The following is a 72,089-nucleotide window of genomic DNA, read 5'->3' as shown; positions in this document are numbered from 1 at the left end:
CCAGGTGACTACTTTAGGCCAGGCTGCCAGCTTTTGAAATGGTACACAGCTGAGTTTTATATATGGTGCTTGTGGAGTGAACACAATAAAGTCCTGGCACCAGGGATCACCTTTGCCATTGCTGAAAGCACTTTTGCACAAGAACGGAGGCAAGATGCATACTTCATGAGGTGAGCGGCACAGAATTGAGAAAGAAAAATCACTAGGGCTCACAGAGGATGATGAGAAAATTAAACTCCCCAAAAAATTGGATGCTTTGAGCTGAATTTTCCCCAATTTAGTCATGTATCATACTTCACTGCTGTTGCCTGGCGTGCTGAATATCTCCACTGTTTGCTGCTTTCATTTCAGATTTCCAGCATCTGGAGCATTTGCCTCAGTTACAATGCATCAGAATGTTCCAATAGTTTGGGAAAAAAAAGTGGGAAACCGAAAGGTCATGCGACATTGAGATTCAGCTGTACCAATGTAACTTGTTATGAATGTCAGAAAGGAGAAACCTTAATTTGCTCAATTCTCCCTCGGTGAGATTTGTATTAGTCCATACTCCCCACCCCGTAGCCTTAAACCTGGCTCGATTTTACTGATCTTAATCTTGCCTTAACCAGTCTGGTTAGGTGATACAGCCCAGCAAAATAGGATTTGAAGAAAGAGTCACAGCATGTCAGCCCTAATTGAAAGGCTATTGAAGCTATCCAACCAACTGCAAAACATACAATCATTTGTAACATAATTTTCCTCGTGATTATTTCTCAATTTAATGAAAAACACAATTCTGTTAACTTACCAAGAAAATCTCATTCTTATGATCACCTTTTCTCCATTATTCATGAACACATGCTTGATTCTAATTTCACTACCTGCTGAGAATTGTCTATCTGGGGACTAGATGCTGTCAATGCAAACAATACAGGCAAGTGTCTTAGAATTTATATTTCGCAGTTCAAGATTTTGTTACACAAAGACTGGCCATGCTGTTTGCGGAATAGAGTGATTGGCTTAGGTGAAGAAAGTACTGATAACTGAGATTGTGACAGCCATATGACTTCTTGGAAATTTGAACTACTGAAATAACTCCACAAAGGTCTGTATCCCTTCACCAAGACATCTGGTATTTACCCACAGAAAGTCCTTGACTCCAATTCAGCCTCATCAAGGTCAGGTCTCAGAGTGCTAAAATCTCTGACATTCCTCTTTTCTTCTGTCAGCCAGGGTTCCCTAATTGTGGCTGTTAATCTGGTCCAATCAGGGAACTCATATTCTGTCCAGCTGGCTGACGTTGTTACAATCACTAAAATTGCCAAAAAGGAAATCGAAGTTCGAGTGTGTTCACTCCCAACTATCTGTTTATGTCCTTGGCACTTCATTGGCCTGTTTCGTTAGGTCTTGCCAATACTGGAACGAAAACAAAGTTGTTGGAAAAGCTGTGAAGGTCTGGCAGCATCTGTGGAGGAGAAAACAGAGCTAATGTTTCCTCAGTTCTGAGGAAGGGTCACTGGACCCGAAACGTTAACTCTGTTTTCTCCTCCACAGATGCTGCCAGACCTGCTCAGCTTTTCCAGCAACTTCCGTTTTTGTTCCTGATTTACAGCATCTGCAGTTCTTTTGGTTTTTATTTGCCAATACTGGATTGTTCGCTGGCAACTAAATGTTTCAGTCAGTTTTCAACTGAATTGTGCTCCCATATAAACTGGCGTAGTGTTACCGCGTGGATATTAGTTTGAATCACTTTTCCCAAATCAAGCTGCCATATGGCCTGAGTCCAACACCAAGAGGTTGTCTCCAAATGGTAGGTCATGAAATAATTGATGCTTTCCCATCACCTCCCAAGATCTCACAAGAGATTCCTGCACCCTCAGAAATTAATACGATTATGTGATCTTCCAAATTTGCAAATGACTGTATTGTCATGGTTGATGAGTCATTTTTTAAAAAATTCACTCATGAGTCATGGGCATCACTGCCTGGGCCAACATTTATTGTCCATCCCTAGTTGCCCTTGATAAGGTGGTTGTGGGCTGCCTTCTTGAACCACTGAAGTCCATGTGTTTTGGGTCGACTCACAATGCCTTTATGGAGGGAATTCCGGCATGTTGACCCAGCAACTGTGAAGGAACAGCAATATGTTTCCAAATCAGAATGGTGAGTTGCTTGGAGGAGAGCTTGAAGGTCGTCATGCCCCCTTGGATCTGCTGTCCTCATCCTTCTAGATGGAAGTGGTCTTGGGTTTGGAAGGTGCTGTCCAAAAATCTTTGGCAAATTTCTGCAGTGCTTGTAAATGGTACACACTGCAACTACTTGCGGATGTGGTGCCAATCAAGTGGGCTGTTTTGTCCTTTATCATGTCAAGCTCCTTGCGTGTTGTTGGAGCTGCACTCATCCAGGCAAGTGGGGAGTATTCCATCACACTCCTGACTTACACAGATATGCAACACAGGATGTCTTGCCAGTTTCATTTACATCCTAAGATCAAATGCAGGAAGAGATTTCTGCTAATCTACCTCAGTAATTAACATTAAAAAAAACAATTCTTGAACCGGGAATCAAGGCAGTAGCTGCTGTCCAGTACAAATGCAGCGATTTGTGAGTAACTGTACACTCCATGTCAAATGAACAAACTCTTTTATAGATGTATCTGTTCTCTGCTAGTTATGAAAAGGATGTTTGAAGGTACATTTTGAATGACTGACATTCTATTCCCATCTTCGTCAGAAATTAAATTTTAGGATTTGCAAAATTTCTGGAATATAAGCAGTGTGCAAACTTCAATTAAGTTCAATTTCTATTTCTGATATTCCAGAAAACAAGATTGTTAGCCTTTCAGTGCCTAACTATGATTCATCACAAAAGCTGTTCTTCTGTCAATAATAAATAGTTAATGGGCATTATTCTTTAATGTGAAGTTTATTAATAATATAAATAATGGATTGAATATGTCGATGTTCTTTGATTAAACATAGATTTAGTTTATGATTCTGTGCATACTTTTATTTATTATGGTTATTTTGTTATGGTTGATGGATGTTTCCGCTTCATCATATTTGTAAACAAACTAACATGCCTCTTTTATTAATCGTTCTTCATTTTCCATCAAGCTAACGCACACTGGTTTCTAAAATTTTTCTGCTTTCTTCAAACGGTATATTACGTTTTTCCCCAAAGAGTAGTGCACTTATTTTTGCCATCTGTTCCTTTTGCCATGTACTGTGAATTATATCTTAACTTGAAGAAAAAATGTCTCAGGTGTTTAATACTTGAGAAAATATTTCGCTAGTTCAATCATCCAGAATGTTACTTACGCCAGCCTTTGGCAATGTACAATCCATACACTCAAACTTATTTTTTATATCAGAATTTGTATGGCACACTTCACAATATTAGCTTTTAAAACACTTCGAGACAGTGGCGGTTACAGGTTTAAGAGCCGCTGCTTGATGAAGCAGCCGAGATAAGTTTCTACATCGCACGTCACAATTACCAGAAACAAGTAATGGCTCGAAAAACCCTTTCTTCTAAAGAACTCCTAATTCCGTTGTTATTTCAAGCAGCTGATGGTACAGACAAATGACCCATAACGGGGGCGTGCTTGGAGGTGGTTGTATAATCACCTGACGGACGGTGCACTTGAAAGACAAGAGCAGCAGATGTGTTATGGTGCAGAAAGAACATGTGAGCAAAATCTATTGCATGTGATATTTTGAACTGCGTGCAGTTCAATGTGGACCATTGATCTATCAGAGACTGATCACATACCCCAAAAATCAATCAAGGGAGAGACAAGATTAACATGAGAGTTAGGGAGGAACCGGAGGCTGAAGTGTTAAACAACACAAGTTTTTTTTGTGGAGACGTTCATCCTACAGGCAGCAAGGTAAGAGAGAGTTGTTTGTCTGCCTAAAACAGCTGCTGGCATCATCATTACATCCTGTGATCCGTCTCTTAAAGTGACAGTCCACCATACTTGCCAAATGGATGCTTTGAAGGCAACAGTCCTCATTAGCATCGGGAGTAGGACCATGTCTCAGGAGAGAAGTCCCACTGAAAAAGGAAAGAAATTGGTCGACTAAATCTGTATTTAAATGAAACAAAGAGTTGCTGATGCTGGAGATTTTTAACAAAAACAGAAACCACTCAAGAAATTCAGCAGATTGGCTAAGAGAAAACAAAGTTAACATTTTGAGCCCAGTGAAGAAGAGTCAAGATCTCTGCTGTGAGATTTTCACAATAAAGTACACTTTGTGGGGCAATTTTATCACCAAGTCTCTTTGATTCTCACGAGTAGGCTCTGTGAGCCAAATCAGGGAAGCCTCACAAACAGAATGTGGCACAGTGGCTCAATGGTTAGCATTGCTTCCTCATGGCATTAGGGATTCAGGTTGATTCCATCCTTGGACGATTGTCTGTGTGGAGTTTGCACGTGGAGTTCTCCTCATGTCTGCACGGGTTTTCTTCCACAGTCCAACAATGTGCAGGTTAGATGGATTGGTCATGGTAAACTGCCCATGGTGTCTAGAGACATGCAGGCCAAGGTGGATTAGCCATGGAAAACGCAAGGTACAGGGACTGGGTGGAATGCAGTTTGGAAGGTTGGTGTGAGCTCTTGGACCGAATGTCCTGCTTCTACACTGTAGGGATTCTGCTCTATGATAAAAGCCTAAGTGTGTGTCTTTTGCAAGACAAGAAGCTTCAGCAGAGTCCTTTGTAAGCAGCAGTATTCATCAGTTATAGAGCCCTCCTGTGATAATGTTTGGTCTGTCTGTAGGGACCTTTACCAACTTTTATAGACGCACCATAGAAAGCATTCTATCTGGATGCATCACGGCTTGGTGCAGCAACTGCTCTGCCTACGGCCATAAGGAACTACAGAGAGTTCTGTGCAAATCCCTGACCATCATGGAAGCCAATCTCTCATCGATGGACTGCACTTACACTCCTCATTGCTGCAGAAAGGCTGCCAGTATCATCAAAGACCTTTCTCACAGCAGTAATACTCTCTTCGAACCTTTTCGATCAGGCAGAAGATACAGAAGCTTGAATACACACACTAACAGGTTCAAGAATAGACTTTTCCCTGCTGTTATTAGACTGCTGAATGAACCACTCTAATTTCAATCTATTGTTGACATTGCTTTTGTGTACCTCCTGTACAGTCATATAAACATGTACGCCTCGCTCTGTCTAAGTGTCCTATCTCTGTATGTCGTTGTTTGCTATGATCTGACTGTATAGCTGGCAAACCAAAACTTTTCACTGTACTCAGGTGCATGTGACAACAATAAATTAAATCAAATCAAAAACGGCATATTAGTTATGTTTGCCAGGCCTTACTGCTCGGCTCATACATAGTGTCTCTGCACATCCCACACCTGCCTCTACACAATCCTATCCTGCATGTGCAGTGCCTACAGCCAAGTATTTGATCAAGTGGCTGCTTCTACAGACATGTCCTCCTACCTTTTATTGTCAGGTTTCCTTAGTTAACCAGTCCCTTTTGTATCTGAAAGCATAAGTGGAGAAGGGGTCAGGTAAGATAGTGTTTGGTAAGAAATTCTTTGGTCATACCATCCACACCTTGTGTTTCATATCAGATAGGAGGATGAGTGTGGGGTGGGATTTGAGGTGGTGTAAAAGGCAGAAAAATCTTGAACACTCTCAGTGATACCATTTACAATGGCCACAGTGAGTGCTGGCTCAAGAATTCATAGCACAGTCTCCGTCAATTGGTTGAACAGATGTATACATATTTGTCATCTATTGATTGTCTGTTGCTGCTTTGTTCCAAGCAATCCAAGAATAAGGAAGTTATCAGTGAGTCCGTTAAAAGAATTTGAGGTCTTTATATATCATTGCTGAAAACAAGTGGTCACTGCGAGATGCATGTGGAAGGCTGGCAGTATTGGGAACTGTTAGAACAGTGGACTATTATACAGGATTGCAGATTGTGAATGGGTAAGTGATTGGGTGAGTACAATATTGAGCTGTGTGTGATATTCATAGGGGTTGCCATTGGAGAATGGGTTCCATAACACCATAGGACCAAATGAAAGAGGAGTAGACTGTTTGGCCCCTTGATCCTGCTCTGTCATTCAATAGGATTGTTATCGATCCAACATTCGTCTCATCCACTTTCCTGCTCTTTTCCTGTATCACTTGATTCCCTACTGACCAAGAATCAATCTGTCTCAGCTTTAAATGTACACAAGGATTCATTGACTTTAACCACTTACAGGAGGCCATTGAATTCTTTGCTGGGTTGTAGCCAAGTTCTTGTGGTCAGACTGCTAGAATTGATCATTGTGGCTATCTTTTCCCGTTCCTTATAGTCAGAGGATCTCCTACATTCTTAGAGAAACAAGGCCACACTCTGCCATTCCAACTCTTAGATTGAGGGCTCCAAAAGAACTACAGAGAACCTGTGAAAGGCTTATTGCTGTACAAGTACACATATTCCTTCCCTAAAATAAAAATCGCTTTGTGACACTGCCTCACTAGTTGCTGACCACCTGATGCATCTCCCCTTTTGGAAGGGCATTTTGCCTCTAGGGGTGCAGGCTAACTGGACTTATACTAGCATGAAACTGGTCTCCTGCTAGTGTGCAGTCAGCAATACAGATACATCTGAGATGCACTTGACACACGCTGAGTCACAGCACATTACCCTGACAGGGCATGGGAGGTAAGGTCCCACTGTGATGCTGGACCTGAAGAGTAGTCTTACCAAAACTTTAAGCCCAGTATGTCCAGGTCCCAATCTTTTTTTTGGCCATTATGACATATTCCTAGAAGTTAATGCAAGCTCTTCCTCCTCTCCTTTCAAATTGCTTCGGTAGCCCTTTGCTAACAGTCTTTCTACACAGATAATTTCACATTTCTTTCCTCTAGCAATAATCAATATCCCATTACTGGAGGAAAATAAATTTTAAAACTTGCAAAGAGGACAGTAACCCAATTTGGATTCTGTTGCTGGCCTTGGCTATCTGTCAATTCTCATTTTCCATTAAAAGATGTTAATTTATTCCATGCATATTCACTAGGAATTTCCTCAGGGCATCTGCTGTTTCACAGATATCTGCAAAGTTTTGTCAAATTTCCAGTGGTAGGATAACAGAAGTTCCAAAGAAACAAACCTCAAATGTTTAAAAAAAGGCAAAAGCAACTGATTTATCACGAATTAATTCAAACTTTAAGCTGGAAAATGCCCATTTAGTAAATTTGTACTTTCATCAAAATAATGAAGCATAAATATTTCAGATTTTGCAATCAGTACCAAAGAAAATGTGCCTATTATTGACCTAGAAGAAAGCCTCAGAGATCTAACAATATACTATCATGTGACAGTTTGTATTGGATACTTCCAGTCTGAATCTGTAATGACATCACCAAGTTGTCCAAGGAACCAATCACATGAAAGAATTCTCACCAACAGCCAATCAGGAAAGGAAAATCACTAAAATCAGACCACTGCTTCAATATTTTGCACTGAATGAGAAAAGGATTTGAGCTTATAGGTGTCATTGATTAAGACAGATGCTGAAAGAACAGCTTATTTTCATTTATTTAGAAAACCAGTTTTAAAAATTTGATGAAATGAAATGGGTTTAAAAGCAAACAAAAAATTATTATTGAGGCCAGACCATTTGTTCAGCAATAGTGGTTATTATGATCATTGCCGAAAATTCAATTTCACCTCACAGAACAAGGTTTAAATTTTGAGGTGTTTCTAACACATATGAGAACTGGAGGGAAAATAATCTAGACTTTGCCCCAGCTGAGAATTAGGTGCCATTCCCTCTCAAAGGCAGTCATAGTGCCAGCCAGCAATGTGTTCCTAAACTCTTTGTTCAGGTACTGAGATGGATGTACCTACTTCAAATAGACCGACACCTCATTTATATCTGAATTTTAACCAGCCATGCTTGGGAGACACATTCTGTTGTTCTGGCACTCAGATTGCCAGGTAACCTGATGTCTGGACGCAGTTAGCTTGGAAAGGCTGACAAAATGTCATTAAGAGATTTTGCATTTTAATTAATTCTTCTTTTAACCATTAACTGTGTCCACCTCATTTAATTCAGCAGGTATCTGCTTCTTTGTTGAACCAAGTTTTGTTTTTTTTTTGAACCCAGAACTGGCACCAATGGGAATCCCCTGATTTGACAGATGCCAGGCAGGTAAGGTTGTACTCGGGGTGCCCTGCACCATCAGAGCTCGTCTGAAGAAAACTACCTGACAATGGAGGGTTAGCAAATCTCTCTAAACATTGTGAATGCTGAATTAACTGTAAAGTGAATCTCCAGAAGAATCTCACAGTATGCCATGGTTTCTGCCTGAAATATATATGAAAAGAGGAACTCCTAGAGTACATCAACCTAGATGCCGCTACATATTTTATCCTGCACCAACCATAGTGGATCTCCCTTCTCAAGGTCTGGGTCAGAGTTGAAAGCAACTGGCGACAGAATCCTTGCAGTACAAACACTGCTGCCATGATAGTAACTGGTAGCCATGTATCCTTGTGAAGAAGAAGCAATGCAATTGCTCAGCATGGCACTCAAAGCAGCACTGACTCCACTTAAGTAGTTAAATACAAGGCTGCATGTTGCATCACCCCATCATTTGTCCATAGTTCTATGACCAAACAAGTCCCTCAGCTTTAGCACTGGCTCCTGTTGGGCTGAAAAACTCCCTCTTGTGATGTTCATCCTTAAATTTGACATGCATGGGTTTCCCTTCCCTTCAGTAGCCTTTTGAATGATCAAGTTCACATTGGAAAGACGCTTCAAAATGTAATGCAGTATAGATGGACCTGGATGTTTTTTGTGCATGAGATACAAACAGTTCGCATGTAGGTCCAGCAAAAGTTAAGGAGGCAAATGGAATTCTGGCTAGGGCTTGGAGGTTACCAACAGGGAAGCTTTGTTCCACTTTACAGGGCATTGGTGAGGTCACACTTGGAGTACTATGTACAGATCTGGTCCCCAGATTTAAGAAAGGGATTTATTGGCATTGGGGGTATTGACATTGGTAAAAGACATTCACTAGGCTGATTCCGGGGATGAAAGGTTGACTTATGTAGAATTACTAACCGGGTTAGGTCTGTAATCACTAGAATTAGAAGACTCGGGGTGATCTGAGTGAAGCATACGAGATTCTAAGAAGGCTTGGCAGTATAGCTATTGAGAAAATATTTCCACAAGGAACATAGTTACAGAATAAGAGGATATTCTTTAAAACTGTGAGGGGAAGGAATTTCTTCTCCCAGAGAATTGTGAATGTTCGGGTTTCTCTAACCCAGAGAGTTGTGGAGACTAGATCACTGAAAGCATTCAAAGAAGAGGTAGAGTTTTGAAATATTGGGGAGCTGAGAGCTCTACTGAGCTGGCATGAATGATGAGCAGAGGCCTGGGGCAAATCAGTTATGATCTTACAGAATGGCAGTCATACTTGGGAAGCTGAATGGCCTACTGTTATGTTCTAATGAACTGAATGAATAAAATCAGGTTGATCAAAAAAACGCAACTCATCACTACACTGGAAGTCAGCACTGCAGAAGTTGCTAGTGACAGGCTATGATGTAAACAAATATTGACATATTACAGAGCACATGCAGATCACATACACCCATGTGAATAAACAGGATAAAATAACTCTACAACAGGGCCCTTATATTGGAACAACTTCTTTGAAATGTAGGCCCACTAAGGTCTGTATCTCAAAACAACTCAGCAGGGCCTTACTTCCAATAGGAACCTTTTTTATTGAAAATTTGTTGGGGCACTACAAGCTCCCAAAAACTGGTGACAAATCTTCCTAGTGTTTTACAGTGTTTTAGCTTTTATTAATAGAGGGATCGAGTTCTGGAACCAAGAGGTTATGTTGAAGCTGTACAAAAATCTGGTGCGGCCGCACTTGGAGTATTGTGTACAGTTCTGGTCACCGCATTATAAGAAGGATGTGGAAGCTTTGGAAAGAGTGCAGAGGAGATTTAATAGGATGTCGCCTGGTATGGAGGGAAGGTCTTACGAGGAAAGGCTGAGGGACTTGAGGTGTTTTCGTTAGAAAGAAGAAGGTTGAGGGGTGACTTAATTGAAACATATAAAATAATCAGAGGGATAGATAGGGTGGATAGGGAGAGCCTTTTTCCTAGGATGGTGACGACAAGCATGAGGGGGCATAGCTTTAAATTGAGGGGTGAAAGATATAGGACAGATGTCAGAGGTAGTTTCCTTACTCAGAGAGTAGTAAGGGAATGGAACACTTTGCCTGCAACGGTAGTAGATTTGCCAACTTTAGGTACATTTAAGTTGTCATTGGATAAGCATATGGACGTAGATGGAATAGTGTAGGTTAGATGGGCTTGAGATCGGTATGACAGGTCGGCACAACATCGAGGGCCGAAGGGCCTGTACTGTGCTGTAATGTTCTATGTTCTATGTTCTATGTTCTAGATAACAAGATGTAAAGTTGGATCTTCCTAATTGGTGTTGTCCTTGGGCAATGATATTCCCAAGAAAGTGCTACATAAAGAATTCTACAATAATAAGGGAATCAGAATTGCTTGAATCAGAGGGGTTGGTATTCCAACTCTATTAGACAGTGGATCCTGTGAGATGCTGTCAAAATAGACTTGGCTACTGAAGTTCTAAACACAATGTCTCACAAAGGACTGAAAGGGTTAATATGGAGGAGTGCCCTAAGCATCACCCACCATGATGATGTCATACGCACCTAAGCCGAGTTGGGGGTTGGAGGATGTTGTTGTGGGGGTTAGTGAGAAAATAGTTTAGGATCTCAAAAGTTTTTGTTATAAAGAGAGATTGGACAGACAGAGATAATGGGAACTGCAGATGCTGGAGAATCCAAGATAACAAAGTGTGGAGCTGGATGAACACAGCAGGCCAAGCATCATCTTAGGAGTACAAAAGCTGACATTTCAGGCCTAGACCCGAAATGAAGGGGTGATGAAGGGTCTACGCCTGAAACGTCAGCTTTTGTGCTCCTAAGATGCTGCTTGGCCTGCTGTGTTCATCCAGCTTCACACTTTGTTATCTTGGACAGACAGGGGTACGGTTTCCTTAGAACAGAGGAGATTGAGAGGACATGTTTGATATGTATAAGATTATGAGAAGCGTAGATTAGGTAGACAAGAAGAAGCTTTTCCCCTTGATGGAGGGATCAATGACCAGGGAGCATAGATTTATATTAAGGGGCAGAAGGTTTAGAAGAGGTATGAGGAAGCATTTTTCCCACCAAGTGGTGCTGGGAATTTGGAACTCACTGCCTATAAAAGCTGGTAAAGGCAGAAACCCTCATCACATTTAAAAAGTATTTAGATGTGCATTTGTAAAGCCAAGGCATCCCAGGCTACGGGCCTAGTGCTGGAAAATGGAATTAGAATAATTAGCTCAGAGATAATGGAAACTGCAGGTGCTGGATAGTCCGAGATAACAAAGTGTGGAGCTGGATGAACACAGCAGGCCAAGCAGCATCATAGGAGCACCTAAGATGCTGTTTGGTCTGCTCTGTTCATCCAGCTCCACACTTTGTTTTCTTAGAATAATTAGCTGGTTATTTTTGACTGCCACAGACACTATGGACTGAAGGGCCTTTTTCTGCGCTGTAGATTTCTATGACTCTAAGACTCCATGAGTAAGATTACCATTGAGGTCCTCCTTGTAGACGTACAGGCTATTGTGTAATTGTAACTTGTACTTCGTTGCTAATATAGAATAAACTAAATCTCATTTAAGACAAGAGCCAATTCTCATTAGACTATAAAGTGGTCTTCCTCTACTACACCAGACTAAGCAATCTCTGCCCGAAAGCAATAAAAATAAGTGGTGCCAGCAAATTTACGTCATAGTGAGCAATAGCACAGAAAGCCTCATTCAACATGGTGTTTTGCTGTGATAATTGCCAATATAACATGCATGGTGCCTATTAGTGCCATTGGAAAGTCTGCTGAAAAGAAAACCATGGAAAATGTCAGCTAAGACACTCCCTTACTTTCTGTTTAGGTGCTGTGGTGGCACTGTTATGTAACAAAATAAATTACATTTTCTAATTAGCCCCAACTGTGTTTCTGCTGGAATGAGGTGATTCTGCAAGGTATATGATTAGTCCTCATTTCTATCAATTAAAACCAATAATGTCTCAGTTCACTTTCTTATTTTCTCAGGGAAAGTAACTGTAGGCATTAAGAGAATTTGCTCCAGGTATTGGTTTCTACCCAACTGCTTCATTCCAACCCAATGCTCTTCCTGCAGGCTTCTATTTTCCAACTCCAAATATGAAAATGAGGAGCAAATCAAGAGAGGTATTCAAGGAGAACCTTTGCCTCCAACCAGCGGACATCAGATCAAAGTTTATGAAATTTGCTACCCCAAAGATAAATTGCAATCTGCATAGATAAAGCTAAAGTGATTTTTATTGAATCACCTCATACTGTCAAGCACAGAACATGACTTTACGCAATGGTGTAAATAATGTAAAGTAGGCAAGAAGGAATTGGCGGCCAATTTTAATATCTCTTTTAGACCTTATTGTCGTTGACAGTTTGAGAACTCGCTATTTACCACTTTCTACTGTCAAAGTCAAATCACAAACCATATCCCCTCAGCCCACACTTGAGTTTATCAGAGTATTGCATAACCGATAATCACGGCCAATTCCTTGAGAAACAGGAATTTCATTTTGAAGTACCACTAGTGGGTATTACTTTTTATTCTTGCTAACTATGTTTTCAGTCTCTTTCTGAATCGAAGCTGATTTGCTGAACTTTCTGTTTCAGTCTTGACATAAAATCAATAAATAGCGCTCCTGATCATTTCCATCGCATGTAGCAAATAGAATTGGACCAGCAGTGCTTTCCTATTGCCTTTACTATCCGCTACAGTGCAGAATGAAATGAGCCATTTGAGATTCCAGAATGTAAGAATATTGGTAACAGAATCACATATCTCTGTGCAACAGCAATAAAATGATGCATGAACACGAAAGAGTGTGATCTGAACTTCACTTCCTTTCAATTCAGTTAACAGTCAACGAACATAACCAAATGCAGAAATTAAATGCTCATAGTCATTGAATTCTTGATGTTAATTTTTATTTAAAAACAATTGATCTGAACTGCTATGCTATTGCTGAACTTTAAGCTCCAGTTAGGCTGTAATTATGTCAAATTTAACACACATCAACAGTAAGATTTAATGATCTTGTACTGGCCAAGCAATAAAAGTTAAATTGTACAAGTACCTGTGGTTGTGTGTTTGAATGATCTCTGGTGCTGGATTATGGCTGTAGCCATCTTGGAGACAACAGTTCAAAACCTATTAGAAGTGCTTTTGTGCACATAATATTCCTACTTCTGGGCATGAAAGTTCAAATCCCACCCTGCTCCCAAAGGCGTGTCATAACATACCTAAAAAGTGTGATTAAAATACCTATAAGTAACTGAATTTGAATGGAAGACAATCATAACAGACAAAACTAAAGTAATTTATGATTCTTATTGGAAGTAAAACTTAAGTTCAATCACCAGGAACTGGGGCTCTTGACTGCGGCTGGTATAAACTGCTAACATGCGGCAAGCTGGCTTTGAATTAATGTCTGACCTAAACCCAAATATAAAAGAATAAAGTAGTGAAATGAAACGTGTAAATCAAAGTGGTAGATAAACAGCAGATATTACTGCCAGTTGTTAAAAATGGTCAGAAATCAGATGACATCAGGTTATAGTCCAATAGGTTTATTTGAAAACATAAGCTTTTGGAGCCTCAGTCCTTCTCCAGGTTTTAGTGAGAAAGGTAGTATCAGACCTTCACATCAGAGTTAAAAACACCAGCGACCTAATAGAATTACTAGTATTTTAAAAAGGGGTGGGCTAGTTTTTTAAAAGGGCTTGTATCTCAGTGTAATAGCAGATAAGAGTTTAATGAAGTATTTAAGCAACGATATCACAGATCATGAATATCTTGTAATATTTTAAAAATTCAACGAATAGCAGGATAAAATACTGCATGCGCCTCAAAATATATGTGAACCTCCAAGAGACCTTGATGTAAAGAGGTGCTACATAAATGCAAGTACAGTTGGTGTAATGATCAATAATTTTGGGATACATAATGTTCACTTTGGATAAGGAGGTAATTCCTTGAAATAGAACCTGGGTAAATGTTACAATTTGTGCTTCTAACTCAGCAATTCCATTAACAGTCCTTGCATGAAGTTTGTAAAAATAAGTCCTAAAATCTGTTAGTGATTTTCCAATAAGTCATCCATCTAACCTGCCAGAATAGAATATGCAATATCACGGTGTCTCTCCAGTTTATTTCAACTACAAAGGGGCACAGATTACCACATGTAACTCTAAATAAATAAAACAAAACTCACCAACAATCAAAACACCAATCTAAATGAGAATGAGAACTGTAATATAATTCACAGGTGGGATCCAGTATATTTCTAAGGTTGAAGCAGATGCCTATAAAGGTAGTGAAGTATTGGTGATTGTGTTCCAAACTTCTATAGACTCTTCATTGAATTGAATGATTTATTGTCACTTTCACTTTGAACTGAATAATACAGCAAATTACAGTGAATGTGGTTTACTCTTAACTGCCCTCTTGGTAATTAGGGTTGGGCAATAAATGCTACCTAGGCAGCAATACCCTCATCCCATGAATGAATAAGGATAAAAAATAAAAGCTTCAACTGTTGCCACAATCCGGCACTATTTTGAATGGTTAAGAATTTGAACGAGTCTAGCTTCATTCTGCTATCTCCGTCATGAGTTCTGAAGCCCTGAGCTGACTCACCAACAACACCTGCACCTCCATTCCTCCACCACTGCCTCACCGCCACTAGCGCCAGACCCACTAATGTAGGGATCGCCCCACTCCAGGCGCCATCTCTTCACTGCTGGGCCCAGCTCACTGACGTTGATGCTGGGTCCCATGCTGAAGGCACGCTCACCCTGCACCCAGACATCCCCAGCTCCGCTGCTGCTGGCATCTCACTGATAAACAGGAGTCCCGGCTCTATGTGCACCTCAACAAAGAGCTGCAGGAATCACCTCGTCGATAACTAGGGAGTGCTCGTGCCAGGCCTGCCGCAACCGTAACCAGGAATCGTTGGTTCCTCTGCCACCTCAATGAGGTCAAGAGTGCCTGCTCCGAGCCTACCATGCTGCTGCTGTCTTGCCAATGCTAGGGGCCTACTGCAACAAGGAATCCTCAGCTCTGTTTCCAGGCCAGGCCGTCGCTGTCTTGTCAAGACTCCTGCTCCGTCCACCCTCCGCCGAGATGTCGCCTTGCCAGCACCACCATCTTGAAGAGTCCGCTGCCACCTCCTATTGCTGGGGGGGGGGGGGGGGGCTTTGCCGTGGCCGCCACCGCCAGCCCCAAGAGCAGGCCATGAGGACATCCTTGCTTCTGCCGCTGATGCTAGTGCTGCCTCCAATCCCCAGGAGGAGCCTCACCCACCATTTCCGCCTCCAACTCCCAGGGGACCGCCGCCAATCCACGCACATCCCTGCCCTTGCTGCTGTGCCAATGCTGCTGATTAGCCCATCGCCAAAGCCTTTAAGTAAAAGAAAAATGCACAAAAGAACGAAGGAGGGAAAAACAAGAAAAAGAGCAGAAGTAAAAAGAAAAACGAAAAAAATAGCAAGCGGGAGCAGATGAGGGCCAAGCTGAAACATATGGGTGGAAATTAGGAACAGCAAGGGAGTAGTCACCTCGTTAGGGGTTTACTACAGGCCTCCCAATAGCAGCAGGGAGATTGTAGAAAGCATAGGTCGACAGATTTTGGAAAAGTGTGGACGCAGTAGGGTTGTTGTAATGGGTGACTTTAACTTTCCTAATATTGATTGGAACCTCCTTCGAGCAGAAGATTTGAATGGAGCTGTTTTTGTAAGGTGTGTTCAGGAGGGTTTCCTAACGCAGTACGTTGACAGGCCGACGAGGGGAGAGGCCATTCTAGACTTGGTGCTCGGAAACGAGCCGGGGCAGGTATCAGATCTTGTGGTGGGAGAGCATTTTGGTGATAGTGACCATAACACTCTCTCATTCTACATAGCTATGGAGAAGGAGAGGATTAGGCAGAATGGGAGGATATTTAATTGGGGAAGAGGAAACTATGATGCGATTAGACACGAGTTAGGAAGCATGGACTGGGAGCAGTTGTTCCATGGTAAGGGAACTATAGACATGTGGAGATGGTTTAAGGAACAGTTGTTGGGAGTGATGAGTAAATATGTCCCCCTGAGACAGGCAAGACGGGGTAAGATAAAGGAACCTTGGATGACGAGAGCGGTGGAGCTTCTAGTGAAAAGGAAGAAGGTAGCTTACATAAGGTGGAGGAAGCTAGGGTCAAGTTCAGCTAGAGAGGATTACATGCAGGCAAGGAAGGAGCTCAAAAATGGTCTGAGGAGAGCCAGGAGGGGGCACGAGAAAGGCTTGGCAGAAGGAATCCGGGAAAACACAAAGGCATTTTACACTTACGTGAGGAATAAGAGAATGGTCAAAGAAAGAGTAGGGCCGATCAGGGATAGCATAGGGAACTTGTGTGTGGAGCCTGAGGAGGTAGGGGAAGCCCTAAATGAGTTTTTTGCTTCTGTCTTTACGAAAGAAACGACCTGTGTAGTGAATGAAACCTTTGAAGAGCAGGTGTGCATGCTGGAATGGATAGAGATAGAGGAAGCTGATGTGCTGAAAATTTTGTCAAACATTAAGATTGACAAGTCGCCAGGCCCGGATCAGATTTGTCCTCGGCTGCTTTGGGAAGCGAGAAATGCAATTGCTTCGCCACTTGCGAAGATCTTTGCATCCTCGCTCTCCACTGGAGTCGTACCTGAGGACTGGAGAGAGGCAAATGTAATTCCTCTCTTCAAGAAAGGAAATAGGGAAATCCCCGGCAATTATAGACCGGTAAGTCTCACGTCTGTCGTCTGCAAGGTGTTAGAAAGGATTCTGAGGGATAAGATTTATGACCATCTGGAAGAGCATGGCTTGATCAAATACAGTCAACACGGCTTTGTGAGGGGTAGGTCATGCCTTACAAACCTTATCGAGTTTTTTGAGGATGTGACTAGTAAGGTTGATGAGGGTCAAGCTGTGGATGTGGTGTATATGGACTTCAGTAAGGCATTTGATAAGGTTCCCCATGGAAGGCTCATTCAGAAGGTCAGGAGGAATGGGATACAGGGGAACTTAGCTGCTTGGATACAGAATTGGCTGGCCAACAGAAGACAGCGAGTGGTAGTAGAAGGAAAATATTCTGCCTGGAAGTCAGTGGTGAGTGGGGTTCCACAGGGCTCTGTCCTTGGGCCTCTACTGTTTGTAATTTTTATTAATGACTTGGACGAGGGAATTGAAGGATGGGTCAGCAAGTTTGCAGACGACACAAAGGTCGGAGGTGTCGTTGACAGTGTAGAGGGCTGTTGTAGGCTGCAGCGGGACATTGACAGGATGCAGAGATGGGCTGAGAGGTGGCAGATGGAGTTCAACCTGGATAAATGCGAGGTGATGCATTTTGGAAGGTCGAATTTGAAAGCTGAGTACAGGATTAAGGATAGGATTCTTGGCAGCGTGGAGGAACAGAGGGATCTTGGTGTGCAGATACATAGATCCCTTAAAATGGCCACCCAAGTGGACAGGGTTGTTAAGAAAGCATATGGTGTTTTGGCTTTCATTAACAGGGGGATTGAGTTTAAGAGTCGTGAGATCTTGTTGCAGCTCTATAAAACTTTGGTTAGACCGCACTTGGAATACTGCGTCCAGTTCTGGGCGCCCTATTATAGGAAAGATGTGGATGCTTTGGAGAGGGTTCAGAGGAGGTTTACCAGGATGCTGCCTGGACTGGAGGGCTTATCTTATGAAGAGAGGTTGACTGAGCTCGGTCTCTTTTCATTGGAGAAAAGGAGGAGGAGAGGGGACCTAATTGAGGTATACAAGATAATGAGAGGCATAGATAGAGTCGATAGCCAGAGACTATTTCCCAGGGCAGAAATGGCTAGCACGAGGGGTCATAGTTTTAAGCTGGTTGGTGGAAAGTATAGAGGGGATGTCAGAGGCAGGTTCTTTACGCAGAGAGTTGTGAGAGCATGGAATGCGTTGCCAGCAGCAGTTGTGGAAGCAAGGTCATTGGGGTCATTTAAGAGACTGCTGGACATGCATATGGTCACAGAAATTTGAGGGTGCATCCATGAGGATCAATGGTCGGCACAACATTGTGGGCTGAAGGGCCTGTTCTGTGCTGTACTGTTCTATGTTCTATGTTCTATGTTCTATACAGCCCTGCCGCTCCACTGCCATCTTGAAAACCCAGTTCTGCTGTGATTCCTGTTGAAACAAAGGTAGTAAATATCAGCCCCTAATTAAAGTAGGGAAAGAGAGAGACAATACAAGGAACAACAGACATGTTAGCCTTACATCAGTACCAAAGAAAATATTAGAATCTGTTGTAAGAGATGGGATAAATACACACCTGGTTGGTAATGAACAGATTGGGCAAAACTAAGCCTGTGTTTGCAAATAGAAAATCATGTTTCTCAACCTTGGAGGTTTTTGAAGACATTACTAGCAAAATTGATAAAAGGGAGATGGGTGGACATAATTCACTTGGATTTTTAGAAGACTGCAGAAGAGGCAGGTTAGGAGATAATGTGTTACCAGGCCTTAAGAAATGGTTAACAGACAGAAGACAGTCAGGGTAATTGGGCCTTTCTCATGTAAGCAAGCTGTGACTAGTGGAGTACTGCAAGGATTAATATTTAGGCCCCGAGATAATAAAATGTGAGGCTGGATGAATACAGCAGGCCAAGCAACATCTCAGGAGCACAAAAGCTGACGTTTCGGGCCTAGACCCTTCATCAGAGAGGGGGATGGGGTGAGGGTTCTGGAATAAATAGGGAGAGAGGGGGAGGCGGACCGAAGATGGAGAGAAAAGAAGATAGGTAGAGAGAGTATAGGTGGGGAGGTAGGGAGGGGATAGGTCAGTCCAGGGAAGGCGGACAGGTCAAGGAGGTGGGATGAGGTTAGTAGGTAGATGGGGGTGCGGCTTGGGGTGGGAGGAAGGGATGGGTGAGAGGAAGAACCGGTTAGGGAGGCAGAGACGGGTTGGACTGGTTTTGGGATGCAGTGGGTGGGGGGGAAGAGCTGGGCTGGTTGTGTGGTGCAGTGGGGGGAGGGGACGAACTGGGCTGGTTTAGGGATGCGGTTGGGGAAGGGGAGATTTTGAAACTGGTGAAGTCCACATTGATACCATTAGGCTGCAGGGTTCCCAGGCAGAATATGAGTTGCTGTTCCTGCAACCTTCGGGTGGCATCATTGTGGCACTGCAGGAGGCCCATGATGGACATGTCATCTAAAGAATGGGAGGGGGAGTGGAAATGGTTTGCGACTGGGAGGTGCAGCTGGTTGTTGCGAACTGAGCGGAGGTGTTCTGCAAAGCGGTCCTCAAGCCTCCGCTTGTTTTCCCCAATGTAGAGGAAGCCACACCGGGTACAGTGGATGCAGTATGCCACATTGGCAGATGTGCAGGTGAACCTCTGCTTAATGTGGAATGTCATCTTGGGGCCTGGGATAGGGGAGAGGGAGGAGGTGTGGGGGCAAGTGTAGCATTTCCTGCAGTTGCAGGGGAAGGTGCCGGGTGTGGTGGGGTTGGAGGGCAGTGTGGAGCGAACAAGGGAGTCACGGAGAGAGTGGTCTCTCCGGAAAGCAGACAGGGGTGGGGATGGAAAAATGTCTTGGGTGGTGGGGTCAGATTGTAGATGGCGGAAGTGTCGGTGGATGATGCGTTGTATCCGGAGGTTGGTGTGGTGGTGTGTGAGAACGAGGGGGATCCGCTTTGGGCGATTGTGGCGGGGGCGGGGTGTGAGGGATGTGTTGCGGGAAATACGGGAGTCGCGGTCAAGGGCGTTCTCGATCACTGTGGGGGGAAAGTCGCGGTCCTTGAAGAACTTGGACATCTGGGATGTGTGGGAGTGGAATGTCTTATCGTGGGAGCAGATGCGGCGGAGGCGGAGGAATTGGGAATAGGGGATGGAATTTTTGCAGGAGGGTGGGTGGGAGGAGGTGTATTCTGGGTAGCTGTGGGAGTCGGTGGGCTTGAAATGGACATCAGTTACAAGCTGGTTGCCTGAGATGGAGACTGAGAGGTCCAGGAAGGTGAGGGATGTGCTGGAGATGGCCCAGGTGAACTGACAGTTGGGGTGGAAGGTGTTGGTGAAGTGGATGAACTGTTCGAGCTCCTCTGGGGAGCAAGAGGCGGCGCCGATACAGTCATCAATGTACCGGAGGAAGAGGTGGGGCTTGGGGCCTAATGGCTGCAGCCTAATGGTATCAATGTGGACTTCACCAGTTTCAAAATCTCCCCTTCCCCAACCGCATCCCTAAACCAGCCCAGTTCGTCCCCTCCCGCCACTGCACCACACAACCAGCCCAGCTCTTCCCCTCCACCCACTGCATCCCAAAACCAGTCCAACCCCGTCTCTGCCTCCCTAACCTGTTCTTCCTCTCACTCATCCCTTCCTCCCACCCCAAGCTGCACCCCCATCTACCTACTAACCTCATCCCACCTCCTTGACCTGTCCGCCTTCCCTGGACTGACCTATCCCCTCCCTACCTCCCCACCTATACTCTCTCCACCTATCTTCTTTTCTCTCCATCTTCAGTCCGCCTCCCCCTCTCTCCCTATTTATTCCAGAACCCTCACCCCATCCCCCTCTCTGATGAAGGGTCTAGGCCCGAAACGTCAGCTTTTGTGCTCCTGAGATGCTGCTTGGCCTGCTGTGTTCATCCAGCCTCACATTTTATTATCTTGGATTCTCCAGCATCTGCAGTTCCCATTATCTCTGATAATATTTAGGCCCCAGCTGTTTACAATATATGTCAATGATTTACAGTGGAAAATCTATTGTAATATTGTCAAATTTGCAAATGACACAAAACTAAATGTGAATTTGTGTTGTGAGGAAGATGTAAAGCAACTTCAACAGGATTTGGGCAGGCTTAGTGAGTGAGCAAGAACATAGTAGATAGAATATAATGTGGCAATATGTGAAGTTACCAATTTTGATGGGAGAAACTGATATGCAGAGTATTTCATAAATGGTGAGAGTTTGACAAATGTAGATGTGCAAAACGACATAGGTGTTCTTGTCAGTAAGTTATTAAAGGCTAATATGCAGGTGTTGCAGACTATTAGGTGGATTTGAGTCCAGTAGTAGTGAAGTCTTGCTGCAATTATATCAGAGCTTGGTTAGACCACATGTGGAGTACTATGTACGGATTTCTCTGTACCAAAGGAAAGATATTGCCATAGATGCAGTGCAGTGAAGATTCACCATAATTGTTTCCAAGATGACAAAACTATAATGAAGTGAGATTGTACAAACTGGGCCTATATTCTCTACAATTTGAAAAAATGAGGTGATTTCGTTGAACCTTACAAATTCCTTAAAAGGGCCAAAGAGGATAGATTAAGGTAGATTGTTCCCCCAGTTGGGGAGTCTGAAACAATGGGCACAAATTAAAAATAAGTTGGAATTCCACTTAGGACTGGAACGAACAGCATTGTTATTTTACTCAGAGAGTTGTGAACCTTTGTCATTCTCAACCATAGACTCTGTGGAGGCTCGATCTTTGAGTATGTTTAAGGCAGAGACGTATAGAAATCAGGGTTATGGAGAGGGGGCATTTAAAAAGCATTGAAGTGTTCAATCAGCCATGATTGCATGGAATGATAGGACATGTTTGATGGGATGAATGACCCACTCATATAACAACCTGATCATTAATGTTTCAAATCAACCTGCTACAATTTGGTTTAGAAGGGGTGGACGCTAGGAAGTTGTTTCCATTAGGCAGGGAGACTAGGACCCGTGGGCACAGCCTTAAAATTAGAGGGGGTAAATTTAAAACTGAAATGAGACGACATTTCTTCAGCCAGAGAGTGGTGGGCTTGTGGAATTCATTGCCATGGAGTGCAGTGGAGGCCGGGACGTTGGATGTCTACAAGGCAGAGATCGACAAATTCTTGATCTCAGAAGGAATCAAGGGCTACGGGGAGAGTGCAGGGAAGTGGAGTTGAAATGCCCATCAGTCATGGTTTAAATGGCGGAGTAGACCTGATGGGCCGAATGGCCTTACTTCCACTCCTATGTCTTATGGTCTTATAATTGCAGATATTTTTACGATATCGTCTCATCTGGGATGCCTTGGGTATATTTTCCAATCCTTCCTGGTATTAGTCTAGACAACAGATACCAAGTGAGGAGGATGCCCACACAACAACTTAGGCTTTGGATTAGATAAAGGAGAATCAGTTTAGCACATGTCACTTAATAGGAGTTATAATACTTCAAAAGATACACCAGGGTCCTTTGAGAGACTGAAGAGTCAGCTTAGGAGCGTGTTCACATTATGTCTGCTACTAAAGACATTAACAGCATGGTAGTAAACACAGAACCAGAATGAAATGGCTGCTTATCTCTTTTCAGGAACAATATTCTCCCAATTTTGCAAGTGGGGGAACAACCTACCTTAATTTGTCCTGTTTACCCCTTTTAAGTAATTTGTAAGTTTCAATGAGATCACCTCTCATTCTTTGAAATTGTAGGGAATACAGGCTCGGTTTCTACAGCCTCTCTTCATATAGTTTTGTCACCTGAGAAACAATTATGTTGAACCTTCACTGCACTCCCTCAATAGCAATATTATCTTTCCTATAATAGAGGCCAAATCTGCACACAGTACTCCAGATGTGGTCTAACCAAGCTCTGATAGAGTTGCAGCAAGACTTCATTACTACTGTACTTAAATCCTCTTGCAATAAAGGTAAATATTCAATCAGTCCTCCGAATAGTTATGTTAGCCTTTAATGGCTAATTGACAAGAACACCTATGTCGATTTGCACATTTACACTTCTCAAACTGTCCCCAAACTTAAAGTAATTCATTTTACTTCAAAACAATGAAGAGGTACAAATGAATTCAACCTTATCATTTTGTAGCATGACAGGGATAATAGAGATTATGGAATAAGAATATCAAATCAGTAGGGTTACCACAGAACGCACACCGCAGCACCAACAACATTGACTGTTTGAGGTAGCAGCTTGATCAGAGTGCACTGAATCACACTTAGCTGCAGTGAGAATTGGGAGCCAGAGTGAAAGAACAGCCACGCAGCAAATGGCTATTAACCACGGTCCACAGCTCCTGCCCACAGGCACAAATGTTAACACTGCCATATGTTTTGGCTCCAGATCCACACACAGGTCACTGCATACTTAAATTCTCTCAGCGATTACACTGCAAGTTAAAACATCCACGTCTATGCAGCATCTCAGGTGAAATAGTAGCAACAAGTTCTGCATTCAAGAGAAATTATTTTTAATTAACGTTTTTGGACATGGTGTGATTCACATCTGGAGCTAATGAAATTACAGAATTATTGTTCGAGAGGTAGTGACACTACATTATGCTAGATTTTAAGACCACGAAATAGTGTCCAATTTAGTTCAGCGTGTAACTGCAGTGATGTTGTATTGCCAGAGCTGCTTCTTTCAGAGGTGTTAAGCAGAACTTCCATCTGCCATTGTCAAATGGATATAAAAGAGTTTACGGAAACTGTTTTGCTTTGACACCAACAATAAAAAGCAACTGAAGAAAATACCACAGCTAGACAGCAGGACAGGGAGCATGAATGGAGAGCAAGTAGATATTAGATTTAAAGATAACAGGTAGAAGAGACAAGTGAGAAATCAGAGCAAAAACAGCAAAACTTCAAGATAGGTACTGCTGGAAGCGAATCTGAACTAAACACTAATACAAAAGCAAAACACAATGCCACAAATTTGATTTACAATTAGAGATATTCACTGGCTTTTTCCTCTGTCATTTTAAGCCGTACAGTATATTTTATTGAAACATTGTAGACCTGAGTTGATGTCCATTTGCAAACCTTAATTGATTTGAATATGCACACACAACCATGCTTAAATGAGATTTACTTAATGTTGCGTCAGCTAAAACTGGCATATCATAGTGGCTTGGAGAAGAGATGGTGCCCTTGAAATTGGGTAAAGAGACCATTGTTTTAGTCATTTTAAGAGCCTAGGAAATGTAGAATGACTGGTGCAGGAATAGTATTGTATGGATAATTTTCACAGAGATTTTGAATTGAACATATTTAAATGATTGCAGCATGCAACAAGCACTAAATACACAGTTACTTAACCGACACAACAAGGAGCACAGACTCACAAGGGGCTCAAATTCAAGAAATATGATTGTGTATTCAAGAAACCTGCATGACTTAAAAACAGTCTGCTCCACTGGAAAGCGTAATATGTTTCTTGTCTGAAGCACAGACTGAGAGCCATTGTAAAAGAAAACAAGTGAGCCTGGCCTGGAAAAGACACAAGAATAGCAACTGGTCGAGCTCCACACTGTTTTATCTCTGACTCCAGCATCTGCAGCTCTGACTATCCTGAGTGAGTCATAACCCCACTGCGAAGCCCCATTTCTGAAAAAGGGTCCCGACCAGAAACGTCCACTTTCCTGCTCCTCCGATGCTGCCTGGCCTGCTGCGTTCTTCCAGCTCCACGCTATGTTATCCCTGACTCCATCATCTGCAGTTCTGACTATCCTGAGGTCAAAGCAGGACCTCAGGTTATCAAAAACACTGGAGGTTGCTGAAGAAGTGCACAGCAAGACAGCTTTCAGAGTTGGGAAACTCCTCAGACAAGCCAGAGCATGACCAGATAGCAGCGGCAGTCAACAGCAGGAGCCAAGTCTGACACGACACTGCCGCACAAAAAAAGAGTTCATTGAATTTACTCAAGCGATCAAAGACAGTGAGGACACCTTCAAATGCCATATTCAGCCAATGCATCAGTAGCTTTGTCCACTGTTCAGTGCAGCACACCTTTCATCACTCAGTGTCCAACAATCTCTATCACATCTCATATTCACGTTTATAGCTTCACCTTGTGCTGACAAGCGTTAATAGTGCTCAAAGCCTCAACTTGCACACACAATTAAAATGACAGTCACATTGGCCAAACACACTCACTGACATACTTCTCTCTCTCTTGCAAGTGAAGTTGCATATAACAGCAGCAACAGCTAATGTATGTAATAGTAAACTAACTCAGCTGCACATCTTTACCCCCACATGAATGGTGATCACTACAGTGGCTATGACTAAAGTTGTGGTCAGAAATGATTGCATATGCTTTCTTAATCTACCTTTTCAGAGTGCAGATGCTCTTTAGATTTCCAAGCTGATCATGATGTAAACGCAGATCTCTTGTGTTATAGCACCCATTTCTCCACTTTCTCGTTTCAGATTACTAGGAATGATGGCTTGCCAGTCAGTGGTGTAAGAAAAGAATAGGAAACTATGATGAGGATTATCGTCTCTCAAATTGGCAGCTACCAGCTAAGATATTGACACTGTCTTTACCTCAGGGTCTCCAAGTGGGAAGAAAGGTATGAGCACAGACTATGTCGAGGGCATGGACAAGCTGTGTAGAGATGTTAGCTCACCAGAGAATGATGCCACCTGCAAAGCTTCTGCCACCTACAAGATGCTCAGAGGATTAAATAGGGTGGACAGTGAGAGTCTTTTTCCGACGATGATGACTTCAGCTTGTACAAGGGGGCATAGCTACAAACTGAGGGGTGATAGATTTAAGACAGATGTCAGAGGCAGTTTCTTCACTCAGAGAGTGGTAAGGGCATGGAACGCCGTGACTGCCAATGTAGTTAACTCAGCCAGATTAGGGCATTTAAACAGTCCTTGGATAAGCATATGGATAATGATGGGATAGTGTAGGGAGAGGGGCTTAGATTAGTTCACCGGTCGGCGCAACATCGAGGGCCAAAGGGCCTGTTCTGCACTGTATTGTTCTATGTTCTATGTTCATCAGCAGAGAACAGAGGAGGCTTTTGATGGACCAGTATACAGTAGGAGGCTGGTGGAGGAGCACAGGGTTTTGTAAGGATCTTGGAACCCATCGTTTCTAGCATGGGTTGGTCGATCAACTGCATTAGGATTTTTGCATATCCAATCATGATACTGTTTCCATTGAAACACAAGCTGAATTGAAGAAAGGCCCATAAATTGGCATGCCTCCAGAAAATTTTAAATGGACAGGAAATGTTCTCTAAAGAGATACATTAAGTCCAAAATTGAGCGAGGTCAGAGAATTTGTTACCAACAGCTGCAAATGTACACGCCACAACATATTTCCTTAGATAACTACTTATTACTCAAAAACAATTAAGGACTGATTCAATCTTCTGCAAATCTTTATTTCCATATTGTTTGAGAACTCACTTAAGGAAAACCCATTTTAAAAAGTGATGTGACTCCTGACTACACTCAGGGCGGAAATTTTCCGAGGCTTCTAAGGCCCATGAACATTCTTTAAAACCCATAAACATTAAACTTTCATCAGGTAGCAAAAGATACTTGGGTGTACAGCTACCTGCAAGTTCCCCTCCAAACTACGCGCCAGTCTGACTTGGGAATATTTTACGGTTCCTTCACGGTCGCTGGATCAAAATCCTTGAATTCTCTCCCTGACAGCTTTGTAGGTCCACCAAATGCACATGCATAGTAGCAACTCAAACCACCACCACATGCTCAAGGGCAACCACAAGTGGCCAATAAATGTGATTCCCACATCCCGTGAAGTGATTTCTTTTTTAAAAAATGCATTGTGCACCTCCTGTGAACATTCCGTAGTGCAAGACTATTGGAGGGCAATCTTACGAAGTAGATTAGACTAGATTCCCTACAGTGTGGAAACAGGCCCTTTGGCCCAACAAGCCCACACCGCCCCTTGAAGCATCCCACCCAGACCTATCCCCCTAAAACCCACACACCCCTGAGCACTATAGGCAATTTAGCATGGCCAATCCACCTAGCCTGCACATCTTTGGACTGTGGGAGGAAACCGGAGCACCCGGAGGAAACCCACGCAGACACGGGGAGAATGTGCAAACTCCACACAGACAGTCACCCGAGGTGAGAATCGATCCCGGGTCCCTGGTGCTGTGAGGCTGCAGTGCTAACCACTGAGCCACCGTGCCACCCCAGTCAAGTACCCAAAATTTGAGTGCTGCAGTGGAAGCTAGAACTGAAGCTCTGGAACCCAGACTATTAACAGCATTCCTGTAGAAGCATTGTTCAAAAATGTGTCCACAAGGTATTCAAGCAGTTTAGCAATCTGTCCCCAAGTAGATTGCAAGGATTGCTGAAGTTCTTTCTCTAAGAGTGGTTCTATGAAGCACAAATATACTGTTTTCTCATTGGAAGATAGCATTTAACCTCACATCATTTCCACTTAACTAACCAATGGTGTTGCCATTGCCAATCAACTGGCACAGAGTTATTTGAAAATCAATTTTCCCTACTTTCTCCCTCTTCCAGCAGAATATCATTTGCTGCTCCTCTGCAAGGACAACAATCTGAGGCATTTGTTCTGTTCTGGTTCTCCACTGATGCTGCAAGATGTGGTGAGCATTTCCTGTTGTTATACCCAATTCTGTGGCATTTTTGTGTATTTTCCCCATCAAGCAGCAGGATAAGGAGGATTCAAATTGCAGCACTGATGTTCAGGAGAACATGGGTTGTACAGAATTCTTTCAAATCTCTCCACAGTCCCACAGCACTCTCTATAGACTTTAGAAACTCTACACTGTACCGCAAACACCTCCATAATTTTGAAAGTCTAGCAGTTAGCACAGAATGTTCTTCAGAACATTTTCCCATCAACTCCTCTCTCTTTCTGCTTACGTAGAATTGGGTAGGGGTGTTATTCTCCAGAAAGAACATTCATACAGACTATTACTGAAGCCAGAAAGTTTTACACTGTCTTTCATTCATTTACATGGTCAAACACTGCAAATATGTTCTTAACACAAGCATACCACAATTTCAAGAGTATGTGGCATGGAGACTTTGGTTCAAGCCTCCCCTTTTCCAGAGGTGTATCCTAACACTAGGACCTGGGTTTGATTCCACACTTGGTTGACTGTCTGTGTGGAATGTGTATGTTCTGAGTGTGTCTCCACTGGGTACTCGGGTTCCTCCCACAGTCCAAAAATATATAAGTTGGGTAGACTGGCCATTCTGGAATATGCAGGCTAGGTATGTTAGCCATGGGAAATGAAGCATTACAGGGTTAGGGTAGGGAGGAGGGTCTGGTTGGGATAATCTACGGAGGGTCAGTGTGGACTTTTATTGGCCAAATGGCCTGCTTCCATACTGTAAGGATCGTATGCTTCAACATGTTTGAATAGGTTGATTAAAGATTAAGCCTCGGTTTCAGGAAGAGTCTCTCTATTTGTGCTGAAGTAAACTCCAGGTAATGTTTACCACCTGAATATGATTAACTGTGGGTCCTTCCTACTGCTGAGTAAACCTCTTGTGGTGCAGTGTTATTGCCCCTACCTCTGGACCAGGGGGCCTGAGGTCAAATCCACCTGCTCCAGAGCTGTGCAATAACTTCTCTGACCAGGTTGATTTAGAAAAATGTCTCCTGCTGCTGAGTGCTTAGCTGTATGAGGTTAACAGGGGATATTAGCTGGAGAGCTGAGCTTCAAAACTGTTCTCTCGTATCTGCTATCACCTTCACCAAAATGGTGTCTGACACAGCCAATACCAGAGTGTGCACATGTACTCTGAATGTCAACAACTTGTAGCACTGTGGGTAAACAAAAGCCACACCATTAAATTCTGCAGCCCCTTCTTTAAATATTTTCAATTGTCAGGGACAAACAGCCAACCTTTCTTTCATCTGGCAGCTGACGAGTTTGGTTTTGTTTGGCACACATTAAGAAAGAAAGCTGAAATTCATTCATAATTTCACATCAATGTACAAACTGAAGTGTATTCTGCCCACTCTGACCTCGCCCAAGGCTGAAATTCATGCTGTGCAATACAGGACCTGCTTTTTTTTAAACAGGACAACCACTTATATTTTCTTTGCATACTTCCCAACTCCCTCCCCCATGTCAACATGATGATAACAGGAGACACTAATAAATGATGTTATATTAGTAATGTATTAATAAATTACTAATAAATGATTTATTAATAAATTTAATATATTAATAAGTCATTTAATAATGATCCAGCTAGATCATATATGATTATCATAATGATAAAGAAGAGAACTAGCCTGAAGTAGTGAAGCAAAAAGTTTCAACATTAATCTACTTGAACAAATTTTACCATAGATTTATCTAATTTGACCCCAATAGAAGAAATTCATATGTGGCTACCAAACACACGGATTCATTTTTATATTCACATTGGTATGTATTTCATGGTCACAGTGAAGAAATATCACTGACTGTTTCCTGAGCTGACCACTGCTGACCAAATTTTTTTGGTTTTTTTTGTGCTGCCGGCCATGGTACGATCTCAACATGACTTCACCTTCTCTGTAGAGTTTGAGCAGGTCAAGCAACTCAGCAAATTGGAGAATTCTCACAGAATCATGTTGAGTCTAAAGAAGGAAAGATATGTTGTAATATTTAATTCAGTATGAAATCATGTTCAGAAAAAGAAAGGAGGTGCGAAAGTAGCTTAAATATATAGAAAGACATTTTTAATATTCCGAAAAGTAACTAAAATCTGAAAAAACGAGACTTCACACTTGTAAAACTAGAGTTTTTGCTTCATAATAGCTAATCTATTCACCTTGTTAACACTTCCTCGACATGTGACAAGTGTCAGGCATGGCTCAGTTAGCAGCACACATGCTTCTGAACTACAAAGATCAAATGAATTTAAGGTCCTTTTCCTTGAGCTCACGATTCAACGGCTATTACTCCAGTGAAGCCCTGAGGGCATGCTTACTTGTTGGAGGGACTACCTTTTGGATGAAACCTTGAAACAAGTCTCCAGCTGTCTGCTTGGATGCATGTAAAAGATCCCATGGCGTTGTTCTGAAGAAGAGCAGGGGAGTCATCTCCAATGTCCTGACTAATATTTATCCCTTAGTTAACAAAGAAAACAACAAATCATCGTTATACGGTCGGTTCTGCTGTTACACGATAGTTGTGTTCCTGCGCAACATCGTATTGTAGAAAATCGTGCTGAAGAAATAATGGAGCCAGTGGGAAAAAGCAGTGTTATGGGCAGACCACCACCAAAAAAAGCCACTCAAAATCACTCAACAGTCTAACACAAAGGATAGCACAGTTTGAGTAAATGTTTAATTCATATCTAAGAATGAAATAAAAGTTAATTCAACACCTTACGTTGGAAAAATGTCAAGATGACTTGATGGGGAGGAGGTTTTGAGGTTGCTCTGTTGTTAATGCAGGGACTGAGGGTCGTCATCATCAGCTTCACCTTCAGGTACAGTTGTTGTTGCAGGATGAGGGCGAAAAATAGTTAACCCAGAAGAGGATGGCCATGGTTCATTGTCTTCTGACTGTTTTTGGGCATAGGCTTAAAAAAGACATCCAGCTTTTGCTGCTTTGCCCTTTCTCTTCCTTCATGAAGATGCTGGTCATAGGTTGCCAAATAAGATCTTATTCCACAAACTGCTACCCTGTTGTGATCTGCATTGTAATCATTGTCCTCTAAGAGCTACAACTGCTTCTCAATTTCCCTCAGGACAGAAGGCAAAACAGAAGTGGAAAGCACTCGTGGTGCTGCATCCTGGGCTTCATCTTCTTCATTTCCAGCTTCCGCATGCCCCTCAGCGACAAGTTGTTGTAAATCAGCTGTAGAGAGACCTTCACGGTGGGACTCAAGCAGCTCTTCAACTTCTCAATCTCCACTTCTTCAAACCCCAAATCGTCAAATCTTCACTGGCACTGGCACCCAGCAGCACAGATCCTTTGCCACCTTAAAGCCTGGGGTGTGATCTTCATTCATAGAAGTGTAGGTTCTTGATGGCATTTTGCTTCCAGTATAAACCTGTCTCATCCAAATCAAAAATTTGATCTGAGTTGTAGCCTTCTTCGTCAATTAATTTTTTTTACTACGGGAGGAAATACCATTCCAAGCTCCTCATCTGCACTGGCAGCTTCACCACTTAACTTTACTTTATGAAAAGCAAAGCAGTTCTTAAAACCAGAAAACCAGCCACTGCTAGCACTAAAGGCAGGCACATCTGCAGGATTTTCAGCTTTTGTGATTTCAGCACACACTCTTCCATGCACTGCTGGAATCGCATTATAGCCAACACATGTTCATGTTTTAGAAATAACGTTCCATATTCGTGAGTCATATTATGGCCAATTAGCATTGCCAGGGTAGCAGAACCGACTGCATTGCTGTTTGTTGGAGTTTCCTGACTGCATAATTGGCTGCTACATTTCTTGCATTGCAGTCATGACAACATCTCAAGAAGTACTTCATTGCATGTAAAGCATTTTGACACATCCCCGGGCCATCAAAAGCACCATGTGAAGACAAGCCTTCTCTGACTTTACTGTCCCGTAAATTTCTGATATGCTTAATGGGTGTGCAAGTATCATACTAGGAAGGATAAGACTATAATTATACAGTAACAAAGCAATGCACAAATACAAAAGCAAAACACTGCAGATACTGTAAATCTGAAGCGAAAGCAGCAAGTGTTAGAATACACAGCAGGCTGACAATATCCAGTCTGTTTCTCTCTCTGCAGAAGGTGCCAGACTTGTTGAGCATTTCCAGCACATTCCATGTCACATTATGCTTTTATTTTGGAAACAAAGGTAGAGCAAGACAAAGAGTAAGAATAACAAAAGTTGGCCTTCCTGAAGCAGCTAGTGACGACAGCCCTTTGGAAGGAGACAGAGACAGTACTGCAGAGCAAAAAAGAAGTAATGCCTCTCCTGACCACTGGATATCTCAAAGAACTTTACAGCAAGTAAGAGGTAACAAGGTGTAGAGCTGGCTGAACACAGAAGGCCAAGCAGCATCAGAAGAGCAGGAAAGCTGATGTTTCAGGTTTTCGGGAATTTCTGAAGAAGGGTCCAGACCCAAAATGTCAGCTTTCCTGCTCTCTCTGATGCATCTTGGCCTGCTGTATTCATCCAGCTCTACGCCTTGTTATCTCAGATTCTCCAGCATCAGCAGTTCCTACTATCTCTTTACAGCAATTAAAGTGTGTTTTAAAATTATTTTAATGGAGGAAACAAGGCAGCCAATTTGCATACTAGATTCTTCCATAACAAACAATGTGACAATGGCCAGACAATATATTTTTATGATGCTGATTTAGCCCGAGATATTGACCAGTATACCAGGGATAACTCTCCTGCTGTTCTTCACACAGTAGCATGGGAACTTTTACATCTGCCTGAGGGAGCAGGCACAGATTCAAGTTAAGGCCTCATCTGAAGACAAAACATCTTCAACAGTACATTTCCTCAATAATGCAAATGAGCACCAGTCGTATTTTCTTTCACTTCAAGTCCTGGAGTGGGAATTGGACCCAGAATCTCCTGACTCAGTATTACCACACAGTTACAAGTTAATACAGCAATAGATTCCTAAATATAATGGAGGTAAAGTTGTATGGTTATCACATGGAAGACGGGAAGTTGAAAAACAACTGTCATAGCTCCAACTCAGATGGGCATGGTGAAGGTTGAAAGGAAAATGAGTGAGAATCTGCAGAGTAAGAGAGACAAAAAGAGTTTGATTAGAAAACTTTAACTGGAGCAGGGAATGCAATTGGAGGAATTAAAATCAAAAGAAGTAACAACAGTAATTTTTTGTGGCAGAAAAGACAGCAAAAGTACACAGAAGCATTGTCCACTAGTTATTATCATAACGGAGTGTCATACAGCAAAATAGTAGACAGACTAAAAAGCAATATGACAAGAACATTAATTTCCTGTACCAAAATTGAAATTGCTGGAGAAACTCAGTAGGTTTGGCAAAATCTCTGGAGAAAAAAGCAGAGGTAATGTTTCAAGTCCAGTGACCATTCTTAGAGCGTTCTGTTGCAGTAACTTCTGCTTTTGTTTCAGATTTCAAGCACTTGCAGTTCTTCATTTCATTTTAATTTCCTGTACATGCGCTTGTCTACCAAAGACACAGAAAAAATGCTTTGAAGTCAGAAAGGCGTCAGTGAAGATGGTAATACAAGTTATAAGGATTGTGAGTTGGAATATTAATTGAAATGAATGGGAAAGTGACTTAGAATTTCAAAAGTGCCTTTTCATCTGAAAGATTTGTCTTGTACGTTAAAGAATGAACAATTTGAAAATAGCCATTTGAAACACAGGAGGAGTGAAGCCAATTGTCCCAATAGGCCAATTATTTCCAACAGATCATGCAAAATCTGCAGAAGCATGTATCCAGCCCAGCTATTGAAACAATTATAAGATATCAATCAAAGATTACAGTCTGTGATGTTTCTGCTTGTGTGGGGAGTACAAAACCGGGGTTCATAAATATAACATAGTCACTAATAAATCCATTGAGAAAATTCTTAACACAGAACCTGGTTAGAATACGGTTAGAACCACAAGGGCACAGTTGAGGCAAGAGATAAGGATGGTTGAAAGGAAAATAAATACATCAGGGAGTATGGAACAGAAAGATGTATACTGATAGGTTAAGATGCATCAGAGTGGGAGGAAGCTTGTGTGAGTATTAACTGGCATTGACTAGAATGGCTAAATGATTTGATTTATTATTGACATGTGTACTGAGGTACAGTGAAAAGTGTTTAATGTGATTTACAGGCAGATCATTCTATACAAGTGTATCAGGGTAGCAGAACAGAGTGCAGGATACTTTGTTACAGCTGCCATGAAGGTAAAGAGAGAGATCAACATTAATGTTAAAGAAGTCCATTCAAAAGTTTGATAACAACAGGGAAGAAGCTGTTCTTCAATCTGTTCATTTGTGTTACAAACGTTTATACCTTCTGCCCAACAGAAGTGGGTGGAAGAGAGTATAACCAGGTAGGGAGAGGTTTTTAATTATGTTGGTTGCTATCCTGAGGCTGCAGGAAGTATACATGGAGCCAATGGATGGGAGTCAGGATTGCATGATGGACTGGGTTGTGTTTATAACAGTCTGTAGTTTCTTGCAGTCTTGGGAAAAGCAGTTGCCATACCACACTGTGATGCATCAAACGGTCTGTTTCTATGCTGTACTTTCTTTACAGTTCTACATAACTTACATCCTGTTCCTGGGTGATATAATGATATAGCCATCAGCATGGAAACTGCAATATTTCAGAAATTTTGATTACCTATTTCACCACATATTTTTAAAACACTAGATCCATTCTTCATTAGATCGTTACTCAATTATTTAATTATATCGGGATCAATTGACAATTTATTTTGATGAAAGTCCTCTGCATAATGTCGAATCGTTGTATGCTCACAGCAGAGAGAAAGAGCAGCTTTTCCGTGCTGGCTGACAATTCAGTTACTAAACTAAATCCCGTTTTTCAGTGGTCCGCAGTTCTGCAGGTTGAGGTGCTTGATGTCTATGTCCAGACACCTTTGAAATGAGGTGAGTGTTTCTGCTTCTCCTAGCCATTCTGACAGTGATTTCCAGAAGCACCAACCCTCTGAATGCTTTCCCAGCACAGATTTATACTCCTACGTAGACAGTCAGCAACAGGAGGAACATTACAAAAGAAACATTTGTGACGATATTCAATAATGCAGCATCTACTGTCAACAGTAGAAGTACTTCGGACCTGGCAAGAGAAACATTGCAGCTGGTGGTTTATGAACACCCTGGAGTCAGAGGATTCGTTATTCCAAGGCTCTAAAGCACATTACATCAGGTATCAGCAGCAGAGGATTGGTAGCCAAGACTCTGAGTAAAATTAAAATCCCTAGTAGGCAAGGCATGGCCATATTATATGCTGCAGAATCACAGGCTGGAAAAAGTTACAGTAGCTCATGACGAGAGTCACATCTGCATTGAGACGATACCAAGAGTCATGGTTGGAGTAAGGGAAATCAAAGGCCAGAGAAATAAATTTAACTGAGGTCAGATACAGGGACATTGTGAAGGCAGAATTTAAGTGAGCGAGGGACATATTGAAAGCTAAATAGATAAGGTCTAACAGAGGAGGAAGTTAGGAGATTTTATCAAGGCTACAGAGAAAGCAGGAGATCCAAAAAATTAAAACTGTGGTGTTATAGACCAGACCAGACACTCTAAACATATTTTATGAATGTAGCCCGGACCCTAACGTTTTTCTTATTTTAAAGGCAGATGTGAAATGCGACTAGTCACACTATTTGATGTTAAGCAAAACACAATTTATCTACAAACAGAAGAAAAAGGAATTTAGAATAACATAACTTAAATACTAGATCCAGTACATATTACTATTTAGCTGTTCCAATATACAAGTAGTTCTGCTATAATGCATGTTTTGTTAACTTGAATTGGCTGTAGCACAATTAATGAATAACGGATACCGTTTGGATAATGCAAATTTTGTACTGGACAGGTGTAATAATTTTCTATGGCAATTTCCCTTAACACGACTTTTGGTGGTTATTTCCTATACTATGGTTTTCTATAGCACGATTTTCTATAACGCGAGGTCACCCAAGATAGCAAATTAGTACGTTATATGAGAACTACCTGTTGTGATATTCACTAAAAACAACCCTTGGCACAAAGGCAAATTCAGACACGGATTCTTATATGCAGTTCTCCAATCCAGGAGGAAACATCTTCACGAGAGATTTCAGACAAAGTAGCGGTTAGGTATCATTCACTGAGGCTTCTAACTCTTCTGAGACCCCAAAGAACTTCTGCCTGCTACAGCTAAACAAAACTAAAAAGCCTGGCCTGTGAGGGCCAGCCATACCCACTCAGGCTGTTAAAACAACCCAAGGTTTCTTAAGCCGTCTACTTAAGCCATCTTCAGTGACCAGTTTGTAACCTCAGCCTCTAAAACTGTCTTATAAAAGGGGCAAAATATCCTTTTACAGTGACAACATTGTCACAGTGACTCCATTTGCTGACACCAACAGATGCTGCTTAGATTTGTCCGTATGCATTTAGATGGATTCTGGGGGATGGAGCCAGTGATCTAGCTGGGGATGGGGGTGTGGACCCAGACCTAAGGAAGGTGGGGAAGATGTGCCCAGCACCTAGGGGAGCAGGAGTGGAGGAAGAGAGGGAGAGAGGTGGGAAGGAGAAAGGGAAGGGGAAATGGGTATAAGAGAGGGGGAAGGGAGGGTCTCCAAAGACTTATGTTCTCAATCCCTGCTGCTGAACTCATTTCAAAAATCTCCATCTCACAGTGCATGCAGCCTTTATGTATGACATTGTACATGAATTAGATGCGATGACATATTAGAACTGGAACTGTGCACACACACACACACACACACACACATTTCCAGATTGGTGCACATGTACACTGTTGTCCATGGTTACAGATGTCAGAAGACGCTACCTGAAACTGCTGTAAAGTGGGAAGCTTTTAGCAAACCACAGACATCAAGAAACATTCAGAAAATGCCATCAAAGACACAAAGATTGGGAATTAACCAGAGAAAACACTAATTAGAGTGGGCATTATAATCAAGGCAGGGACATTCATTCTGTAAAGCTGATAACGAAATGGGAATCATTTATTTAGGTCACATTCATCCCGCAAAGCTGTGAGAAATGCACAAGTCCTTTATGTAGCCAGTGAAAGGCAGTAATCTTCCATTTCAACATCACACTGTGGGGATCTTCCATTTTGACAGGAATAATATTGAAATGTCCTCCAGCAGCAGCACAGAACAGCAGCATCATTATTCCTACGGAACTTGGAACCTATTAAGCAAGGAAAATAAATAATCATATTCAGAAGAGATGGCATTAGAAATAATATTACCAAGAAGATTTAATTTCAGAGATGTGTGAAGTAAAATTAAATTAGGCATCTTGGAGAAAACAATTTTTAAGATATAGAATAGTTATCAAAGTAGATCATAAATCAGAAGCTGAACAAGTTCATATACTTCTATGTATAATTGGAAGTATAATCAATGATATTATAACTTGTCAAGGCATAAAAGAAACAACAGCTACTTTTGAAGAAATATTCAAAGCCCTTTGGCAATTAGTTTAACACAGAAAAAATAAAATTCTAGAAACAACAAGATTAGATAAAAGAGTTTAGTGTCAATGTAATCCATAGATATTTGCATCGATGATCTCCAAGGGATCAGTAAGGGAGTCAAGTGTTACAGGTCAAAGACAAGAAGGTAAACATGAGGAATGTTGGATCAGATCATATTGAGGGGCTGAATGGCCTATTCCTGTTCCTATTTCTTATGGTCTGTACAGATTAGAGGATAAATGGGCTATGATGGTTTAAAACTTGGAAATTCTAATGAAACAAATTGTTGCTTTGACTTGCTGATAAACCTTTATTAAACTTACTATAGCAAAAATATTTCACTCTGGATAAAGCCATCCAGATGGCGAGTGAAGACAACATTCAGAAACAGATCAGACCTGAAAGGAAAAGTTCAATATCATCACAGGAAATTAGCAGGATCTGTTCAAATCCTCAGGTACAAAACCTCAAAAGACACATGTGAGAAGCTAGTACAATGCAAAGGGTAAACATCAGATACTAAAATAAAACCAAGAATTGCAAATGCTGGAATCTGAATCAGAAACAGAAACTGCTGGACAAACTGGCAGCATCTCTCGGGACTCAAGAAAATGCTGACACAGGGCAACTCTTTGTGAGCTCTCTACACAGCAGATCTTATTCACACATTTCTTACAGCTGTTCCACACTTTTAAACCTCAATTCTAAGTCTGTAAAAAATCACTAATAATGCTCCCTTAAACCTACTTCCATATCTGAGGATCCTACAAATGCCCAAACCCGGGTATTACTGACACTGGTTTCACAGGCCCAGAGTAAACATACCAGCTTCTGCTGGCCCCACGAGGAACTCTGGAATTGAGGCCCAAAATCTGACCCCGAAAAGACCCAACCTTGTGGCGACCCAGTGTAAAACCGGCTCTTACAGCAACTTGACTCCGAGGAGGCCTGACCAGCCCAGGGCCAAATTCCGAGCCCATGGCTACTCGACTCCAAGGAGGCCGGACCAACTCTGACCCCATGACGACTCGACCCGACCCAACTCATTACCTTCTGGAGCAGAAGACTCATACGACTGATGCCCATGGTCATCCAGAGCAAGAATTGTACAACCACGACCTGAGCTCAAAGGGGCCAGATCAGCCTCGGCCTGAATTCTGACCTTACAGTATCTCATCTCTTCCCCACCCCACCCACCACCACGCCCCACCACCCCTGCCACCGGGGGAGGCCCAGCACTGAACTGACTCATTTACCTTCCTGAGGTGCAGACTCACACCACCAACATCTGGGACCATCCAGAAGCAGAAAGCCTACCAGAAAACAGGAAGACATGCTGGCCTGCAAATGAGACTGAAACCAAGCTGTTTCAAGTTCTCCTTCCCCTGCAGACCCCTGGCAAAAGCCCAATCTGTTGAGAACAAAATATATAAACTCAGATCTAGACTTCCAGAGGGAACTGAGAGACTGCTGTGTGCCCTGTTTTACAGAAACATGTCTCACTTGTGCTATACCTGACTGTGCCTTGCAAACTGAGGGACTCTCCATACATTGCATGGACCACACAGCATCCTCGGGTAAGACAAGGGGCAGTAGGGTCTCCTTTATAAGCAACGCCTCATGGCATTCAAGCGTGGTGACTTTGGCAGGATACTGCCCCCCAGACCAAGAATATCTTACAGTAGAATGTCATATCTACTAGCTGCCAAGCGAGTTCACCTCTGTCATCCTGGAAGCAGACTACATACCACACCAGGTGGAAATGAAGAATGCGCTGGATGAAATTCACACCACAACAAATGCACTAGAGGCAAAATTCCATGAGGCTTTATTCATTGTGGACCATCACTTCCACCAGCCCAACCTCAAGAAAGCTGCCAGAATGCCACCAATACATCTCCTGCACTACCAGAGAACCGAACATCCTCGGCCAATGTTACACAACTATCAAAGATGCCTACCGCTCTATCTCGATCCACACTTTGGAAAATCAGATCACAGCGCTGTATTCCCTCCCCAGCTTACAATAGAAGCTGGAACAAGAGGATCCTTCACAGAAAGTAGTGCAACGCTGGTCTGAGGCAGTGGAAAAGCCTCTCTGGCACTGCGTGGAATTGGCGGATTGGACCATATGCAAGAAATCAATGGACAACCTGGAGTTCATTAGCAAGTGCATAGAGGACTATGTGCCAAATAAATCAATTCATATATTGCCTAACTGGAAACATTGGATGAATCAGAAAATCCATTGACTAATGAAGGCCAGGCTTGCAACATTCAAGTCAGACAATCCAAAAATTTGCAGGAAATCCAGGTGCGACCTCCATAAAGCCTTTAGTGATGCCAAGAAGCAGGGCCAAACCAAGTTAGAGGCCCAAACTAACTACACGGAAACCCACCAACTATAGCAAGGCCTACATGACATAACAGGATACAAAATGAAGCAGAACAAAACAATAGCACACCCTTCCTGATACATTTTCTGCTTGTTTGGAACAGAAGTTCAGGAAAATGGTGCCATCTGCCCCGACAGTCCCAGATGTACCCATTCCCTCAGTCACCACTGGCAATGTCAGGTCACCCTTCTTGAGAGTAAACCCAAGGAAAGCCACTGGCCCAGGGGGGCGTCCCCAGCTTCGCACTCAGATCCTGCATGGACCAGCTGGCAGGAGTATTCGTCAACATCTTTAACCTCTCCCTGCTACAATCTGGAGTCTCCACCTGCTTCAGGAAGACAACCATCATCCCAGTACCAAAGGAAATGCATGCAATGTGCCTCAATGATTACTGCCCAGTGGCTCTGACCTCCAGAATAATGAAGTGCCTTAAGAGGCTAGTCATGGCCCATTTCAACTCTAGCCTCCGAGTCTGCCTCAACCTCTTGTAATTTGCCTGCTGTCAAAACAGGTCCACAGCAGAAGCCATTTCCCTGGCCCTATACCCATCCCTAGAACATCTGGACAACACGGACACCTGTGTTAGGCTCCTACTTATTGACTACAGCCTCAACCAGACTAATTTCAAAACTCTGAGACCCACATCTTTGCTGTAGCCTCAGCTTCCTGACCCACAGACCACAATCAGTGAAGATAGACAACAACATCTTCTCCACAATAATCCTCAACAAAGATGCGTATTCAGTCCTCTACTATGCTCCTTGTACACCCACAACAGCATTTACACGTTTGCTGACAACGCCACTGTTGTAAGCCAGGTATCAAAAAATGAAGAGTTAGAATACAGGAAGGAGATACAATGTTTGATGTTGTGGTGCAAGGACAACCCCTCTCGCAATGTCAGCGAGACAAAAAAAACAATCATTGACTTCAGGAAGGAAGGAGGAGGACACACCAATTGACATCAGTGGAGCTGAGGTGGAAAGGGTTGAGAGTGTCAAGTTCCTAGGAGTGACATTGACCAGCAATCTGTCCTGGATCCCCCCTGTAGATGTGACAGTCAAGAAGGTACAACAACACCTCTTCTTCCTCAGAAAGCTTAGGTAAATTTAGCATGTCAAAAGGTCCCTCACCAAACGTTTGCAGATGCACCATAGAAAGTACACTGTCCAGATGCTTAATGACTTGGTATGCCAAATGCTCTTCCCAGGACTGTAAGAAACTACAGAAGGTTGTGTTCACAGCTTACACTATCACAAAAGCCAACCTTCTATCCATGGACTCCATCTAACTTCTTGGTGCTGCAGAAAGGCTGCCAACATCATCAAAGACCACTCCCACCCGGTACTACTCTCTTCCAACCTCTTTTGTCAGGCAGAAGATACTGAAGCTTGAACACACACACCAACAGGTTCAAGAACAGCTTCTTCTTTGCTGTTATTAGACTTCTGAATGGACCTCTCTAATGTTACAGATATTACAGATTCTTCTATTGCCCCTTGTATTAAAGTGTTCTATATATAAAGTGTTCCAAGGTGCCCTATTTATTCTTAGCCTTAAATAAAGACATTATTAAATCTGTTAATATGATTAACTACCAAATATTAACAATTAGTGCCCAAAAATCTTTTGGACAGATTGTTTAGAGTAATAAACTTTAGATGTGTGTGTGTGTGTGCGTGCGTGCGTGCGTGCGTGCGTGTGTGTGTGTGTGTGTGTGTGTGTGTGTGTGTCTTTTTTTTGCTCTCTCTCACACACGCACACTTAAATTTGTAATATTAAAATTGAGGAGCTAATAATCAAAACAACGAAAATTGATTTTTTTTTCAAACAATTCTAAAACTCATATTTGGCTAGTTTCTCTCTTGGTGTCTCCTTTTTTGTTCTTCTAGTCTTTTCCTCCTGCTTTCCTGCCTTCCCTATTGTCACATATATTTCTTTTTCATTATTCAGTATGCTCAATTTTTTGTTTCATCAATATTTTGCTACATCAGCTATTGTTGAACCATATCAATATCCACTTCAGCAGTATCTTGATGTTGCTGCAATTCATGTTAGAAAAATAGAGATGGCAGGGGTATATTTACATTGCACTAAAGTCCATGATCTGCAATACCTTTCCCAGTTCTTTGTTTATCATTTGTCACATTAAATAGTTCAAAGCAGCACTTAAGTGCTGTCTGGTGAGATCGTTTTACCATGCTAAATAATCTTGGCCCATTTTTACCAAAGGTAACTACATGATAATGGAATGGGATCAACCTTTGCTTGCTAAATGGGTTACAGATGGGATCCCTCATAAATCTTTATTTTGAACATAATGTTTAGACTTTGCAGTACTAATTTCTGACCAAGATTTAAGCTCAGGTTGCATATAGCATAGTCATAGCAATTTTATTTAAACCAGGAAAGTGTTCAGAAAATCTTTGCTTAGTTTTCAGGCAGACAAAATGCAAACAGCATCACATTCACAGATGCTGAAAAATAATCATTCCCATTTTCTTCTTCTCCCTCAAATTCCATCCAATCTCCCACCACTCAACATCTGAAATAAATTCATATTACCAAGGTGAAGTTTAGTTTTAACTCTAAAATATGTTCTAATTGATGATCGGATTATATGGCTTCTCCATACGTATTTTCTTTCATTGCCGTTCTGTCTAGTCAAAGCAGTCTTGCTCTTCTGTAGTTTCCCTTTTAGTTTTAAAGCTACTGTTGGTGGTGCTGAATTTCCCTGTGAACTGCAAACATCCCTGTTGTGCCATGAGTGGAAATGTGGAAACCGCTCCTCATATGTTGTTTATAGTCTTGTAGTGTCTTTAGTTCCAGATCATGGGACGTTTCTGTCACGGAGTGCAGCTAATAGGATAGTGAGCCACAAACCCGTCTGACAAAATCATTAGTGACAAAACATGTGCAGCTAAATTAGAATATTCGTTGTAACATTTTTTCTTTAAATGCAGGACATCCAGTTAGTCTTTCAGCAAAGATCTTAGAAGCTCCAAACTTCTAGATGAAGCTACTTTAAGCTATCCACATGTAACAACAAGTCGAGGAATATAAGTGCAAATTTTGACAAGTCAAGCTGTGTGACTTGTTTACTATCATAGATGATGAAAATCCAAGTGGAGCCTGTTTTCTCTTGAAGCAGGTTGACATTTCATTGGCTCAATATTATTTAAGGAATAAACACTCTTATGTTCAAGAGGTTTTCCTGTTATGTTATCAGCATTTTAATGTGGAAACTGCTTCCTAACTTCCATTCTTGTTATTCAGTTACAGAATCCTTGTTTAAGAAACAATGTTTGTAACAATATTATAACTGCTTCCTTCTGGAGTTTAAACAAAAATGGAATGAAAAATATCTAACAAGACATGGAACTGCAAAATAAAAACAACAGAACACAAGTCAGAGAGCATTGGCGATGTTCATGCAGTGGATAACACAGTGTGGAGCTGGAGGAACACAGCAGGTCAGGCAGCATCAGAGGAGCAGGAAAGCTGACATTTCGGCTTGTGACCCTTCTTCAGAAATTTCCGACCCGAAATGCCAGCTTTCCTGCTCCTTCGATGCTGCCTGTCCTGCTGTGTTCCTCCAGCTCCACACTACCTCAGACTCTAGCATCAGCAGTTCTGACTATCTTTTCACGCACTGGATGTTGTCTACATGGATTTAGCAAGACCTCACATAGCAGAGTGTCAAGAAAATTCAAAGTGTAGAGGATAAACAGGAATACCGTGAGTTGGATCCAAAAGTAGCTCAGTGGTAGGAAACAAAAGGTAACAGTTAATGTCTCATGAAGGGTCTAGGCCCGAAACGTCAGCTTTTGTGCTCCTGAGATGTTGCTTGGCCTGCTGTGTTCATCCAGCTCCACACTTTATTAACTTGGATTCTCCAGCATCTGCAGTTCCCATTATCACGGTAACAGTTAATGGCTTTCTTTTATAAATGTAAAGCAGTTTTCAGTGATTTTTCACAGGTTCAGTTTTGATTCCTCTTTTTGGGTATACATTAATAATTTAGAATTAAATGCAGGAGGCATGATTGGACAATTTGTGGACAACACAAAAATTGGCAGGGTATTTGACAGCAAGGAGGATGACTGTCAGCTTCAGGAAGATATCGATAGTTGTTTGACCGGGCAGAAAAATGGAAAATGGAATCCAATCCAGAGAAGATTATGCATTTTAGGAGGGCAAAACAAAGGAATACTATAATGAACAGGAAAGTGTTGACGAGGAAAGAGGAAGTCAGTGACCTTGTTATGCATGTCCACAAGCGTATAAGTAGCAGACAGGAGCAGTGCAAATGAGATGCTCTCCTTCATTGGGTGAAGTATTGAATACAAGACCTGAGACATTACGCTGACATAATGTCAGCGGTTAGCACTGCTGCCTCACAGCACCGGTTCGATTTCACCCGCGTGCAACTGCCTGGGTGGAGTTTGCACATTCTCCCCCAGACTGCGCGGGTTTCCTCTGGGTGCTCCAGTATCCTCCCACAGTCCAAAGATGTGCAGGTTAGGTGGATTGGCCATGCTAAATTGCCCACAGTGTTAAGGGATGTGTAGTTTAGGTGGTTTACAGGGGCAAGTGTCTGTGTGAGATGCTCCAGTTGTCAGTGTGGACTTTTTGGGCCGAAAGGCCTGCTTTTACACTGTAGGAATTCTATGATTTAAGGAAGAATTGGTTAGGCTAGAGTTATTTTCCTTAGAACAGAGGAGGTAAGGGGTAACTTAATGGAGCGCACAAAATAATGTGAGGCTTGGATAGAGTGAACAGAATGACCTGTTTCCCCCAGCAGAGAGGACAGTTAACAGAGGCACAGATTTAAGGTGATCGGTTGAAGGATTAGAGGGGTCACAGGGCAAAATCTTTTCGCCAGAGAGTGGAAAATGTCTGGAGTTCACTGTTCATTTTGTGGTTGATTCTGAACATTTTAAATCATTTTAAAAGAACCTGGATCTGCACCTGAAGTGTTGTAAATTAGATGCTGGGAAGTGGGATTATATGGGTGGTTAGTTTGCTATTTCTATGGCGCTATGGAACACGAGAATCTAGGAAATGAATATACTGAACCAATTATGATTAAGCCAGCACAGAGTACTTTGGATTTAATTGTGAATAGCAATTCACATTCAAACTTCATAATGTATCCAAAAAAATTAATGTAAAAGTAACAGCAGCTTGTGGTGATTTTGAATGGAATCATTGAAATAAATCATTGGGAGAATGAATAGAAATGAACAAAACGTCTATTCATAAACCTGCAATTGTTTTGTGGGGGTGTGGCTGATACATGTAGAGACATTCTGAGCCTGTCAGAGTTGGCATTGTCAAAGCAGTGACATTTTATTAGACTTAACCCTGATAATTAACAAGTTACTGTTTCCACAAGGAGCTATAGTTGGTCAGCTGTACCATCTATCTGTTTCAGGTGACTTTTCTCTTTTAATGTATAAATCATGCAGAGATGTTTAGTGTGTTGTTTACATAAACAGACAGCACTCAGGGAAGGTCAGCCTGAGCACAGCCTCAGAACTCTAAAACACCATGGAGAAAGGACTAGATTTAGATAGCACTTTTCATATCCTTATGCTACATAGAATCTCTACAATGTGGAAACAGGCCATTTGGCCCTTCCAGTCCACATTGACCCTTCGAAAAGGAGTATCCCACCCAGACCCACCCTATCCCTGTAACCCTGCATTTCCTATGTCTAATCTGCCTGGCCTGCATATCCCTGGACACAAGAGGCAATTTCTCATTGGCCAATCCATCAAACCTGCACATCTTTCGACTATGGGAGGAAACTACGTAGACACAGGGACAATTTGCAAACTCCGCACAGACAGTCGCCTAAGGGTGGAATTGAACTGGGGTCCCTGGTGCTGTGAGGGAGCCATGCTAACCACTGAACCATTTGTCACCATTGTATCTCAAAGTTCCCCAAAAAAAAGGTCAATTTCCAAGTGCTGGCACAGCTTTATCAACAAATTTGTACTTGAAATAGCTAAGAGATCCTAAGCATTGGTCAACAAGTAACCTGACCAGATTTTCCATGTCTTTTTTCAAATATGTGATGGGATGTCCAAGTGAACAGGCACAGAGGAACTCAGATCAACATCTCATCCAAAGATGTGTACATTTCTAAAATGCAGCATTTCTTCAGTATTACACTAAAGTTACAGTTTAGATTATATGCTCAATATCTGCACTGGTGAGGAGAGGGGGTGGATTTCAAACACATGACTTTTTGACTTATGTGAAGATGTAGTTATCAATGAGCCAAGGACATATTTACCAATGTAGTGGAAGATAGATTGACTTAAAAGGAAAGTAATAACCAGTAGGAAAAACTAGTAATGGGCAGATAGCCAATTTTGTTCTGTAGTCTTGTGTTCTAATTAGTGTCAAAAACAAAAGTTGCTGGAAAAGCTCAGCAGGTCGGGCAGCATCTGTGGAGGAGAAAACAGAGTTAATGTTTTGGGTCCGGTGACCCTTCCTCAGAACTGATGGCGGCTGGGAAAGCATGAGTTTATATGCAGAAAATAGGGATGTGGGTGGGGTAGGAAGTAAACGATAGGATAGAGCACAAAGAGAGAGAAAGACAGTTGGACAGACAAAGGAGTTGGTAACGATCAGGCTGGGAAGGTGGATAGTTGCTAATGGGGGCTGTTACTGACTCACAACAGGGAGTGTATAAAGGCAGACTATGTGGTAACAAGGCCTGGTATGTGGGGTGGGGGGCTGGGACATGGGAGAGTCTAGGCCCTAAAATTATTGAACTCAATATTGAGTCCGGTGGTCTGTAGGGTCTCCAAGCAGAAAATTAGGTGTTGTTCCTCCAGCTTGGTTTGGGTTCCACTGGAACACTGTAGCAAGCCAGAGACAGAGAAGTTGGCCTGCACTTCCAAGAATCTAGACGACTGCATTCGCTGCTCACAATGTGGTCTCCTCTACATTGGAGAAACGAAGGGTAGACTTGGCGACCGCTTTGCAGAACATCTACGTTCTACTAGCAAATAAGTCCCTGAATTACCCGTTGCCTGCCACTTCAATGCACCACCCTGTTCTTTGGCCAACATCTCTGTCTCTGGCTTGCTGCAGTGTTCCAGCGAAGCCCAACACAAGCTGGAGGAACAACACCTCATTTTCCACTTGGGGACCCGACAGCCCTCCGGACTCAATATTGAGTTCAATAACTTTAGGGTCTAAACTCTCCCATGTTCCAGATCCCCACCCCACACACCAGGCCTTGTTACATATAGCCTGCCATTACACACTCCCTGTTGTTAGTCACTAACAGCCCCCATTAACAACTATTCACCCTCCCAGCATGATCGTTCGATTAGATTAGATTCCCTACAGTGTGGAAACAGGCCCTTTGGCCCAACAAGTCCACACCGCCCCTTGGAGCATCCCACCCAGACCTATCCCCTATAACCCACACACCCCTGAACACTACAGGCAATTTAGCATGGCCAATCCACCTAGCCTGCACATCTTTGGACTGTGGGAGGAAACCGGAGCAACCGAAGGAAACCCACGCAGACACGGGGAAAATGTGCAAACTCCACACAGACAGTTGCCCGAGGCTGGAATCGAACCTGGGTCCCTGGCGCTGTGAGGCTGCAGTGCTAACCACTGAGCCACTGTGCCGCCCCTTTTCTTTAAAGCAGAGACAGCAACACAATCATTCCACGAGAACACCAAGCACGCACATGACACACTTGGCCACTACGGGGATTGAATCCCTGATCTTGGTGCGATTAGCACCATTGTCCATCCAACTGTCTTTCTCTCTCTTTGGGCTCTATCTTACCGCTTACTCCCTACCCCACTCACCTCCCTATTTTCTGCAAATAAACTGATGTTTTCCCAGCCACTATCAGTTCTGAGGAAGGGTCACCGGACCCGAAACGTTAACTCTGTTTTCTCCTCCTCAGATGCTGCCAGACCTGCTGAGCTTTTCCAGCAACTTTGTTTTTGTTCCTGATTTACAGCATCCTCTGTTCTTTTGGTTTTTATTTTGTTCTAATTAGTGTGTTGTCCCTTTCATACCATGAGCAGATGGTCTAGGAATTGAGGGAGAGTAGTGAAAAATTTGTGGCCTTTGTTAACATTAATAATGTAGATTGAAGTCTGTTTGAGTTCCTGCATAAGGAGTTTGAGGGCAAAATACTAAATTTCCAGAGCATACAACGTTTTCCATTTTGTTAGATAAACTCAGGATTGCTTCCTGTACTGTACAATGTTCTGACCTGTTAAATCATGGGCAAATAGCAAACAAGGCCCTTAGGCTAGTGCAGGTTGAATGGTAAAGTTTTTGAAGCATTGAATTGGAACATGTGAAACATACACTAAAGAGGCACGCTTAACTTGAACTGCAACAAATGGAAGGTTCCAACTATTTCTTTGATCCAAGAATATAAAAAGCATTGCCTGATTTAGTGTTGGGGCATGGTGGATGTGATGGGAGGACAGCTCGCCATTACAACCTTGAGTTCAATATGTAGGTTTGCTGGCCTGTTGCCTGGTAATAACTGATGCTTCCTGCATATGTGCCTGTCAAGGTTTGTCAGTATGTCAGGCCCTTCAAGTTGACATCAGAAGCCAATGTGGCATCCTCACTCCTGCGCTATGTTTTGCACACGTGTCCCTAGTGATTTCCTAGATTTCAGTATCTTTGGCTTAAAAGTATTCTTGATCCCAGTGTCTGAGCTGGCGTTGGTGAAAGTGAGATCAAGTCACACTGTATCAGAAGGAAAGCTGTCCTGCTCTTCCTAAAAACGACAGAACTATACTAGTGCCTTTAGCATCTTAAATGAAAGCAAGAATCTGTGTCAAGGGAAGGCGGAAAGAGGTGGATGATGAGAATGTGTGGAGTGAGATAGAACAAAGGTGGAAAACAGATGACTAGATGTGAAGATGCCTCCTGTGATATTTCCTGTAATATTGCCAATGATCAACAGTATGATTCTAAGCCATGACAGCCAACACTCTTTCTCCAAGGCAATGTGGGAAGTCTATGCATCTTCTGTCTATCTCCACTCCACCAATCCTCTCCTTTACCCATCTTCTATCCACCTCCCCCTCTCTCCCTATTTATTTCAGAATGCCCTTCCCCTCCCCCATTTCTGAAGAAGGGTCTAGGCCTGAAACGTCAGCTTTCCTGCTTCCCTGATGCTGCTTGGCCTGCTGTGCTCATCCAGCTCTACACCTTGCTATCTCAGATTCTCCAGCACCTGCAGTCCCTACTATCTCTTGTCACTGTACTGGAGCAACTTTACTGGGGGAGTGGCAAGTTCTGGAGCACAAGTCTTCAGTACTAATGCCAGAATGTCAGCAGGGCCCATAGCCTTTGCAGTATCCAGTGACTTTAACTGTTTCTTGATGGCATGTGGAGTGAATCAAATTGGCTGAATACAGGCATCTATAATGTTAGGAATTGCTGGAGGAGGAGAAAATGGATCATTCACTTGGAACCTCTGGCTGAAGATTGCTATGAATGCTTCAACATTAGTGTTTGCACTGATGTGCTAGGTTCTTCCATCATTGAGGATGGGAGTATTAATATTTGTGCAGCCTCCACATCCAGTGAGTTATTTAATTGCCCACCAGTATTCATGACTGGATGTGGCAGGACCGCAGATCTTAAATCTGATTTGTTAGTTTTAGGATCGCTTAGCTCTGTCTGTCACTTGCTGCTTATGCTGTTTGACATGCAAATAGCCTTGTTTGGTACTTTCATTAGGTTAACACTTCATCTTTATGTCTGCCTGGTGCTGCTCCTGGTATACTGTCCTGCACTATCCATTGAACCAGGGTTGATCCACTGGCTTGATGGTAATGGTTGAGTGCGGGATATTCTGGGCCATGACATTGCAGATTGTGTTGGGGAATACAGTTCTGCTGCTGTTGATCCCCACAGTACCTCATGGATGCCCAATTTTGGATTGCTAGATCTGTTTAAAGTCTGTTCCATTTAGCACGGTGATAGTGCCACACAACATGATGGAGGATATTCTCAATGTGAGTGTATATCTTCATCTCTGCAAGGACTGTGTGATGGTTGCTGTTACCGATACTGTCCTGAATAGATCCATCTGTAGCTGGCAGATTGGTAAGGATGAGATCAACAATGCTTTTCCCTCTTGCTAGTTCCTTCACCTCTTGCTGCAGACCCAGTCTAGTGGCTCTGTCTTTTAAGACCTGACCAGTTTGATCAAGAGTGCTGTTGCCAAACCTCTCTTGGCAGTGGATGTTGAAATGCCTTGCCCAGAATATATTTTGCACCCTTACCAGTCTCCATGCTTCCTCCAAGTGTGTTCAACACGGAGGATTACTGACTCCCTAACACAGGGAGGACATAATGTGGTAATCAGAACGAGGTTTCTTTGTTTTCTGTTTAGCCTGAACTATTGAGACTTCAAGGGGTTCAGAGTCAATGTCAAAGACTGCCAGGGCAACTCCCTCCCGACTATATACCACTGTGCCACAACCTCTGCTGGGTCTACTCTGCCAGGTGGACAGGATATATCCAGGGACGGTGATGGCCGATCTCATTTCTTTCTTGAGGCTTTGCAGCAATTGATACAACTGAGTGGATTGCTAAGCCATTTCATAGGATAGTTAAGCATTAGCCACATTGCTGTGGACCTGGATTCAGATTACCTTTTCCTGAAGGACATTAGTGAGCCAGTTGGGTTTTTCTGACAAACAGCAATGCTTTCATGGTATCAGGAGCTTGTTAATTCCAGATTCTTTTAATTGAATTTAAATCCCATCCTCTGCCATGGCAGGATTCAAACCCAGGTCCCCAGAACATTAGTTGAGTTCCAGAATTGATAGTCTAGCAATAATACCACATGGTTATCACCTCACAAAAGGCAATTAGAGATGTACAACAAATGTTTACTGTGTCAATGATAAATAGTTCCCAGAAATGATAAAAAGAAAAGCAGCTTGTTGACAGTAACACCCAAAGTGGAACAGAATTATACTATCAATAGTTTTCATCCAATTCAGATTAGTTGTTTTCTGGGTTGGCAACAATGCAGCTACATAAATCTCGATAGTTATAAATTGCCTGGAATGACAATGGCTCCACAAATCATTCTGGACACATGCTTAAAAGACCTACCTGTCTAAAAAAGAATAATGATCCAAGTATGTTTCGTGGGATTGTGCTTATAGGTATCAAGAGATTACAGTATAGAACAGAACGGAATTTCAACAAATGTGTTTTACTGTATCAATCTCATAAACAAGTTCAATTGTAATCCCAATCAGCTGTACAAGGTGACAAATGAATTCATATTAAATGGGCGGTGGTCATGATAAAGCAATGAAAAATTGTATTTTGCATAGCTGGCACATATTAAATAAATGAAAAGCAAGAAAATGAAGAAGTTAATCGCACTGCCGACATATTAATATGCTCAATAAAGAATACTAATTTCATTGAAAACTAGACATCAAACTACTTCATAATGGAAATATCATTATTTTAAACTGAATTCTACTTTCATGACACTTACTCCTGAGATTCCAAGTGTCCCAGTTGCTAGTCTTAAGTCAAATCAAAAAGACAATTCAAAGATTGCAGAAGGCGCTGGATACTGCAAAGTTTGTGGGCTCTGATAATATTCAAACAGTGGTACTGAAGACAACTGCTCCAAAACCAAGATTACAAAGTGTGGGGTTGGATGTACACAGCAGGCCAAGCAGCATCTTAGGAGCACAGAAGCTGATGTTTCAGGCCTAGACCCTTCATCAGAAAAGGGGAATGGGGAGAGGGAACTGGAATAATTAGGGAGAGAGGGGGAGGCGGACCGAAGATGGATAGAGGAGAAGATGGGTGGAGAGGAGAGTATGGGTGGGTAGGCAGGGAGGGGATAGGTCAGTCCGGGGATGTCGGACAGGTCAAGGGGGCAGGATGAGGTTAGTAGGTAGGAAATGGAGGTGAGACTTGAGGTGAGAGGAGGGAATAGGTGAGAGGAAGAACAGCTTAGGCAGGCGGGGACGAGCTGGGCTGGTTTTGGGATGCAGTGGGGGGAGGGGAGATTTTGAAGCTGGTGAAATCCACATTGATACCATCGGGTTGCAGGGTTCCCAAGCAGAATATGAGTTGCTGTTCCTGTAACCTTCGGGTGGCATCATTATGGCACGGCAGGACGCCCAGGATGGACATGTCATCTAAAGAATGGAAGGGAGAGTTGAAATGGTTCTCCACTGGAAGGTGCAGTTGTTTACTGCGAACTGAGTCTAGGCCCGAAACGTCAGCTTTTGTGCTCCTAAGATGCTGCTTGGCCTACTGTGTTCATCCAGCTCCACACTTTGTTATCTTGGATTCTCCAGCATCTGCAGTTCCCATTATCTCTGCTCCAAAACTAGCTGCAGCCTAGCCCAGTTGTTCCAATACAGCTACAAAACTGGCACCTACTTGGCAATGTGTGAAAACTGCCCAATCCTCAAAACCAGGACAAATCAAACCTAGACAAATATCACCCTATCTGTTTACTCTCAAACATCAGTTACATGATGGAAGATGTCGTTGACAATGCTAAAAAGTGGCACTTACAAACAAAATAAGCCAATGGTTATTTTAGTTCCTGCCAGAGTCACTCAGCTTCTGACTTCCAATGGCTTTGAACCAAATGTGGATGAAAGACCTTGTCAGAATCCTTGCTAGTTTTTCATTAGTTTTGTTTTGTTATTAAGTTTGAATTGTGAGTTTGAAATGACTGGTGGCTTTTGGGACCGTTTGTGATAAAAAGGAAGAACAGACCAAACAAGCTTTGTTTCTACATGATGCCAGGACATGGGGCTAATTTCAGGCTGAATTAAAAAGTTGATTAAAAAGTTCCTAACAGACAGAGCAACCCTGGGAAGAGCATTATGTTTAAACAGATAGCAAAATTTGGCTATTAATGATGTCAATAGCTGGGAACTGTTTCCCGCTGGTCTGGAAGAGACCCTCTGTTTAAGCAGATTGCAGTTGTTGAATTGTAACTGAAGCCTCAGCGAGAGTCAATCAGTCTATCAGGGTGGAACCAGAATTTAATGCTGTTTTTGTGAACTATGTTTTCTGAAAGACGGTTTTGGGCTGCTGCAGGAAGATTTGAAAGCTCCCTTTCTACTCTGATACATTAGCTTACGGAAGCCCGGAGTCCTTCACATTGAGTCAATATTTGACCATGCGTCTCAATAAAGCTGAGTTAAAAGCATTGCTGTCATTGACTGGGTGAATCGAAAAAGTGATCCTGATCAACTCCTTAGTTACTAAAGCAATCCAGTTTTAGAAAAACAACTAAAGAGTCCATGTCTATGCCTGTGAAACAGCACATCATGAAAACCATTTAAGTAACCTGGCCTGCTTTGTTCTTTTCTTTATCTGTTAACTGTGTTTATTTTTCTGCCTATCGTCTCTGTGAATGGGGCCGAAAACAAATGCTTTGATTTAAGGTACAGGCGTCAATGTTCTTTAATTTTTGCTCTCATAAAGATCTTGTGCATTTAATAAATACTTTTGTTCAATAAATCTTTTGTTAAAGATACAAAACGAGTGTCTGGAATTTATTTATTCACAAAGAATGGGATTGGTTATCCAAAAGTCTGATTAGAAACCATTGGAGTGAGTATTTGGGAGTCTTTGATGGTTTATTTTTGCTGTGTTGCGAATACGGAGGTAGGAAGGCTGATTTTAGTTTGTCTGTTCATCTCCATGTTGTGACATGTTAAACCCCAGAAAGGAGACAGAATCACTGGGCTTCACATTGAGTCAATATTTGACCATGCGTCTCAATAAGGTGCCCTAGCCAATTGGAGTCAATGGGAATCAGGGGAAACATTGCTTGACCGTTGGTGTCATATATGGCACATAAGAAGATAGTCATTGCTGTTGGAGGTCAGCCATCCTAGCTCCAGGATGTCTCTGCACAAATTCCTCAGGGTAGTGTCCCATTTTCAACTGCTTTACCAATGACCATGTCTCCATCGTAAGGTCAGAAGTGGGGATGTTTGTTGATGATTTTACAGTGTTCAGTGCAATTCGTAACTCCTTAGTTACTAAAGCAGTCCACACCCAGATGCAGCAAGATTTGGACAATATATGGGCTAGGGTTAATGTGGCAAGCAACATTTCACTACACAAATGCCAGGAACTAACCATGAATCTAAATATCACTTCTGACATTCACTAATATAGCCACCACTGAACCCCCAGCTAACAATATGCAGGCTGTTACCATAGACTGGAAAGTGAACTGGAATAGCCTACGCAGAGCAATTCACAAGTGTGATAGAATATACTCCACTTTCTTGGATGGGTTATCGCTCCAATAACACTCAAGATGCTTGACACTGCCCAGGAAAAAACAGCTCACTTAATTTGCATCTAAAACCCAAATTGCAGGAAAGGCTCAGTAGGTCTGGCAGCATCTGTGGAGAGAAAGCAGAGTTAACATTTCGGGGTGAGTGACCATTTCTGAGAACTCTAGTGGACACAATGGCCTGATGTTCCCTGGTGGGTTCATGGTCCGAGGGGAGATAGGAGGAGGTATCTGAGATCTGGTGTTCAGTGTCTGCAATGTAGAGGTCAGTCCACCAGACAACAAAAACACCACCCTTGTTAGCAGGCTTAATTACAAAATCAAGGGTAGATCTGAGAACACAAGTGTAATCAGTTCACGGGAAGATAGGTTGGAAAGGGTGAGAGGGAGCAGATAAATTGAGGTGACCAGTCATGCCAACAGTTCTCAATGAACAGGTCAAGTACAGGCAAAAGGCCAGAGGGAGGGGTCCAGGTGGAGGGAGAAGGTTGGAGGTGGGTGAAGGGGTCTGTCAAATGGAGAGAGGGCTCTTGTCCAAAGAAATGGACACAGAGGCAGAAGCTATGGGAGAAGAATTGAACATCATATCCTGCCCAAAATTCATTTCAGCAGGGATGCAGTGGGATAAAACTGAGACCCTAGCTGATTACAGAGTGTTCAGCATCAGAGAGTGGAAGATCAGGAGGGATAGTAAAGTCACAAAATGAGGTGGGGTCGGGTCTGTGGTGGGGGAGGGGTGAAGAAGTCAGAGGGAGGGGGAGTGGAGGAATGTTCTGGAGGTCTGTGGGTATTTCTGAGTTGTTGCACCTTGTGTGTTTAGATACCTGAAAGGAAAAGAAAAGATTTCTTGTTAGCATGTCAAATGAGCCAGAAGGTGACATGGAGCTGGATAATGAGAGCAGTGCAGCTCGGAGCCAGCATGAGGCAGTGCTGATTGAGAGAGAGGCCAGGAGTGTGCATGTGGTGCCACATTGCGCTGAGTGTGGCTCTCAGCAAAACAGCTGTCTGTGGAATGCTGAACATTACGGAGATGCCTGTGGTCCTTAGAGGATTCAAAACATTACAGATGTAACGTCTGAGGAAGGGTTAGTGAACCCGAAATGCTAACTCTGATTTCTCGCGACAGATGCTGCCAGAGCTGCTGAGCCTTTCCAGCAATTTCTGTTTGTGTTTCTGATTTCCAGCAACTGCAGTTCTTTCAGTTTTTATTCACCTGATTCACACCCCATCCACCTACTTGAACATTGGCTTCTTTCACCAACGATGCACAGTGGCAGCGGTGTGAACCATATATGAGCTGCACTACAGTGACATGTCAAGGGTTCATAGGACAGTGCTTGCCAAACTAGAAACCTCCACGACTTCGAAACACAAGGGCAGCACATACATGGGCACATCACAACCTGCAAGTTGCCTCCAAGTCACACAGCGCCCTGAGGCTATATTTCTGTTCACTCACTAGTCAAAATCTTGGAACTCTCTTCCTAAAAACACTGTTGGTGTTCTTACACCCAACAATTTCAAGAAGACATCTCACCACCTTCTCCAGAGCAATTAGAGATGGGCAGTAAATACTTGTTCAGCTAAAAATGCCCATATCTGCTTGAAAAAAATAACTTTTATAGAGAGGGATGAGGGCAGGTAGTATGGGGAAGTATTTAATTGGGGGAATGGTAATTACAATGCTTTTAGGCAAGAACTGTGGAGCTTATATTAGGAACAGATGTTCTCAGGGAAATGTATGACAGAAATGTGGAGGTTGTTTAGGGAGCACTTGCTACGAGTACAGAGTAGTTTGTTCCACTGAGGCAAGGAAGGGATGGTAAGGTGAAGGGGCCTTGGATGACAAGACATGTGGATCATCCAGTCAAGAGAAGGAAGGAAGTTTATTCAAGTTGAGGAAGCAAGGATTGGACAGGGCTCCAGGGAGTTTCAAGGTAGCCAGGAAAGAACTGAAAAATGGACTTAGGAGAGGTAGAAGAGGGCATGAAAAAGCCTTGGCAGGTAGGATTAAGGAAATCTCCAAGGCGTTCTATGCTTACATCAGGATCAAGAGGATGGCCAGAGTCAGGGTGGGAATGATCAGGGATAGTGGAGGGAACTTGTACGCGGAGTCAGAGGAGGTAGGGGAGGTCGGTAATGAATACTTTGCTTCAGTGTTCACCAGTAAGAGGGACCTTGACGTTTGCGAGGACATAGTGAAACAGGCAGGTATGCTCGAACAGGTTGATATTAGGAAGGAGGATGTGCTAGAAATTTTTGAAACCATGAGGATAGAAAAGTCCCCTGGGCCAGACGGGACATATCCAACGTTACTATGGGAAGTGAGGGAAGAGTTTTCTGTGACTTTGGTGATAATCTTTGCATCCTCACTGTCCACTGGAGTAATACCAAATGATTGGAGGCTGACAAATGTTATTCCCTTGCTCAAGAAAGGGAATAGGGGTAATCCTGGGAATTACAGACTAGCCAGTCTTACTTCCGTGGTGGGCAAATTATTGGAGAGGATTCTGAGAAAGAGTATTTAGGATTATTGGGAAAAGTACAGTTTGATTAGAAACAGTTAGCATGGCTCTGTGAGAGGCAGGTTATGCCTCACAAGCCTTATACTTTGAATACTTTGAAGATGCGTCAAAACAAATTGATGAAGGTAGAGCAGTGGATGTAATGTATATGGATTTTAGCAAGGCATTTGATAAGGTTCACCACTGTAGGCTCATTCAGAAAGTAAGGACTCATGGGATTCAGGGAAACTTGGCTGTCTGGATACAGAATTGGCTGTCAAGTGGAAGAAAGAGGGTAGCAGTAGATGGAAAGTATTCAGCCTGGAGCTCGGTGACCAGTGGTGTTCCGCAGGGATCTGTTCTGGGATCTCTACTCTTTGTGATCTTTATAAATGCCTTGGATGATGAAGTAGAAGGGTGGGTTAGAAAGTTTGCTGATGACACAAAGGTTGATGGAGTTGTGGATAGTGTGGGGGGTTGTTGTAGGCTGTTGTTGGGACATTGACTGGATGCATAGCTGGGCAAAGAAGTGGCAGATGGAATTCAACCCGGAAAAGTATGAAGCAATTCATTTTGGAAGGTCGAATTTGAATGCAGAATAAAGGGTTAATGGCAGGATTCTTGGCAGTGTGGAGGAACAGAGGGATCTACGGGTCCACATCCATAGATCCCTCATAGTTGCTACCCAAGTTGATAGGGTTGTTAAGAAGGCATATGTTGCGTTGGCTTTCATTGGCAGGTGAATTGAGTTTAAGAGCCATGAGGTTATGCTGCAGCTCTGTAAAACCCTGGTTAGCCCACACTTGGAATATTGCGTTCAGTTCTGGTCACCTCATTATAGGAAGGATATGGAAGCTTTAGAGAGGGTGCAGAGGAGATTTACCAGGATGCTGCCTGGACTGGAGGATAGGTCTTGTGAGGAAAGGTTAAGGGAGCTAGGGCTTTTCTCATTGGAACGAAGATTGATGAGAGGTGAGTTGAATGAGGTGCACAAGATGATGACAAGCATAGATAGAGTGGATAGCCAGAGACTTTTAACTTTAAGGTGATTGGAGGAAGATGTAGGGGAGATATCAGAGGCAGGTTCTTTATACAGAGAGTGGTGTGTGCATGGAATGTGCTGCTGGCGGTGGTTGTGGAGTCAGATACATTAGGGACATTTCAGCGACTCATGGATAGGCACATGGATGATAGTAAAATGCAGGGTATGCAGGGTGGTTTGACCTTAGAGTAGGATAATAGGTCAGCACAACATCGTGGGCCAAAGGGCCTATACTGTGCTGTACTGCTCTATGTGCTATGTTCTACGTTCTCTGTTCTCTGTTCTATGTTCTTTGTTTTATGTTCTATGTCCTGGAAACAAAATTAACATTATGACTTTGGTGTGAACCTTCATCATTACTTTCAGTTCTCTCACCACAGATGCTGCCAAACCTGCTGAGTCTCTCCAGCACTTCCTATTTTTATTTCAGACTTCCAGTATCCATGTATTTTGTTTTTGTATAAATTTGATGGTATTTTGCCCCAGGACATACAATAAATTTAATCTTTATACCAATGTATGAAACATATCATAAACTTGGAAATATCCCAATACTTTGGTCAATTCCTATGGTTCCAATTGAATTAAACTAAAAATGGTGTCCTGTTCATACAGTTTGTCTTTATAACTTGGTATTGCAATCATATTTTGTACAATGCTGCAACCCTTTAGCATCAGCAACTGTATACGATCTCTACCAATTAGATTTAAGATCTATCACCAGCAATAGCAAACTGATGATTCATGAGTTTTATTTTGGCACACCTTTGAGTATTAAAGTAAGGTTCTTCAGTTTTATTGGTTCCATCCACAGTATCTTTAAAAGAATAAATATATTTCAGAATGCTCATGTTGCAATGCACCACTGACTCTGCAATAACATTAACTACTGTACTCACTTACTGTTCAGTGTAATATCAAACATTCTCGTCTATAATTAAGGTCGAAAATGTCAAGTAATCATTCATATTTGCCAGCCTGTCATTTGATAAATCAATCAAATTTGTTGTTTCAAATTACATGCACCTTGCATCATACCAGGCATTATACCATTTTGGTAGAAAAAATTCAGAACCCTTATTAGATTTTTAAAAAAGTTTTCGTTCAAAAATCCATAACAAAGTTTTGGCAAAGATCTGTAGCTCGGGGTGTGGACGGAGTTGTTGACTTGCTCATTGAGCTGGCTTGTTTTTGTTCAGACATTTCATCACCATGCTAGGTGACATCATCAGTGGAGCCTCCGATGAAGCGATGTTATTTTACTCCATTTGGAATTTATACTGTCCGGTCCGTTATAGTGAGTAGTGTCATTTCCGGTTTTGATCTGTGTGGGTTTATATATGGGGTCCAATTCTATATGTTTGTTGATTGAAGTGTGGATGGAGAGCCATGCCTCTAGGAATTCCCATGCACGTCTATGTTTAGCTTGGGCTACTATCGTTACTTTGTCCCAGTTAAACTGATGGCCTCCATTGCCGGAATGTACTGATATTAAGGAGAGTTTGTTGTGCTGTTTTGCTGCTAGCTGATGTTCATATATTCTGATGGCTAGCTTCCTTCCTGCCTGTCTGATGTAATGCATGGTGCTCTTCATCCTCCCAGCATAGCTCTGGAGTGTTGCAGAGAGTCCTGACCCATTTAAGTGGTGTCCTAATGTGCAGCTTTGTTTGTGAATGTTGTGGTGGTTGCTGTGGAAATTAAGGATTTGTTCTGTATGGGTTGCTTTTCTGTATACTGAGGTTTGGAATTTTTTGGAATTTTTGAAAGCTTTCAACACCTTAATAACTGAATCAGTATTACCAAAACTCAAATGTCATAAATTGTAGAAACACTGCATGTATTTTGTGACACAGATTTTGCCTGCCCAATTGTCAGAAAGTATGATAATAGCTAGATTTAACATGAGACATGATTTTTATACAAAAGCTACTTTCTCTACATGTTTGTTTCTGGCAAGTGATGGTCACTGGGGGTAAGGCCAGTATTTGTAGCCCGTGACTATTTGCCTCTGAGACTGTGGCTGTGACCAGGCCCTGGAAAAGGAATAAATGCCCTAGTGCTGCTCCAGGCCCAGGCGCTGGCCTCACCTGCTGACTTGAGCACTGTGGGCCCACCTCCTGACCCATGTAGAGGCCCCACCTCCTGACCCAAGCACTGTAGCCCTGCCCCTGACACGAGTGTAATGGAGATGGGGGTGCAGGCCGCCCCTTTAAGAGACTGTGTCAGGTGACCCAGAGTGGGAATCTCAGGTGCAGTCTAGGTCCAACAGTGAGCTGTAAAGATATAAACTGTGAACAAAAACAGAAGTTGCTGGAAAAGCTCAGCAGGTCTGGCAGCACCTGTGAAGAAAAATCAGAGTTAACATTCCCGGACCAGTGGCCCTTCCTCAGAACTGATGGTAGCTGGGAAAATGTTGGTTTATATGCAGAAAATAGGTGGGGTTAGGGGGTAAGAAATAAATGATAGGCAGGATAAATGATAGCTCAAAGATATAGAAGAACAATTAGATTGACAAAGGAGTTCCCAACTTGGCTGGTAGGGTGAATAGCTGTTAATGGAGACTGTTAGTGACTAACAACAGGGGCCATGTAATGGCAAGCTATACAATAACAAGGTCTGGGTGTATGGGCTAGTGGAGTAGGGCATGGGATAGTTCAGGCCCAAAAATTAATGAACTTGATATTGATTCTGGAGGGCTACAGGGTTCCAAAGCAGAAAATGAGGTGTTGATCTTCCAGCTTGTGCTGAGCTTCACTGGAATGCTGCAGCAAGCCAGAGTCAGGAATGTTGGCCAGGGAACAGAGTGGTGTGTTAAAGTGGCAGGCAACTGGAAGCTCAGGATGTTTTTTTTTTCTTTGAGCAAAACGTAGATGTCTGAAAAGCGGTCACCCAGTCAATACTTCGTTTCCTCAGAGTACAGGAGACCACACTGTGAGCAATGAATGCAGTAGTCTAGATTGTGGGAAATGCAGGTAAAGTGCTGCTTCACCTGGAAGGTATGTTTGGGCCCTTGGATACAGAGGAGGGAGAAGGAAAATGGGCAGGTGTTACACCTTCAGTGGTTGCAGGTAAGGACATGAGGAACTCTATTGCTGATGGGTGAAGGAAGAGAGGAGGTGAGGGTGGAAGTGCAGGAGATGGGTTGGACCCAGTTGAGAGCCCTGTTGGTAACTGTGCTGGAGAATCCTCGGTTGAGGAAGAAGGTGGACATTTCAGAGGCTCTCTTGTTGAAGTTGGCCTCATTGAAACATAGTGACAGAGGTAGAGGAACTGAGTGAATGGAATAGAGTCTTTACAGGAAGTAGAGTGCGAGGATATATCTTCCCCAGGTAACTGTAACTAAGACACCACCCTGTTCCCTAGCGAACATCCCTGCCTCTGGCTTGATGCAGTGTTACAGTGAAAGTCAGTGCAAGTTGGAAGAACAACACCTCATTTTCTGTTTGGGAACCTTGCAGCCCTCCGGACTCAATATCAAGTTCAATAATTTTTGGGCCTGAACTCTCCCATGCTCTAGCCCCTTACTGCGCACATCAGGTTTTTGTTTTCACATCTTGTTTTCACAAAGCCTGCCATTACATACTACCTATTGTTAGTCCCTATTAACAGCAATTCATCCTCCTACCCAGATCATTGTAAACTCCTTTGTCTATCCAACTGTTCTTCTCTATCTTTGAGCTCTATCCCACCTATCATTTACTCCTTTCACACCCTCCCCCAACCTACCTTCTGCATATAAACTGCCATTACCCTTACTACCATCAGTTCTGAGGAAGGGTCACCTGACCTAAAACTTTAACTCTGATTTTTCTTAACAGATGCTGCCAAACCTGCTGAACTTTTCCAGCAATTTTTGTTTTGATTTAGTGTTCAAAGCTCTTTTTGGTTTTTATATAATAAACTGTTCCAGGCTCAAGTTTCTACAAGGCTACTTTATGGTGTTTTTATAACTTACAATTAGAGCCAAACACAATATAGAGGGACAATCAGAACACTGGGCCCAAAAATATCAAGAAGTGTCACGAATATCTAGAGATGTTACCTAATGTCGAGCTGTGAAGACTTGTCGCCTAGTGTACTAATGTCTTTTTATGAATGAGAGTGCTTTTCACAATAAAGTATAGTTCGCAGTAAAGGGCTTTAAGTAATCAAGCTTTTTTTTATCTACATGTATAACTCTGGATATTCAAAGAGTTGACATGGGAGGTGAAGGGAGAAAGTGCAGTGGATGGAAGTAGGCTTTGAGTTTGCATAGGCATATGAGAGAGCCCATGGAGAATAGATAAACGCCATTAGGTTGCATAGGTTAGCATGGAATGGGGTTGTGAATGGTGAGGAGTGGATGAATATTTTATATTTTGCACTCTTGTAGCCCAAACCAAACTCCCTCAAAACATATTAAGAAGGTAGTCTAGACCCTAACTTTCACTTATAAAGGTAAGTGTAAGGTGTTCCACATACAATTCAGTTGGTCAAACTACTCGATGTTAAGAAAGCACACTTCGTTTTTACACTGCAGTTAAAATGCAGACAAAATAAAAAATAAAATTCAAGAATTGGCTTAACAGTAGCTCTAATGAAATGTTTAACCAAATAATACTTATTTACTAACTACTACGAGTTAATTCCAATTTAGTAATATCCCATAACCACACCCTTGGCTCAGGCAAATTCAGTAAAATACATTGTCTAACATTCAATTCTAGCAGCAGGAAGACACCCCCAACTTTTACCTGTAACAGAGAGAGAAATAAAAGCTCCACATTAGGTTTCACGATCCCAGGAACTGCTACTGAAATCTAAAACTAAAAATCCTGGTTCAGTAGGCGCTTGACCCCACTCATTCAGGCTATTTCTTCTGTTTCAACTTTTAAAAAAGCCTGAGGCCGCACAGGCTATTTGCTTTATTGGCTTTGAGCAGACCGCTTGGTCCTCTGTCTCAACTTGTCTTCATAAAAAAAAGGACAAAATGCATCTCTTATCACCATTGTATCTTCCCATTCACCTTTTGGAGTGGAAATGTAGACCTTTGGAACCCTCTGGTGGAGGTAAGGCATACTTTAAGAGAGCTAAGTCACCATTTTGGCATGTGAAAAGAAACATGTTTGTGCATAAAAAATGCTTCAATTCTTGGGACTGCCAATGTTGTCAGGGAATTGTGCAAAACAAAAATAGTGTCTGTTCACATAAACTTATTATAGGATTTGCCATGCATGGTTGATTTCTTAACGTCAGGTGCCTATCAAGTTAGCATTCGGACGGATAATTCAAACTGCTTATTGAATAGAAATATTCGCTGACATCCGGATTGTAGAATTATAGAATTCCTACAGTGTGCCTTTCGGCCCAATGAGTCCACATGAATCCTCTGTAGAGCATCCCACCCAGACCCACTCTCCTACCCTATTCCTATAACCCTGCATATTCCATGGCCAATCCACCTAGCCTGCACATCCTGGGCCACTATGGACAATTTAGCATTGGCGATCCACCTAACTTGCACATCTTTAGAAGGTGCTATACCTAATACTTATGGCAACATATTGCTTGAGTCATGCTTTTCTAATCTTGTTCCTCGTTACTTTTCACCAATTGATTTGGACCATTCCCTCCATCCCTTTCAAATGATACACAGAGTGTGGGGTTTATTCCCTAGTTGGTTTTCTGATGGTCCACTTTAAATAAATTTTGTGTTAGCAATAGAAATTATAATTTCTGTGTATTTAATTTTCCTGCTTAAGAATGAGATATGGTTCAGCCCATGGTAAATTTGATGTAGATCTTATTGTACACAATCTTATCAATAAATTTCTACAGCTACATCGAATCTTCTGATGGATTTTAGATTGATTAACTTTATCTAGTTGTCTCTCTCTTTCTCTTTGTGCCTAGTTTAGTGTACATTAGAAAAAAGGTTCACTCATTCTATTAGTCACAGGACACCCTCAATTATAAGACAATTTATAAATCCTCCATGCCCAAATTATAGAATGGAATTTCATGGAATACTAAATGATATTTATGTTAATTTTTTATAGTAAGTGTGATTGTTAAACAAACAAGAATGACTATCTGACATAAAAACAGAATGCTGGAAAAACTCAGCAAATCTGGCAGCATCTGTAGAGAGACAAACACAGTTAACGTTTCGAGTCCAGTGACCCTTCTTCAGGGTGCCTGAACACTGGAGGTCTAATGTTCTACTCTTTCCCTGGAAGAAAACTACCTGAAAGTCTTTTCCTTAAAGTTTCTGTTTGACCTGTCAGATGGATTTAAAAGATGCCATAAGGCTGATTGAAGATGAGAGAGTTTGCCTATGTGTTGGTCAACAGCTCTCCCTCAACAATTGCCAATAAACAGATAAAATGCTATTGGTGAGATGTTGTTTTAAGAAAATTGCCTACTGTTAGGATTGCCGATTATGATTAAATAGATTCCTGGAGGTTTCACCATGTGATTTGCTCCCACACAGCAGCCATTAGTCAGCCAACACATCCATCATTTTGATGGGGTGTCTTGTTTCACTGATAGTAATGCAAAGACTCATTACCAAATTGGATGATGCTTAACTGTAGGCCAGTCTTTTTCATAGGATCCCTACAATATGGAAACAGGCCCTTTGGCCCAAATCCAAACTGACCCTCAGAGTATCCCACCCAGACCCATTCCTGGACACTATGGGCCATTTAGTATGGCCAATCCACCTAGCCTTCACATCTTTGGGCTGTGGGAGGAAACCAGAGTGTCCAGAGGAAACCCACGCAGACATGGGGAGAACGTGCAAACCTCACACAGACAGTTGCCCGAGAGTGGAATTGAACCTGGGCCCCTGGTGCTGTGAGGCAGCAGTGCTAATCACTGAGACACTGAACCACCCCAAATAGTTTCTTTATCTTTTTTCTTTAGTCATTTCTTTCCCATTTTCAATAAGTCTGTTTCCGACAAAGAGAAATGCTCAAAGGCAATGACAAAAAATATATAATTCTCTTTTTTCTTCATTCTTCAGGATAATACATAACAGTGTCCTGAAAATTGATTGTCAATTTCTGAAGGCTCCAAATGAATTCTGGAGGTTGAAACCCTTGCCTCATTTCTTTACAGTTCAAGAATTATTAATTGATTTGAAAGAGATTTCCTTGGGTCATCTTGAGTATTTGATTGACAGACCAACTCCGTCCTCTGAACGTCCTTCTACTAGAGCAATACTCTTCCAGCTTTGGATCTTCCATATATTTGTATATATATATTTATATATACTTATATAAATATGTATATATTTGTACATACATTTCCATATATTCCACAATATTTGGGAAAGCCAGTTTGGAACATTACCCAGGAAGCATGCACATTACACAAAACAAAAATCCAAGCAAAATAGCCATCCAAAATTATCCTTTGAGCCACTGGTTTTAAAGAATCAGACAAAGAAATATTGTTTTGATTCTGCCCTCCATTGGACCTTTTCCTCATGGGTAACAGGAAGGTGAGGTGGAGAATGGGAGGGGAGTATTGTGAGGGCTGGCAGCACTGCACTGTAGTGCTCAGGCACTGGCATGATTGATCCTATTTTGCATGCTCCACAACAAGGTGATTTATTAAATGAACAAACATGGCCTATCTTTGATGGCTTCCAACATCCCAGCTGGTAAAGCTGCATGTAATCCAAGTAATCCTGAACGAAGCAGATTCACACTGACGGATTCCTTATCAGCGCAGTAAGCTTCACGTTAACTTCTGTCTGTTTTAGGCAGTCAACAAAGATGCCTGAAAAATTATTCCAATTAGTATGGGCTCAGGCATCTTTGAGACATCCTTTGGATCAGGGGATATGATCCAAAACTTTGTTCCTTTCTGCTCTCATTTTTTGAATGGTAAAGTGGATGAAACTGGTCCAAATTCTCCCCCTGACTATCAATGTGTGCATTAATTCTTCTACTTTGACTCTGGTATGTTATAGTATTTGAGCAGTTTTTGGATCTTTACGGTTATAATTGCTTTAAAGAGGACTGCAGTAAATGTTCATTAGATAAGTTCTTGGAGTTACAGAATTGACCTTTGAAGTTGTAATTGAGTCGTGTGGGCCTCTGCTCTTTGGAATTTTGAAAAACAAAAGATGATATTATTAGCTATAAAAAATTTTGAAAAGTATGTACAGGGTAAGTGCTGAGAAGCTGATTCCCATAGCTGGAATGAACAAAACGAAGGGGTCTATGCTTAAAAGGTCAAGTGAGTAGAAATTTAGTCATTCAATGTGCTGCAGATCTTTCAAAATCTTGATCATTGAAGATATTCAATGCCAAAATCAATAAATGCTTATCCTCTAAGGAAATCAAAGGATGCATGAATTAAACGAAAATGCAGTTATAATCAAAGGGACTTGTTGAATGGCAAAGCAAAGTAGTGGGACTGTGTGACCAACTCCAATTCCTATTTCTTATGTTCCTAGACTCTTGAATGAGCTACAAGTCAGGGCTCTATAATGTACCATAGTCACGTACAGAGACATTCTCAACAAGTTCTATCCTTCACAGCTGCCTGTTGGGGATCATCAGTCAATGGTTTTGCTGTTATTGCAACTAATCCAGCAAAGCTGCCAAGAAAAAGAGAAATCTAATTCTGTTGCTTTTTGTATTGCCAAATAGCAACCTAAATAAATTGTCCTACATTTCTCGCCATTTTATTCAATCACAGATTTTCATCTATCTTTGGTGCCGATGTATGAAAGGGATGTTTGCAGTAACTAGATCCTACTGTGAAATTTCAAGTTGCTGATGACACAGTCATCAATGTGCTGAGTTGGTTTTGTTATATTTTAAGTTAGAAAAGGCACAGCCTATTTTGCAGGACAATCATCTTTGAACTTCACTTTCTTTTCCTACACATTTATCCACACATCCGTCTTTCTTAGTCAATTTAAAAAACAACCATTTCTGATTGGTCTCAAATTTTTAAGAGTATTTGAGGGGTCTCAACACCCAACAGGGTGGAATCATTTTCACTTCAGTTACAGGTCTCGAAATATCTGGTATTGTCAGATTGGTTCCTTCCTTTATCAGCAGTTATCAATTGGATGATATCAACATGGTAAAATCAATTGCAGCATTTCCATTCCCATTATACTCAACATGATTTACTCGCAGATAAATCAGGTTTTCAGGCTTGTGAAGATCAAAAGATTGTAAGAAATAGGAGCAGGAGTATAGCATTCAGTCCATGTGCTCTGCCATTTGTTAAGGTTATGTCTGATCTGAATGAGACATGAAATTAATTTTCCAGCCTGCACCCATAATTTCATTGTTGATCAAAAATCTGTCCAACTCAGTGTGGAATTTATTCAACGCCCTAACCTGATTCCCTGATTCCTTTTAGCTAAGCAAACCTCTATCTGTACAGAATGAGCTTATAACTTGCACAGTAACTTTTTTTGTGGCACCATGTCAAACACCTTCCAGAAATCTGAATACGCTACATATTCCAGCTCCCTATTATCCATCTGCATGTTACTTCCTCAGTTTCCCAAATACTTCATGTTCACTAGCATGTTTTTCAAAACCTCGCTTTCTCCTGAAATGTTTCAAAAATAGACTTTAATCTGGCACAGAGATGGACTCTCTGATAATCTGCAAGGTTGCAGTCCTTCTCTTGCCTCCAGCCCCACTTACCCAATGTGGAATAACATAATTAATCTGTCTCCCATGTATAGTTACAGATTAAAGAGACTTACTGAGAGTCTGAGTGCCCATAACTCTACAAAGAATAGCAGCAATAGCCTTGGCTATCCCAGAGACAGAGCTAATCCTGAGCTATGCCAATGGCCCTCAATTTTTATGCCACTGAGACATTCCAGGCTGCAAAAGCTAACTACAGTAATGTCACATAGGGTGACCACGTCATCTTGCATTTTCCACCAAAGCCCATATTGCCATTTTTGGAAGAGCTGGTCCATTCCAGGATGATCATTAGGCAGCTGAGCAAAAGAACCACACAGTTCCATCTGAATGATGCTTCCAACAAATTTCAGGATGTAAGATGGACCTCGATTCTGAACTCACTGAATGGCCTGAACAAAAGATGATTCCAGTCACCAAGCATACTCGTAATCAGCAGTAATAAATCCTTTGTAGCAATGCTAAAATGGGAAGCAGCTCTCCTGGTGCTTTTGAAAGGAAATTAGTTCTGCTCTAGTCAGTGAAGACAATCTTGCCTCAGTCTTAATTCTCAGTAATTTCATGATCCATGATTCTGCTTTGAGTGGCAACGTCAACAGTAGTAGTGACATTTCTTGAACTAGAATGATTATTAAATGGTCTATAAGAGCCCTGGAGGGAAGGTTTTAGTGCCTTTACAGATTAGATAGTGCACAGCAGTGTGCAATTGAACAGGTCTCTTCTATCATGGTTGCTTGCTTTGCCCTCAGGACACAAAAGGACAAAAGCTGCATTGAGGAATTTGAGTCGGAGAAGGCTATCATTCAGCCCACCACAGAAAATTGTAGGTACATTATTGGTAGTACTTTCTGCTGTAATGAAAGCCCTCCCCTGCCTATACTTCAACCAAAACATCCACCCAGAGCATTTAGGCCTGCTTTAGTGCTTCTACAAAAAAAAATTATTTTTGGCTGTCTAAATAACCATATCAATACCAGGCATTGGAACACTGTGGCCCCAGTGTTAACTGCAGCAACTCAGTAAAAATTTATTCAAATTCATTGACCTCCACTTGACCTGTGCCACTGAGAAATGTCATAGAATCACCATTACGTCAGTGTTACACTCTCAGTCAAAAACCATCCCAACTTAGGAAGATATGTTACCATTCTTTCACCGTTACTGGATAAGCCTTCTGAAGCTCCCCACCCAATGTCCTTCCCAGAGGGAAGAACCAACAATACTTGGAAATTAATGCATTTGGTCACACTAGACCTCCATTTCAAAGTATAGTCAAACCAGTATCTCCCATTCACCAGTTTTACTGGAATTTCCTTCTAGAATGTAGAAGCACCATCACCACAAAGTCTGCAGCAGTTCAAGGAGAAGGCCCACCACAACCTTCAGAGGGCAGTTAGGGAGAGGCAAAAATGCAAATTGGTGTAATATCTGTATAATCTGAGATATGAAACATACAATAATAGATGGTGAAATTCTGCATGATTTATCCCGCTTCTTGTTGTTGCACCTCTGCCTTCAAGATGCTGCAAGCTATCCTGAAATAGCAGTCAGTGAAATAAGTCTCCAGTCACTGACATGTCCAGATGATGACTGGTTATTACCAGCAGTTGCAAGTGAATGAGGCCTAAACTCTAACCATCAAAACTAATCAGATTCCTAAGTTTGTTTATTCATTCACAGGATGTGGGCGTCTCTGGCAGGACCAGCATTTATCGCCCATCCCAGAGGGCACTTATGAGTCAATCACATTGCTGTGGGTCTGGAGTCAAATGTAGGCCAGACCGGGAAAGAATGGCAAATTGAGGACATTAATGTACCAAATAGGCTTCTCCTAATAATTGGAAATGGTTTAATGGGCATCGTTAGACTCATATTTCCAGATGATTATTGATTAAATTCCATCATCTGCCAAATAATGGAAAAAGATTCATCAACCACCTCAGATGAACAGAGGAGATACCTCCTACCCAAAATGGAAACGGAAAGGAAAATTGGCCTGAAAGAATCAATGTGACCCTAAAGGTGATGGTTTAAGGAATTGGAAATTCCGTCCACAAGATGCCAGTCCCAAAATGTACAATAGGTTTTGTTTTATGTTTGTCATTCATCAGTCAGTAAATATTGATCTCCAATGTCCTCAGAGACCCTTGATAGTCCTACATACTATGCATATCTTTCTTTGTTACTTATCCAATCGTATTTAATCAGATATGCCAGATGTATAAAACATTGACTTAATTAGTAAAATGATGCCGAAAAAAAATTTTTAAAAGAAAAGTGATTCCTTTTCACAGCTGATGGTGTACATTACACTGTATGCCCAGGACTGCAAAATAGAAAGAAAGTAATCAATCAGGAGCAACAAAAAGTCTTTAAAAAGTGAGTTTTGAGTACACAACTGGAAGGTAAAAAATAAAGTCCAAGGTAAAGTTTGTACCTATTTTTGCAGCTCCTATTTCTGGCAGAAATATTAACATGGAAGCAGTAACACAAGGAAGTGATAATGGGGAGTGCAGATGCTGGAGAATCCAAGATAATAAAATATGAGGCTGGATGAGCACAGCAGGCCAAGCATCATGTCAGGAGCACAAAAGCTGACGTTTCGGGCCTAGACCCTTCATCGAAATGTCAGCTTTTGTGCTCCTGAGATGCTGCTGGGCCTGCTGTGTTCATCCAGCCTCACATTTTATTATCTTACACAAGGAAGTGGTTCTTTTCAATTCATTGATGGGAGAAAGGGTTAGTGCACAGGATAAAAAGACTGGTGTTCCATTGGAACCGCATCAACCAGGGATTTGCTAGAAGTAAATATGGTCAAATATTTGGCTTGAGGCCAGGATTGAGGAGTAATCCCTGAATGGTGATCAGTGTTGAACATTGCAACATCAGACCTTTCTGCCTCATTGGGGAAATGAGAATAAAATGAATTTGATATTGGCTGTCTGCAGATAAGCATATGTTAGACTCACTCGGTCCAATACACAACAGAAAGACAATGAAGTGGAGAGGCTACAATTCTTCGGTACACTTTAATATCTCAAATGAAGACTGAGTAATATATTTTTAGAACTTCTAAAGATGATTTGAGGATGTTTGAGTTATTTGACATTTGATCCATGTGTACTTCATGTTCAGCACACAATGAATCAGCATGCTGCATATTTAGAAAATAACACTGAAGACATAATGGGGAACAATGTTAGAATTCAAACCTAAGAAACAGGACTAGTGTGATTACACAGGAAGGTTGGGCATTTGGCTGAAACCAGATTAAGTAGGAAATGATAGTAAGATCAATGATTTACTCAGAGATAGTGGGAACTGCCAATACTGGAGAATCTGAGATAACTCCTCCCCCCTCACTCCCATCCCAGGCCCCAAGAAAACTTTCCACATTAAACAAATGTTCACCTGCTCATCTGCGAATGTGGTATATTGTATCCATTGTTCCAGATGTGGCTTCCTCTACATCAGAGAAACCAAGCAGAGGCTTGGAGACCACTTTGTGGTACATTTACACTCAGTTCGCAACAAACAACTACACTTCCCAGTCGCAAACCACCTCAACTCCCCCTCCCACTCCTTGGACGGCATGTCCATCCTGGGCCTCCTCCAGTGCCACAACAATGCCACCCGAACATTGCAGGAACAGCTCCTCATACTTTGCTTGGGAACCCTGCAGCCCACTGGTATCAATGTGGACTGCACAAGCTTCAAAATCTCCCCTCCCCCCACTGCATCCCAAAACCAGCCCAGCTTGTCCCTACCTCCCTAACTTGTCCTTCCTCCCACCTGAAGCCCCACTCCCATCTCCTACTTACTAACCTCATCCCATCTCCTTGACCTGTCCATCCTCCTTGGACTGACCTATCCCCTCCCTAACTCACCACCTGCACTCACCTTTGATGGCTCCATCCCTACCTCTTTGACCTGTCCATCTCTTCTCCACCTATCTGCTCCTTTATCTATCTTCCACCCGCTTCCTCTCTCTCTCTATTTATTTCAGAATCCCCTTCCCCTCCCCCATTTCTGAAGAAGGGTCAAAACCCAAAACGTCAGCCTTCTTTCTCCTCTTTTGCTGCTTGGCCTGCTCTGTTCATCCAGCTCTACGCCGCGTTATCTATGATTTACTCACCATGTTGTGTCTTTTGAGAAAGTGTATAAACAATGTTGTTTGTGAGTGACCAGAGTTATGCTATATTCTGAAATTAATATAATCCTGATCCATATTATGGCATGAGCAATAAGGAAATTTCAGTGAGAGGTGATTTCCTCAAGAGTAAACAGCTTTCACATGAGAGATAATGGGAACTGCAGATGCTGGAGAATCCAAGATAACAAAGTGTGGAAACACAGCAGGCCAAGCAGCATCTCAGGAGCACAAAAGCTGATGTTTCGGGCCTAGACCCTTAATCAGAAAATAATCAGAGCATTAGATAGGGTGGATAGGGAGAGCCTTTTTTCTAGGATGGTGACGGTAAGCACGAGGGGGCATAGCTTTAAATTGAGGAGTGAAAGACATAGGACAGATGTCAGAGGTAGTTTCTTTACTCAGAGAGTAGTAAGGGAATGGAATGCTTTGTCTGCAACAGTAGTAGATTCGCCAACTTTAAGTACATTTAAGTCATCATTGGACAAGCATATGGACGTACATGGAATAGTGTAGGTTAGATGGGCTTCAGATCGGTATGACAGGTTGCACAACATCAAGGGTCGAAGGGCCTGTACTGTGCTGTAATGTTCTATGTTCATCCAGCTCCACATTTTGTTAGCCTTCAAATGAGTCTGTTGCAGGTTACATCTTCGCTTTAAAGAAACTCTGTCATCACTGGTGCAAATTTAAATATTAACATTGGAAATGTTTTCAGAGGATGGTTATCATGCAGTAAAATCTAGGCCAAGCTTTTCAGCAAAAACAATGAACTGATGTGGAAGTTGTTCTGTGATGAGGCCTCAACCATGCAATGGTGGAGAAAGATAGTTGCAAACGACAAGTCCTGAGCCAGAGTTGATGCAATCAGGGTGAGGGGGTGGTGTCACTGTTACCATGTGAGTCACC

Source organism: Stegostoma tigrinum, chromosome 4, assembly GCF_030684315.1.
Source record: "Stegostoma tigrinum isolate sSteTig4 chromosome 4, sSteTig4.hap1, whole genome shotgun sequence".
NCBI classification, from domain to species: domain Eukaryota; kingdom Metazoa; phylum Chordata; class Chondrichthyes; order Orectolobiformes; family Stegostomatidae; genus Stegostoma; species Stegostoma tigrinum.
The sequence above is the reverse complement of the archived record's forward strand: the minus strand, read 5'-3'. Positions refer to the sequence as shown.